This window comes from Thalassophryne amazonica, chromosome 4, assembly GCF_902500255.1.
Source record: "Thalassophryne amazonica chromosome 4, fThaAma1.1, whole genome shotgun sequence".
NCBI classification, from domain to species: Eukaryota; Metazoa; Chordata; class Actinopteri; order Batrachoidiformes; family Batrachoididae; genus Thalassophryne; species Thalassophryne amazonica.
Window position 1 is genome coordinate 54,802,234 of NC_047106.1, and position 72,089 is coordinate 54,874,322.

The following is a 72,089-nucleotide window of genomic DNA, read 5'->3' on the forward strand; positions in this document are numbered from 1 at the left end:
TGTGCTAGGACCAATTTTATTCACTTTATACATGCTTCCCTTAGGCAGTATTATTAGACGGCATTGCTTAAATTTTCATTGTTACGCAGATGATACCCAGCTTTATCTATCCATGAAGCCAGAGGACACACACCAATTAGCTAAACTGCAGGATTGTCTTACAGACATAAGGACATGGATGACCTCTAATTTCCTGCTTTTAAACTCAGATAAAACTGAAGTTATTGTACTTGGCCCCACAAATCTTAGAAACATGGTTTCTAACCAGATCCTTACTCTGGATGGCATTACCCTGACCTCTAGTAATACTGTGAGAAATCTTGGAGTCATTTTTGATCAGGATATGTCATTCAAAGCGCATATTAAACAAATATGTAAGACTGCTTTTTTGCATTTACGCAATATCTCTAAAATTAGAAAGGTCTTGTCTCAGAGTGATGCTGAAAAACTAATTCATGCATTTATTTCCTCTAGGCTGGACTACTGTAATTCATTATTATCAGGTTGTCCTAAAAGTTCCCTGAAAAGCCTTCAGTTAATTCAAAATGCTGCAGCTAGAGTACTGACGGGGACTAGAAGGAGAGAGCATATCTCACCCATATTGGCCTCTCTTCATTGGCTTCCTGTTAATTCTAGAATAGAATTTAAAATTCTTCTTCTTACTTATAAGGTTTTGAATAGTCAGGTCCCATCTTATCTTAGGGACCTCATAGTACCATATCATCCCAATAGAGCGCTTCGCTCTCAGACTGCAGGCTTACTTGTAGTTCCTAGGGTTTGTAAGAGTAGAATGGGAGGCAGAGCCTTCAGCTTTCAGGCTCCTCTCCTGTGGAACCAGCTCCCAATTCGGATCAGGGAGACAGACACCCTCTCTACTTTTAAGATTAGGCTTAAAACTTTCCTTTTTGCTAAAGCTTATAGTTAGGGCTGGATCGGGTGACCCTGAACCATCCCTTAGTTATGCTGCTATAGACTTAGACTGCTGGGGGGTTCCCATAATGCATTGAGTGTTTCTTTCTCTTTTTGCTCTGTATGCACCACTCTGCATTTAATCATTAGTGATTGATCTCTGCTCCCCTCCACAGCATGTCTTTTTCCCGGTTCTCTCCCTCAGCCCCAACCAGTCCCAGCAGAAGACTGCCCCTCCCTGAGCCTGGTTCTGCTGGAGGTTTCTTCCTGTTAAAAGGGAGTTTTTCCTTCCCACTGTTGCCAAGTGCTTGCTCACAGGGGGTCGTTTTGACCGTTGGGGTTTTTCCGTAATTATTGTATGGCTTTGCCTTACAATATAAAGCGCCTTGGGGCAACTGTTTGTTGTGATTTGGCGCTATATAAATAAAATTGATTTGATATGATTTGACTCCAAGAACTCAAGTTCATCATATGCGACATCCGCATTTGAATTTTATGCTTCAGCGTAACATGATTTGGCGGCATAATGGTGAGTAAAATATATAATCATTTTCATGTAAATGTAACTATTCCTACACATACAAGCACAGTCAGGGATTATCTAGAATAAACGGAATATAAAGTGAAGCACAAATACAATTTAGGAATTTTCAGCGATCGTTATTACTGATGGCAGATATTAAATCAGAAGCCTTTGTGTTTAAACATTTTCACTCCTCCATCTCAAAGCACAAATGTGTGAAGCCCTCGGGCTGCCTGAAGCTGCAAATAAATCAGGAGCGACAGGGTGCTGGATGTGTCTCAGTGTGTGTTTGTTTTTAACATGAAGCTCTTTCATTTCCTCCCACCTTGTATCCCTCCATTGTTAATGTGAACTCCTACCTCCTGCAGTCGCTCTATCTAGCCTTGTTCTCTCTTCATTTGGGATCTGACAGCCGCGATCAGGTGATGCTGTACTTGACTCACTTCCTGTGGGAATCAATGGCCACATTTAATCAAATGGCTGGAAGCTAATGGCTTTCGTGGGACGGGGCAGAGGGTAAGTAAGCCATTTACAGTAGATTAATATAAAGCAAAAAGTAAACTGCAGTAAAAGGTTCCACATATTAAAGTATCAAAAAAATAAATACAGGCTCATAAGATAATTATATGAAAATAACAATGTTCTGTTTCAGGATTTTTACTAAGATGGTTCAGATGTTTTAATAACTCAAATTTTCTTGGACAAGACAGCCATTGCAATGACTGGTGGCTTGGTTTCCGTAATTAAAAATCATGACCAATTTATTGCCTGACTCACAGTAAAACTAATGTAAAAAAACTACCGATATCTGTCAATACTGCTAGCATCCAAATGAAATAAGAGGTAAATTTAACTTCACACAAACTCTGGACCAGAGACTTCTTAGATACTCTGTTTGGACAAATATATTTGTCATAATATGTGCTCTCACATTTGTCATAATATGTGCTTTGTCTGTCCTTTGCTCACAAAGGGCATGGTCAGCCCACAACAGCCAGCTGTCTCTGCCAGCAGAACTCTCCATACAGCAGGCAACGGAATTAAATACAGTACTGTAACTGATCAGATGCTGCTTCTTTAGCTTTTCAGCAGGTGCAGATTTAACTGACATACTTTTGAGTGACAAATTGTACTAGCATACACTGATGTCAAGATGCGTGCTTGGGATGAAAAATGCTTACAGGTTGACAGGTATGAATAAGTCAGGCAAGATGAATAACATCTATGCCTATATGAATGATATGTATTACATAAATGATATATGTTATCAAAATCTAAAAAGTAAACACATATGAGCAACCAAAATCTTCCTGTGGGGCCGCACTAAGCTAGCTAACAGAACATGCGTATTGCCACCCGTGGACTCATCCAGGGTTGCCAACTCTCACGCATCTGGCGTGACATGCACGCTTTCAGCATCAATTTCACGCTCTCATGCACAAACAAGAAATGTAACGCTGAAATAAAAATTTCATTAATTTTCTGATGATGACTACATAGATTAGACTAGACCAGATTATGGCATATTATTTCTTGATGAAAGGAGCGGAGTTTAAGGCCAGAAACAGCTGTTAACATCTGCTTACAAAGTTCTCACTGCAGTATTCTCTGATTGTTGATTCGCTGAAAACCTTGCACCTCATATGTCAGATGCGCATGAAGAGATCAGAGAGAATTTGAGCATAGCTTTGAAGGTTGTTTATGAGTCGGACAATTTTTGGATGACAAGGTAAGTTAATAAATAGCCTAACAAATCGAATAATCTCTTGTCTAATAAAATTGCTACAGACTTCAACTAGCTGCAAACTAGGTCATTTAAAGGACATGTCATACATTAATGTCCCGGTTCGCAAGTATTCAAGTACGCCAAAAAAAAGTGGCTGCTGATGTATTTTATTGCTAAATTATGACTGACGGAGAAGCCAAAGCGTTTTAAACCACTGAATCAATAAGAAGCAATTGTGTTGAAATGGTTCGGTGTTTAGAAGCATTTAATACAAATAAAAATGGCAACATCTGCTGGCCAATCTTTAACATATCACTTGCATGGAACAATGAAGCAGGCACTGTTATGCATGTTAAGTAATAAAGGTTCTATGTGCATCTTGAAATTTTGAATATATTTTCATTGAAAGACAATAATAATCTATTGTTTAATAAAATTGCTACAGACTTCAACTTGCTGCAAAATAGGTCATTTAAAGGACATGTCATACGTTAATGGCCCGGTTAGCAAGTATTCATGAATGTAAGTCTATCTGTGCACTTACGCAAAAAAACAAAAAAAAAAGCAAAGTGGCTGCTGATGTATTTTATTGCGAAATTATTACTGACGGTGAAACCTAAGCGTTTTGAACCACTGAATCAATATGAAGCAATTGTGTTGAAATGGTTCAGTGTTTAGAAGCATTTGATACAATTAAAAATGGCAACATCTGCTGGCCAATCTTTAACATAGCACTTGCATGGAACAATGAAACAGGCACTGCTATGCATGTTATGTAATAAAGGTTCTCTGTGCATCTCAGTTTTTCCTTCCCACTGTAGCCAAGTGCTTGCTCACAGGGGGTCGTTTTGACCGTTGGGGTTTTACATCATTATTGTATGGCCTTGCCTTACAATATAAAGCGCCTTGGGGCAACTGTTTGTTGTGATTTGGCGCTATATAAAAAAAAAATTGATTGATTGATTGATCTTGAAATTTTTGAGTATATTTTCGTTGAAAGACATTAATAATAAACATGTTACAATTTGATTATGCCATCATAAAATAATGCATGTAATAGAGAATTAAACTGTAAAATGTTTGTGCAACTCGGTACTGTTATGACTATAGTTGTACAAAATGAAGGAGATTTGGGGGCTTCAAAGGTTTTTATGCAAAAACAAGATTTTTTTTTTTCTTCAGTTTTGGAGAAGACTCACATGGCACAGAGGTTGCTGGCATATGAAGATAGATTTTGTCCAGCTTTTAAAGAGTTGGACAAACAGCTGCCTCTATCCTCTCTAGCTCTCCTTGCAAATTCACTGCAGAAAATGGTCATGGGAAGCATTAGCAATGCCAAAAACTTTTTGCCACCCCCCCCACCCCCCAACCAGGGCCCTCTTGATCCCCAGCCATTTTAAGCATTTTCTTTATTTGCCCCTCACATGCCTGTAGATGAGCTTGCTGCAATATTTCAGAAAAGAGATGGAGGATGGAGAGAAGAATCAAGCAGAGTTTCCCTTGTATTATTTTTATTTGTAAATGAGAATTGGCAAAAATTTCTCACTCCAGTGTCTTACTCCAGCCAAAGCCCCAAAGTTGGCAACCCTGCTCACCACAGTTGTTTCATTTAAAAGATGATGTGGTAGGTGACGGAGTCATCAAGGAAGGTTGTCAGGGGAGAGACTTCATTCTGGCAGGGGAATTGGAGCGTAACAAAACCTGGGAAAACTGTGGGTACTTCTGCTGCTACTGTTAGCATCATGGAGCTGAAGAAATGTTAAACTTCGATTGTGACTGAAAATGCCAACAAGTGCCTCCATAGTCTCTTTTTGCACATAAAGGGATGGGTAGCTGCAATGTACATGAAGACCATGACCAGAATGAGCCTCCTGGATAATCATGTGAACAACAAGCTCTGCAGCAGGAGTGTGTCACTTTCCTCAGAACTCACAATGCCAGTGCTGTCAGCACAATTCCACATTTCTGTGTTGCTGTGGGACTGGAAATTCAAGAGGAAGAATACATATATGAAACGCTCATATGCCCCAAACTGTACACAAATAAAGAGGGGTGCCATCCCGCTTCATAGGAGATAATGTTTTCACCAAATTCTGTTGGTTTCTCACATAAACCTTTATGGAACAATTATTAAAAATGCTGGAGGACTGGGACAGGGGTTAACAATGTTGCAGGGTTTGGGCAGGGTTCAATTTAGGGTTTGGAAATTTGGATTCCCCTTGTCATCTGATGGAGTCCCCATACAATCTATGAATTTTGATGTTGAATTGAATAGAACCCATTGATCATGTCTTTTTCTTTAAGGTACCTTGATACTTGCACAAATTTGATCCGCACACTGGCATACAATCTGCCATGCCAGAGAGTAAACTCATCGTAAACTTGTTGTAAACCATTGAAAATTGTGTGTGCAAGTGCGAAAAGAAAATTTTGAAATGTTTAAAATATCTGGCACACATTAATTTAGTGAACTACACATGAACATTGTGTAAACAACTCTAAAACAGTGTGTGTCACTGCGACAAGATATTAAATCTATAATGAACATTATTTTACAGATGCTCATAAAAAGGAAAGAAAACACAACTGTTTTACCAAGCTATTACAATATAAATATTACAAATAATTACCTTACTCCAAATGCTTTGTCCACGTCATGAAGCGCACGAGAACAGCTGCAGCTGTGGAAAATTCCTCTGTGATTACAGAGGAATTAGAGGTGGTTTCATCAGCCAAACTCTGGGACCAAAAGATTAATCCGCTGGGAAATAATTATTTTATATAACGCAGCGTCCAGCGGCACAAAGTGCACCAGCAGAACACAGCCGGTGAAATTGACATGCGTGTAATTGTCAAGGTGCCTTCATTGTTTTGTTTTTGGTTTTTTTTTGGGGGGGGGGGGGGGTTGCGGGGGCGGGGGGGTGATGAATTTGCAGTAACAAGTAAAAACTGGAAAAATAGTTGCAATCTTTATTTTTGTATTATGCATTAAAATGAAAGGGCAATTGCTTCAGAGAGACAATTTATTGAAAAATATTTTCTTCATCTACTACTTTGGTTGCAGAGTGATTGTATCGCATGTTGCACAGCACCCCGGGACCTGATACCCCTGTAGCACCTCCCACAAGATACCTTCGGGGTTCCTGGTCATAGTCCTTTTCTATGTCCACAAAAACACATGTAGACCGGCTGGGCAAACTCCTGCAGCTCCTCCAATATTCAATATTTTGGTACAAAATGAAATGACAGCAGATACATTTATATCACTCTGTTACATCACCATCACTAGTCTGAATTCTTGACACAAAGCATGATGGATCAATGCTTTCATGCTATTTACACCAAATTCTGACCCTACCATCTGAATGTCACAGCAGAAATCGAAACGCCAAGCTTATGAGTCAATGTTTTCAAATCTTTTGTCAATTTCGGTGAGCCTGCGCCCACTGTGGTGGAGTGGAACCCGGTCTGTTTTTCTGCTGTTGTAACCCTTCTTCTTCAAGGTTCAATGTCTTGTGCATAAAGCGATAATACCCTGCTTACATTTGTTGTGCCAAGTGGTTATTTAAGTTACTGCTGCATTTATGTCAGCTCCAACTAATTGGAGAACTTGCCTGACCTCTGCCATACAAAAGGCTGTTTTATCCTGAGAACTTTAGCTCACAGAATATTTCTTCCTTTTGGGACCATTTTCCAACCACGAAAGATGGTTTTGTGTCCAAATCCAAGTAAATCAGCAGTTTCTGAAATACTCAAGCCAGTCTGTCTGCGCTAACAAGTGAGACATGTTCAAAGTCACGTAAATCTCCTTTTTCTTCATTCAGCAAATCTTTGTGACCAGTGTGACATACATAAATATACTCAGCTTCTGCTACGTGACTGGCTAAGGAGACTTTTGCTGTAAAGGGCAACAAATAAGCCACATGTAAACACAGTGGTCTGTGAGTTTATTTTTTAAGCCAGAAGGTTAAATAATATCCTTTGTTGAATGATATTATCCTTTTGTTTTATAATTGGCATTTGTGGAAGTGTCCTGACAAGACCCAAAATGCTGCAAAGTCTAAAATGGCATTGCGCATGTTGAAGTGTGGCTATATTCGAAAAGAGATTCAGAGAGGACAAACGCTGCAGGTGCAGTCGTGACATTGCTGTGTTGTCGATTGTTTTGTCCAATAACTGCACCTTTATTATGTCTGAATAAAATCATCTATCTGAAGCCACAATTCAATTAAAGTAAGAATTAAATGTTACAATGCAAATAGCACAAAATAGTTGGCATATTTTCAGAAGTATAACTCACTTATTTATTTATTTATTTATTTATTTTTAAGTTATGGGGTTATGGGGTAAAAACAGCAAGGATGGTGAAAAAGGTCAATTTCAGGCTGTATAAGGGTCAAAAGTTAAAGTTGCTCCAATTTTGCCAAAAAAGTGGTGCAAATTATTGGTTGAGCTAATAGGATTAAAAAATGAGATAGTTTTGACTGTGCTGAATGCTTGGTCTGCAAAGTAAAGGTCACACAACGTCGACATCCATTACCCTGCTACATGATAACTACATGATAGTTGATCCAAATTATAGCCAGTCGCCCGTAATGACAGATATTCACTCGAGTTAGACGAGGGCAAATATCTGTCATTACGGGCGACTGGACGTGGACGGAGGGACTCAGAAAATGCATATCGCACGACAACAGTATGTTATTTGCATTATTATCACTTTTTACAGAGATACACAACACGTAACGCATACATAAAAAGTTGGCTCACTTTAACTTTTGCCGTGTCGGCTGGCGCGCACGCTGCTCTCCAAATTCGGCAGCGCATCCTCATCAAGCTGGCTGCTCATGGCTGCTGTTATACTCTCCATGAGCAAATCATCCGGAATATCCATATTGGGACCAACACACACTTCTCGCCTTTTTATTTATTTATTTATTTTTCCCCCCTCTGCGGACAGTTCTTGGGCTGCGCGCTATGACGTCATTTGTTTACGCACAGCGGGTGGGTATGGCCAGGTAGCGCCGACGTAAATCTATGATACCGGCCCACCAACGCCCCGGTAAAGTGATAATAAAGTGGGATAGTTTTCAATATGATTGGAGCATCTTTTGATTTTGACTCCCATTGAACTGTTCAATTGACCCCTACATATTGCAAATTCAAGTGGCCAATCATGGACGGAGGGACTCTGAAAATGCATAGCGCATGACAACTGCATGTTATTTGCATTATCACTTACTGACATACACAACACGTGGAATCATATTAACAATATTTAATGTCATTTCAAAATGCAAGACACCCAGCAAATGCGTAGTTAAAAATTTGGCTCACTTTAACTGTTGTCGTGTCGGCTGGTACCGCACTGCTCTCTAAATTCGCCATGGCGTCCTCATCAAGCTGGCTGCTTTGGCTGCTGTTCATTGTCGGACAATCCATGATAATATCAATCGCCATATTGGGACCAACACACACTTCTCGCCTTTTCATATTATCGTCTGCGGACAGTTCTTGGGTTGCGCATGTTATGACGTCATCACTTTATGCATAGCAGGTGGGTATTGGGATACACGCCCGTTACTGCGGGCAGTAATGGATAGGTAGCGTAAATGTAAATCTATGCTACCGGCCCAGTAATGCCTCAGTAAGTGATAATAATGCCAAATAAAGAACAGATGCAAAGTGCAGCTAAAATGTGCCAGTGATCTTTCCATTGAATATAATGTTTGTTATTCAGAGAATGTATAGATTTTTCATATGAAGTGCATGTGTGCCATTTATATTATTGCTTTTCAGCGGGCTGCAAGTACAACAAGCCTCCCAGCTCTACCCTACACAGATACACACTGACACCTGAGAAAATTAAAGCCATAATTTGTTTGAAAGTGCCCGTTATCAGATTTGCAAACCATTATCTGCAATTACAAAGTTCAGCTTTTTAACAACCCTCTATAGTCGTGTTCACGTTGATTGCCTAAACTGCTACACAACCATCAGGGGGCTTAATTAAATCAGACAAAACCTGTCAGGGGCTCTTTGCTTCAATTCTATTAGGTTGACAAGGTCCAGGACCTGACTTTGGCTCTTGTTAAGATTGAGTGAACCACCTCGTACCCTGCCAAATCTGTGCCCATTAATGAACTGTGATGTTGGCAAAATCTTTCATGTGAAGTTGCTGTGCATTCAGATGAAACGTTGAAATTAATTTAGTCTCACAAACATGTTTATAACTGCTGTGAGATCATTCACCAACAACGCTTTACAAGAACAAAAAATTAAAAAAGAAAAACACATTATAATATTATAACATAATATTTCTTAATGAGTTGAATGTATTGCATTTTTCAGCTCTCTTCTTTAATCTAGCAGTCCATTTAAAATGCAGAAGGGGGTTTGATCAATTCACAGCACTGACCTGATTGACTCGCTGAGCAGTTGGCTGACATTAACTGTAAAAGGTGTGTTGTCACCCTCTGTTTAACTTATGGAAAACAGAGAGAAAGAGATCAATAGAGGCCAAAATCATTCTGAATTAGGTTTGGTGAGGGTCATCATTTAGAAATTAAAAGAATTTAAATGTATACTTACAGTAAACCTAAAGCTATGGATGGACAAGTCATTGCACTGACTTGACAAGAAAAAAAAATTCTCGAGAAGACAATGCTAAAGGATTATTAACTGAGTGAGAATCTGCACGGGGAAATATCAGACAGAGGTGTCAGTATGTGCGAAAAACACAGAGGTCTGATATCCCCGTACAGACCGAGAAAACAAGGTTAATAATTTGTTTATTATATGGCTGTTATATAAGGGAAACCGGGGCACAGTGGGTCAGAAATGTTGTGTTGTGGCAGCATAAACACATTATGCATAGGTTTAGGTTATGCTATTGTGGATTTAATATAGCAAGTTATTGTTTATAAAGCTGTGTTATTTATTTCTCTCCAAGTGTAATTTACAGGTGTTTAGAATCGATTTAAACATTTTTTGATTCATTGTGCCCCGGACATAAATTCACAGGCCACAGTGAATCAATGTCCTGCCAAGACCCACAGTGAATCAACTTAGAGTATAATGAAAAAACACATGATTATAAAGATTTCTTCAAAATTATTAAATATATGATGATGCATATACAAACTATTATCCAGCAAACCAGCTATGTAATGTGTGAGTGTCTTATATAGTGATATAAGTCCTTTAGAAACTAATATAAATACAACTGTCATAATTTCTGTTCATGAAAACAGTTGTTTATATACACAAATTATAGAAATAATTCATGGAAAAATAAATGTATAAGCTTCAACAAGTGATATTTGTCATCCACTTGATTGTGGATCAAGTGGATGACCCGATTCACTGTGTCCCGGGTGCATGTGACACACATTAGTCATGTTATCAAATAGCTGATAGTCTGGAGAAGACATAACACATGCTTATCAGTTGGACGGGGTAGTTTTCTAACTAATAATTTTTTGGGCCACCTTTCCTCTGTTGGGAGAAATAAATACCAAGACACTGACATCCACAAAATTTATGTTTGATAGGACAAAAACTGACTTCACTTGCAACTTAGTTGTACCCTTAATGTATCCAAAAACAAAACACTAATTTGTAAAGATAAAGATAAACTTTATTGATCTCACAGAGGAGAAATTCACATGTTATGTCAGCTCTTAAAAAACACACAAGATGGGTGCAAGTAGAGGAAAATGTTCATCAAACAGTGTGTGCAAGGATAAGCAATAATAATAATAATATTTGTAACAGTATGAGAAATAAGAAAAGAGGTAGAAATAGAATATGTATGTATACACACACACACACACACACACACACACACACACACACACACACACACACACACACACACACACACACACACACACACACACACACACACACACACACACACACATATATATATCTTCTTCTTCTTTGTCTTTCAGCTGTTCCCGTTAGGGGTCGCCACAGCAGATCAATCGTTTCCATCTCACCCTGTCCTCTGTATCTTCCTCTGTCACACCAACCACCTGCATGTCCTCTCTCAGCACATCCATGAACCTCCTCTTTGGTCTCCCTCTTCTCCTCCTGCCTGGTGGCTCCATCCTCAGCATCCTTCTCCCTATATATCCTGGGTCCCTCCTCTGCATATGTCCAAACCATCTCAATCTCGCCTCTCTGACTTTGTCTCCAAACTGTCCCACCTGAGCTGTCCCTCATATGTTCATTCCTAATCTTGTCCATTCTTGTCACTCCCAAAGAGAATCTCAACATCTTCAGCTCTGCCACCTCCAGCTCTGCCTCCTGTCTTTTTGTTAGTGCCACTGTCTCTAAACCATACAACATAGCTGGTCTCACTACTGTTTTGTAAACTTTCCCATTCACTCTTGCTGATATTCTTCAGTCACAAATCACTCCTGCCACCTTTCTCCACCCACTCCACCCTGCCTGCACTCTCTTCTTCACCTCTCTACCACACTCTCCATTACTTTGAACAGTTGACCCCAAATATTTAAACTCATCTACTTTCACCAGTTCTACTCCTTGTAATTGCACTATTCCACTGGGCTCCCTCTCATTCACACACATGTACTCAGTCTTGCTTCTACTGACTTTCATTCCCCTTCTCTCCAAAGCATATCTCCACTTCTCCAGACTAGACTCAACTTGCTCTCTACTCTCACTACAGATCACAATGTCATCTGCAAACATCATAGTCCATGGGGACTCCTGTCTGATCTCATCTGTCAACCTGTCCATCACCACTGCAAACAAGAAAGGACTCAGAGCTGATCCTTGGTGTAATCTCACCTCCACCTTGAATGAGTCTGTCATTCCGACTGCGCATCTCACCGCTGTCACACTATTCTTGTACATGTCCTGCACTACCCTAACGTACTTCTCTGCCACTCCAGACTTCCTCATACAATGCCACAACTCTTCTCTTGGCACCCTATCATAAGCTTTTTCTAAGTCCACAAACACACAATGTAACTCTTTCTGTCCTTCTCTGTACTTTTCCAACAGTATTCTCAGAGCAAACATTGCATCTGTAGTGTTCTTTCTCGGCATGAAACCATATTGCTGCTCACAGATCTTCACCTGTTTTCTAAGCCTAGCTTCTACTACTCTTTCCCATAACTTCATGCTGTGGCTGATCAGCTTTATGCCTCTGTAGTTACTGCAGCTCTGCACATCACCCTTGTTCTTGAAAATAGGAACCAGCACACTTCGTCTCCACTCCTCAGGCATCCTCTCACTTTCCAAGATTTTATTAAACAATCTGGTTAGAAACTCTACTGCCATCTCTCCTAGACATTTCCATGCCTCCATTGGAATGTCATCTGGACCAACTGCCTTTCCACTCTTCATCCTCTTCATAGCAGCCCTCACTTCTTCCTTGCTAATCTCTTTTACTTCCTGATTTACTCTGACCACATCATCCAGCCTTTTCTCTCGCTCATTTTCTTTATTCATCAACTCTTCAAAATATTCCCTCCACCTTCTCAGCACACACTCCTCACTTGTCAGCACATTACCATGTGCATCTTTTACCACCCTAACCTGCTGCACATCCTTTCCAGCTCTGTCCCTTTGTCTGGCCAATCGGTACAAGTCCTTTTCTCCTTCCTTACTATTCAACTTCTTGTACAGCTCGCAATATGACTTTTCCTTTGCTTTTGCCACTTCTCTTCTCGCCTTACGCCGCATCTCCTTGTACTCCTGTCTACTTTCTTCATCTCTCCGACTATCCCAAAACTTTTTCGCCAACCTCTTTCTCCTTATGCTTTCCTGGACCTCTTCATTCCACCACCAAGTCTCCTTGTCTTCCTTCCACTGTCCAGATGTCATACCCAGTACTGCCCTAGCTGTCTCCCTCACCACATCTGCAGTACTTTTCCAGTTGTCCAAAATTGCTTCCCCTCCAACTAGTGCTTCTCTCACCTGCTCGCTAAATTTCACACAACAGTCTTCCTCCTTCAGCTTCCACCATCTGATCCTTTGTTGAGCTCTCACTCTCTTCTTCTTTACCTCTAAAGTCATCCTACAAACAACCATCCTATGCTGTCTAGTGACACTCTCTCCTGCTACCACCTTACAGTCTGTGATTTCTTTTAGCTTGCATCTCCTATAAAGAATGTAGTCCACCTGTGTGCACCTTCCTCCACTCTTATATGTTAACCTGTGCTCCTCCCTTTTCTTAAAGTAGGTATTCACCACAGCCATTTCCATCCTTTTTGCAAAATCAACTACCATCTGTCCTTCCCCATTCCTATCCTTGATACCATATCTACCCATTATTTCCTCATCACCTCTGTTCCCTTCACCAACATGCCCATTGAAGTCTGCTCCTATCACCACTCTTTCATGCTTGGGCACACTCTCCACCACCTCATCTAACACACTCCAGAAATCTTCTTTCTCCTTCATCTCACAACCTACCTGTGGGGCATATGCACTGATGATATTCATCATCACCCCTTCAATTTCCAACTTCACACTCATCACCCTGTCAGACACTCGCTTAACCTCCAACACACTTTTAACATACTCTTCCTTTAAAATGACCCCAACACCATTTCTCTTCCTGTCCTCACCATGGTACAACAACTTGTACCCACCGCCGATGCTCCTGCTCTTACTTCCCTTCCACTTGGTCTGTTGCACACACAATATGTCTACCTTTCTCCTCTCCATCATATCAGCCAGCTCTCTCCCTTTACCAGTCATACTACCAACATTCAAAGTCCCCACTCTCATTTCCACCCTTCTAGTTTTCTTCTTCTCCCGCTGTTCGTGGCAACGTTTTCCTCCTCTTCTTCATCGTCTTTGCCCAGCAGTAGCCCAATTTCCACCAGCACCCTGTTGGGCAATAGCACCGGTGGCGGACGTTGTTAACCCGGGCCGCGACCGATCCGGTATGGGAATTCGATTCTGAGTCTGCATAGTTGGGTTGGCTTGTTTTACCCCGGATGCCCTTCCTGACGCAACCCTCCTCATTTATCCGGGCTTGGGACCGGCACTCAGAATGTACTGGCTGCACACCCCATGTGGCTGAGTTGCATATATATATATATATATATATATATATATATATATGCATGTGTGTGAGGAAAGGCAAGATGACGGTGCCCCGGGGGACCCCGGTGCTGCACCTTACCACCTCAGACTGAAGCTGTGCAGCCGCACGTACTATGCGCGGTCAGTGAGGTAGTTGATGGTCCAGGCCTCGAGGTGTCCATCCACACCTGCGTCTTCCAGCTTCCCCTACAGCAGCACCAGTCTGATGGTGTTGAAAGCGCTGGAGAAATCAAATAACATGACTCTCACAGCGCTCCCGCCGGTCTCCAGGTGGGTGAGCACTCGCTGCAGTCGGTAGATGACAGCGTCATCTACCGACTCCCCGATGTTGGGCCTGTAGGCGAACTGCAGTGGGTCAAGTGTGTTGCTCACCACGGTGTGGAGGTGAGACAGGACGAGCCGTTCCATGGTCTTCATGAGGTGGGAGGTCAGGGCAACTGGGCCGTTTCCTTGGCATGCGGTGTTTTGGGAACCGGGACCACACAGGAGATCTTCCACAAGTTGGAGACCACCCCCAGGCTGAGGCTCATGTTGAAGATGTGGCTGAAGAGTAAGGGGGTGTCTTTATGCATAAAAATATGGCATAACTACTGCAAATATATGTAGTTTTACAGTTATAGCTACCAATACACTGTGCCCTGTGATTCACCGTGCCCCGGTTTTCTCTATATATAAATACACAAACTTACAGTATCACGTGACTATGCTGCTGACGGTGTTGAGCTCACTCTCTTTCTTCATCTCCATGAAGAACTTGCTAACAGGTGATCTGGTCGTTAGCTGATAAACTTTCAACCTGTTTTTTTTTTTCCAGTGCTGTTTAGATATTTAAGGAGTACGTTCATGTCCGACTTTGTTTTTCTAATTGTGTTTTTAGCTCCTTGGTTTGTAACAAAAATACACGTTGCAGACCAACTGTCATGGAAACTGGTCTGGATATGGGTAAATATGGGACCAGTAATCAATCACCCCCCCCACCCCCCGCCAACGAGCTTGGAACAATTTTAAAGTTAACATAAAACTACAAAATAAAGACTTATTGTCACAGTGTATTGTTTTTAAAGTACTAATTGCATAAATCCTGATACAGCGTGGCAAGTGAAATAAAAGCAAGGGTGCGTTCTATCGAACAGAGCATGTTAAAGTCTTTGCATTTGGATCAAGGCAGTCTGGTGCCTCAATATACATTGGTTTCCAACGACAGAAAAATCCATTCCAAAATATTAGTTGTTGAGTATGCACCTTTTCCGTGCCCTCCTGAACCAACCACAGATGGGGCTGAGGTGGCTAAGCTGGTCCACTGAACTCTGGCAAAATACTTTCCTGAGCTTTTTTTTCCAAGTTGTGTGCTGACCTGCTACAACTAGGCTAAAGCTGTATTGTCCAGTCAGCTGAGGTGAGATCAGTTACATCAGGAACTTCAGTTCCGAAAAAGAGGGTGGGGGAAGTTATTTTTTTTAAATATTATGTAAATATTGGACAGCTTGTTTTCATTCAGGACCACTGAAAAAAGTTCCTTGTTTTCATTTTAAGTGCTTTAACAAATGGAAAGCAAACTTACATTTGGCTCTGTTTTTTTTTTTCTTGCTGACCTCCACAACGAATCTGATCTGTGACAAAAACTGTGATCTGATTGAAACCATGACTTTTGTAATCCATCGGATTCCCATTTAACAATAGCCACTGCAGCCATACAATGCACAATCAATAAAACACGACAGATGCACAGCTTTATAAATGTGGTGAAAATAGTGCGAATGCACATTTCCAACTTTGAGAGCATGTGTTTAATTGTGAGTCTCCGAAGTTTTCTAAATGAGGCTGCAAGTGAACCTACATTAAAGTGTAGTCATACTGTGATGGATTGAACAAAATGATTAGCAACATTTTGAAATGATTTGTCCAGTGGCAAAAAAGACTGTCCAATTTGTTGGTCTTAGGTGCTCTGTTGGAATGAGTGGATGTCCATCAAATGTAGGTACGCATTGCTTCCGGATGTGAATAGATGGATAAAACTAATACTTGGATAAAACTAACATCTCCCAGACATCCAATGGCAAGCTAACGAAAAAAGTACAGGACAAAATGGCAAACAAACAAGCAACAACACTGGCAAGCTAAGGAATTAGTACAGCACAAAACGGCAAACAAACAAGCAACTACTGGGAAAGCTCTCTACCTGATGTCCACTCCAAGATTTGAGCATGCACAAAACTTTCCAACAGACTCACATCAGCTGACAATGAATGTATTTAACAAATGGGATAAAAGATTCACAGGACAAGATGTACAGGACAAAAACAGACACGAATGGATGTCAAAATTTCAAATCTGTTACTCATACGTTTCTTCAATCCATCACAGCATGGCAGGTGCTTCGGCTTGATTAACAGGTGTACAATATGACTCCAGGGGGAAGCAATATACCAGTTGGAGTACAAGTGGCATTTCCTATAATAATTATAATGCAAATGTTGATGCGAGGGCAGCACGGAGATTTAGTGGTTAGCACTGTTGTCTCACAGCAAGAAGGTGCTGGGATCACTTCCCGCCTGGTCCTTTCTGTGTGGAATTTGCATGTTTTGCCACATTTGTGTGGCTTCTTCACAACATCAAAGTCATGGTGGTTAGGTGAATTGGGAACTTTAATTTGACTGTAGCTGTGAGTGAATACAAATGTGTTTGTCTGTCTAAAGGTGGCCCTTCGATAGACTGGCGTCCTGTCCAGGGTGTACCCTACCCTTGTAAGCAGGCATAGAAAATGAATGAATGTTGACAGGAATAAGGTTATTATCAGCGAGACTCATGGTTTACCGCATCATCTCGAAACTTTTGTCCTGTTTCCACTTTACCTCTAGTTTTGCAAAATACTACACAAGTGTGTACAGCAAAAGTAAACCAACCCATAAAATTATTATTGCTGATGGCCTTTGTGCTATGATTCTCTTCAACTACATGAATTAGTGTTTATCTTGAAAGGACTCCAGGTGAGATCAATATTTCTAAAAACAGAACAAGTTGTTATCGACTCAAACAAATAAAAGCGATGAAGTGCAGCTGTCAGTATCATCTCTTATCAGAAGCAGCACATTGCTCTTTGTCACTTTACACTAAATTTATTCAACAAAGCTCTCAACTATCTCTTACATATGCTATAATGGCTGTATTGTGGTCAGAATATTTGACATTGTGTGTTATTGATGCAGCAGTAAAAATGGAACAATCAAGAACAAATGCTCTCTATAGCTGTGTTTTTTGTTGTTGTTTTTTTTAAGGAAAGTAACGCTTCAGCTCAGTGCAATGTAATACAACAGCAATTGTTTGCTGAAACAGGGAAACTATTCTGTAGAAAAAATGTGATCAGACATATGTCAATTCCAGCTTTTGTTCCAAGATTGTGTTTTCGCCAAATCATAAACCACACTGATCCTGCTGACTTTGAAACTAATGAAAGTAAACAGTGTCTAAAATAAAGGTGATCATATAAGAAAGTCAAACAACAAAATTAAATCTTTCTCTACCACTATATATAATACAGCACTGTGCAAATAACATCCAAAACATCCAAAATAAATGACAAGCAAAAGTGAACCTCACTGAGTCTTTTTCTTCTTCTGTTGAGTATACGAGGTCTGTTAGAAAAGCATCCGACCTTTTTATTTTTTTCAAAAACCTGATGGATTTGAATCACGTGTGCTTGCATGAGCCAACCTTGAACCTTCGTGCGCATGCGTGATTTTTTTCACGCCTGTCGGTTGCATCATTTGCTTGTAAGCAGCCTTTGTATGAGGATGGGTGTAGTCTCTCGTTGTTTTTTCTTTGCAAGGAAATGGCGGAACGACTGGAGCAGCGCGACTGCATCAAATTTGGCCAGAAACTGGGCGACAGCCAGGTGGAAACCATTCGGATTATTCAGACGGCTTTCGGTGACGATCCTATGGGCATCACACAGATTAAGGAGCGGTACAACCGGTTTAAAGATACGGTGGAGAGCTCGCCGTGCTCCGGGCGGCCATCAACATGCTGAAATGACCAGATCATTCCAAAGTGAACACTGTGATGATATGGGACCGTCGTGTGACTATCCGAGAAATTGCGGAAGCGGTGGACATCAGCACTTTTTCGGCACATTCCACTGTGACAGAAGATTTTGCCATGAAAAGAGTTGCAGCGAAATTCATCGGCACAAAGCTGATGGCCGAACAAAAGCGCCTTCGTGTTGCCACCGAAAAGCCACCGAAAGCCATCGGAATCTTCCGAATGGTGCAAGAGCTGGGCATGTCACAACATGCGTGGCCAGAATTTGGTTCCATGCTCAATTCCACATTCAGTGGGACGTACATATGGAATGTGCGTGAATTCATGCCTACACACACTTACATACATCTAAATATAGTTGTGCGTAAGCCAACTTTTCATAGAATGTCCACACAAGACTTTGTACATGAGGCCCCAGGTCAATGTTAATGGAAATCTTTTCAAGAAAGAAATATATCATGGTATTAAACAGCTACTATTAGTTTAAATAAATGGTTCTGTTCTTTAACATAAAATAGTTTCTGGTGTCATTTTTGATCCTAGCAAAATACCAAAAGTTTCTGGTTTTCATTTTTGTTCCGTTCCTTTTTTTTGGGCATATTAGGTTTACAGCTTGAGAACTGAATGCCTTGAGGAATGCCTCAAGCAAACTTTGATGTCCTCATAGGTAGGAACATGTACACCAAGTTTCAGGTTCATTGGTTCAGTGGTTTCTGAGAAGATGTTTAAAGTTACAACTGGAAAAGTGGGCCTGATAACAGTCCAGAGGTCATATCAAGGTCAAAATGTAAAATTTTGCACACCCTGTGGGATATGTTTTTGGGCTTGCTGATTTCTACCCATCTAGCAAATGTCAGCTCAAGTGCTGTATAAATGGCTGACAAATTGCTACATATGAAATTTTCAAGATTGCTAACTTGGTGGCCAGAATGCCAAGAACAAACTTTGGTGTCCTCATGAGTACCAATATGCACACAAAGTTCAGCTTCACTGGTCCAGCAGTTTCGTAGATGATGTTTAAACATGCTGACGGCGCAGAATGACAGACGACCCACGGCATAAACCCACCGGACCTTAACTGAGCTAAAAATCGCAAATTAAAAAGCTGATAACACAGAAAAAAAAGGTGCACATTATATTCTAGAAAATATGGTAGTCATGCCTTAGGACACTGATTTGTCTTCAATTCTCATAACTATGTATTAAGACAGGAAGTGCCAGAACCCCGAAGACTTGCACCATTGTTTTGCTGCAAAGATCTCTGCATCTCTAAACACCTCTGTCCAATTCTTCAATCAGACAGGAAAAATCACTAAGGTGGCCATGAGAAAGGTCCTTTATGAGGAAATTGCACCAGGTGAGCAGATGAGCACCTTGCATGGCAGCACCACAACACCAATGTGTGAAAGGTTGAATATGAGGTATCACTGTAAAGAGCTTTGAGTGTCTGCAGCAGATGAAAAATTGCTACATAAATGCAGTCCATTTACCATTACAGTACATCAATGATGTGGGGTGGAGGGGGGAGGGGGTGTGTGTGCAAAAACACAACGCTAGAGTACTTCATCCTTACCATTATAGCCAGAAAGCAATAATTAAAATGTTCTCATAATGACTGGAAATACCATCTTGGATATATGTGAGCAATGAAACTGGAGCCTTTTTTGTTCCCTGCAGAAAGTAATCAGCCTGCTTCCAGTTGCTCCAGGTTTTTCATTTTCTGCATTTAAGCTTCACAAACAATCTAAAATATATTTTAAAAAAAATCTAGTTTTATTCTTAAATCAAGTTGATATTCAGTTACAGTTGCAGCAAACATCCATTGTCTTAATATTTTGTTCTGTTCAAACACAATATTGATTTTTACTTTAAAGTCTGGGTTTGGTTGTACAGTGCACTTTCATTACACTCAAATAGTATATAATGGTCATAGTCCAACTTTTTTTGTACTGAGTCAAATTTACAACAACATAACAAAAAGCTGGCTTGTCACAAAGTCTTTTAGAACACAGGTAGAATACTGGTATGATTACAGGGAGAACACAGCCATTCATGCCTCTGTTCACACTCTGTGTATCCAGCGTGTGACCTGTGTCAGGCCTTTGTGACAGGGTCAAAACCAAACTTCTCTAATCCACACAGAGTCAAAACTATAAATACAGACTCAAATATATAGATACACTTCCACTAATATTTGGTTAAATACTGTATGTCCCCTAGCAAATTGCACCTCAACCAGCCAACAAGAAACTTCTGCCATCATTCTGGCTGGATATTTGACCACTGCTCTTGGCAGAATTGGCAGAGTTCATTTAAATTGGTTGATTGGTTGGTTTCCTAGCATGAACCCTACTTTTATGCGTAATGCACAAATTATGCTATGGTCCACGAGTGGCTTGCAATTCCTCCTTCATCCGCCATTCTGCCTCAATCGTGTTATGTTTGAAGGGGCCCTTAGTGGCTCCAAGAGAAGTTCTTGATGTGTAAATCTACAGTGCTACTTCTTAGATACTTCAGTTAGGTCACTTAAAATCTTTCCCATTGGTCTGATTATTTTTCAGTCCAGTGAGTACTGTCAGACATCTTTTTTATGCTGGCAAAGAGAAGCTCCAAGTTGTAGTCAATCATGACCACCACTGAGGACCTTGCCCATGTAAAATACACTGTAGAATCTTCAGCACCAGTTATTAAAAGATTGAAGTGAATGTATGTGTATATTTGAGGCTGTATGTATAATTTTGACCCTGTGTAGATTTGAGAAGATCCAAAATAAATTCAAACTTGTGCACCCAATTCTGATCAAGTCATTAATGATGCAAGCTGTATAAACATTCCACCCTGGCAAAAGAACAGTTAAAAGTCATCATTAAAACCCATTAAAATAACCATGACATTCATGTCCATAAGTGTAAACCTCCAACCATAAGTGTGTTTTCTGTGTAAAAGATTTAGTTAACATCCCACCCAGAACATGATGCAATACTCCCTCTGTGTGTGCTGTAATTATAACATTCCTGCTTATTTCCATTGGTGGACCGGGTGAGCATGCACATTTAGTGCATGCGAGTGCTGCCCTGTGAAACCATTACTTCTACCCCACAGCAGTGACCCTACAAAGAAAAAAAAGAAGAAAAAAAAAGAAAAGAAAAAAAAAAATCACACTCAGAAGTTAAAAAAAGGCCTCTGACCAAGAGTGTGACTACAGTAGAATCAATATAGGTTAGGGCCCCTTCACACATCGTATGAATAGGTACAAATCAGGGCGAATCACAGCAGAACAGCTCGTATGAGTGAACCACGAAAACATTGAGCAGACGGGCAGGTGTGAATGATCCTGCTGTGACGGTGTCACGCACTCAACATTTTAATTAACACTGGTTAAATAAAAAATAAATGGCACTCACAGGATTCGAACCTGCAATTTACAAAAGCTGTGATTACCAGAAGGAAACTTCACCACTGCACTACAATCACTGTCTTGTAACAGCAGCGTGAAATGGCTAAAATCAAGAAGCAGATAAATGTATTTTTTTTAAGAGAAAAAAGCATTGTGATAACTGACCAAACGGCATCTGTTACATTGTATTTCTGCTGATATGTGACTGAAAGTGGCATATTTGTCACACTGTTGGCTTGTCATGTAGTCCTGTACCACCCACAGGACACGCATTTTGGGCCGGGCCCACATGCGTGTCCTGTCAGACAGACGTGACAATCAAATCGCCTGCTGCATGTCCACATGAACTGACAGTCCATTTCTCCAGACCGTTGCAAAAGAGATATGTTTTTTATGTGTTTCCAAGTGAGGACAGCAAGCACACACACGCGCTGGCACACCACATGCGTACTTGGCAATTTCACAGTCATGGGGGCACTTAGACAAATTTCACTGCCTGCTCAAAAGTCATCGTCTGCTGACTGTTTTCGTGCTGACAGCACGAATGGCCACTCATTTTCTAAGTACCAAGCGAATGGTGTAGATGTTCATGTGTGTCAGATGGAATTTGGCAACTGGTGTGTGCAAATAGTTGTAGCCACAGGTGTACGAGGCTTTGGAGGTATTGCATACAATTCCTGCTTCATGCACAATTCATGCACTGTTCGACCACATTCGTACTATGTGTGAAGGGGCCCTGAGACTTTTTCTCCACGGAGACCCTTCTAGCTGTGATGTTCCTTCTCCTCCATGAGATTTCTTAAGTCTGAGATGTTGGCTCTATAGCGCAACATCTACGAATTCATACAAAATCCTTTATGTAGATTATTTTTTAGTTCTATGCTGTTTTGAGCCTAAAGTGGAGTGTTGCAGCTATCTGCCTGGTGCCTTGTTAATTTCATGAAGTAATCTTCAAAAAAGGACTTTTTACAAACAAAGCAATTGTCAAAAGTGAACCAAGCATTTGAATGCTTGATTGCAAACAATGTTTTAATGTTTTAATGACTGGGGCTGTTAAAAAAAATTTTTTGATCTACTTCAGACCCTATGTACATAAGTTCTTCAATTACATTTTATCAAGTTTTATTTTAAAAGAAAAGAAATGAACAAATCTATGTGAAAAGAACTAATCTATGCATTATGTACAGTAGGTACAGTCAGTGAAAGTGCTTCAAAGAAAATTTGATGCCTTGTTACATTTAAAAAACAGCAAAGACTAAGAAGTTGAGACAGGATTCTTTTTTGTGGTTGCCTTTTTTGTAGTTTTGAGGCAGATGAAACAAATCTAATTGCTTCAGAGAAATGACAGTGTAAACATCAAGTGTATAAGCCTTGACCAAAATCTAATAAGCACACTTTGATATCAGCCCAGGTGGGCAGAATCATGTTGGAATTAAACAAGGTCACAGTGTCCCTGGACAATATGAGCTCTAATGCTGTGAATCAATGATACGCATGGCTTTCAGCTGTAAATGCAGAGGGTGTCACAATACACAACTGAAGGATATGTAGAGATGGGTATTGTGCCACCTTTGCAAAACTGGAAAGAAAAGTAAAAGGAATCATTACCAATCATCAATGGAGGCTGTCATTGTTAAATTAAGTTTGGAAGAGATAACACATTTGATTATTGTTAGTATTTCAGTATAAGATGCAGACACATACTGCCCAGACACTGGCTTATGTAAATTCGTGCAACAGTTTATTATTATACAAATACAGAGTGAAATCACACAGGAACTAGCTTTCAGTAAGAATGAGAATAATGTAGCAAATGTCACACCAGACAGAGTTTGGTGTTGTTATTGTTGGTATTTCACAGCATACTTCAGTGGGATCACCAGTGTAAATCAAATCCTTAAAAACCTTCATGTCATGCTGAAAATTAATTTATTCACTCATTTTCTATACCGGTTTAGTACAATTAGGGATTATGGGGGAGTTGGAGAATCCCAGTTGTCATTGGGTGAAAGGTGGGGTACACCCAGGATAGGTCGCCAGTCCATCTCAGGGTCACATGCTGACAGATAAACACTCACACTCACTCACACCAAGAGTTAGTTTTGAGGCGGTAATTCACCAAACCTGCATTTGTGTCTTCCAACCTAATAACCAGAGTTATTAAATTTTAGTATTTTGTCATTGTATTTTTAACTTTGTTTACTATATTTTCAGTTGAATTTTGTTGTATCTTGAAGAGGGATGATAAGTGCTCATGCACAGTATGTACAAGTGTTATGAACTCCCCTATATTAGGCATATATTAATATTCTGTGGGTAGCACAGTGGCTTAGTGGTTAGCACTGTTGCCTCACAGCAAGAAGGCCGTGAGATTGCTTCCCGACTTTTGTGTGTGGCGTTTACATGTCTTCCCCGTGTCTTGTGTGGGTTTCCTCCAGGTGCTTCGGGTTCCTCCCACCTCCAAAGACATACACATTGGGTGAATTGGAAACTTGAAATTGACTGTGCGGGTGTGAATGTGTTTGTTTGTCTAAATGTATCCTTCTGACAGACTGGTGTCCTGTCCAGGGTGTACTCTGCCTCACGCCCTATAATGCCTGGGATAGGCTCCAGACCCGCATGACCCTTAATTGGAGTAATCAGGTACATGAAATAGATGGATGAATATTCTGTAGTATGAATAGCAGGAAAACTCAACTTTAGATGAGAATTTTGTTGGTCTATGGTGCAACTGCTTTCTGCTGCCTCAAGATATCAATGCATTAGCACCGCATTTAAGTGGAGGTGCATTTATAATTTAAATAACATGGGCATGAAAAACCTGGAGCAGTAAGTCTGAATGTTGAAAACTGGCAATGATAACTACCCTGTGCTGTGCTTTGAGTCCAAGGTTGAGCCCAATGTGGTGCTATTATCAAGGAACCCACACAAACTGAGGGCTGCTGAGCTTAGTCAATGTAATTTATTCATACTTTTTTTAACAGATATGTTTATTATTTTCAAGAATTCAGCTTTTTGATTCCCATTGCACTTCAATTCAAATAACATAATATTCCTCACCACCACAATGTGATACCTCCATCGGTGACGTGAGTCATTTTTGGTTTTAGCCATTGCTGTGCTCAGCTCCAGACTCTTTTGCTTAAGGGGTTGATAGATGTTTCCAAATAGTGAAAGCATTAAAAGTATGGGATTATTTCAAATTAGCTCAAAAGAAAAAAATGTGGTTTGAATACAGTGTAAGCTTTCAATGCAATGCCACAGCAGCACAAGCACTGCGCCTGAGGAAACATACAGGTGAAATTCTGGATGATGGAAAACCAGAAAAGGCAAAAATCACCACAAGTACTGTCTTCAGGATTATTAATATTAAATCAGTGGTTTCTATAGCGACCATCAGCCGTGGGCAATATGAGGCTACTTTACAGACTGCCGTGGTATCTTTTTTTTTTTGGTCATATCATCGATATTTGAAACTGAAATATAAAGAAATACAATTGACAAATAAATGCATAAATTGCCTAATTTATCACAAAAGGCATGCAAGAGGCCATTACAGTGAAAAAGTGTTTCCACCTAATCCCAAAGTCAGTAATGTTTCAAATTCCATTATTGTGGTGTGGGAGAAATGTTGCCAGGTCTGTGGTTTTCTGCAAAATCTGAATAAAATTTATTGCCAAATAAGTTTGCACATACAAGAAATTTGATCTAGTGTTATTAGTGCATAAACAATAAGAAAAACCAAAAAATTACTTCTGTAAGAAGTAAATGAGTCAAATAGGCAAAACGATAGTGACTATATGATAGTCACTATAGTAATTATAACATACTGGAATGGGACTGTGCAAAAACAGATGACTGGAGTACAGGTCTACAGTACCTTTCAGTGCAGGGATGACCAATCTGTACTTTGTGGTATAGTGGTGGGAGGGAGGCAGGGTAAGTGGGGGTCTCTGGCATTGTTTATGAGTCTAGCAGTGGATGGAAAGAAGTTGTTTTTGAGTTTTGATCCTGATGGACCTCAGCCTCTTGCCAGAGGGGAGGGTGACAAAAAGTTTGTGTTCTGGGTGGGAGGGATCAGCCACAATCTTCCTTGCTCACCTCTGGGCCCTGGAGACATATAGGTCCTGTAGGGATAGCAGACTGCACCTTCTCTGCTGCATGGATCATGGGCTACTTTTTTGTTTTGCAAATTATACTGCAGTTTGATGTTTTGGAAAAAAAAAATACAATTTTGATTAATTGACTCATCGGTTAAAAAGAATTGATGGATGAATCAAGAGAAAAATACTCAGTAGTTAGCAGAGGTGGGATGAAGTCACTGTCGAGTCATTCTCAAGTCATCAATCCTCAAGTCCCAAGTCAAGTCTCAAGTCAGTTTACAAACAATTGGTTTTAATTATGACTTGAGACTTGACTTGGGAATTGCTAATTCATGACTTGAGAGTGACTTGATGTTGACTTCATCTCACCTCTGGTAGTTAGTGGCAGCCCCAGATCAAACAGCAGGTGTATTCTCAAAAATATTGTCTTCAACATTTTTTTCCATTTGTCATTACTATTTGTCATTACTATTTGACAAAGAACCCAGCATTTTTCACAGATAAGAAAATGTTACAGGATATTATCAGTATTTCATGTCCTCTAAGATGTTTTCTGCAGTGGTGGTGCTGGTCTTTGTCCACTGCTGTTTGACATTTGGCTTCTCTTTTATTGTAATTCTCCTCCCTCCCACAGGTTTATAGTGATGGAGCAGCTGATACAGAAACTCAAAGCCAGAATGCTAAACATCTTAAATATTGAAGGAAGATTTAAAAAAGAAAAAGAAAAAACTCATAAGAGCTGGAATTTAAGCCCTGAAATGCTAAGTGTGAAATATTTTACAAAATGGTGATAACAGTTACAGTTGACAGCCTCTCATTGGAGATCTCATCTCCAGTGAAAATGGCAAAGTGTCAAAGGTTGAATGAGGTTTAGCACCGAGAAACAGCTTAGTGCCGCCTGGCTGAGAGCAGCAAGCCCTGGCATATGGATGAGACCTGATTTTATCTAGTGGGAGATTCTGCAATATTGATATTAATAATGGAGTATTTTAGGGGCTGTGCGGCTGTGCAGGAGGCTACAAAAGACAAGGGAGGCATGCAGTCCATCCATATTTCATTAGGATACTACAATCCTGAAGATGCATTTGCTTCCAAGGGACAGTATTAAAACAGCAGCGGGCCTCACTTACAGGGCAACACTTTATATTCTTTGTGAATGTTGGGACATTAATCCTCACAGGAAGATAAATGTTATTAGCAAGGACCTGGAATTTAATTGCGACCATTGAAAAGTGCTGCTTCAAATTTCCTTACCCTCGTACTGGGAAGTCACACAAAAGTCAGCGGAGTGATCAGTTATTTATTATACCCCTGACTAGGGATGGGTATCGAGAACCGGTTCCTTTCAGGTATCGTTAAGAAATGATTCGATCCACCGACATCAATAAGCTTTGTGCTTAACGATTCTGTTATCGGTCCTTCAGAGTGGCCGTTGTTTTGGGGGGGTGTTTGTCAGGAAAATGATAATTTGTCTACATTGATTACAGACCCTGCAGCTGGTCCGTAATCAACTTTTCTGCAGCGCAGCTTTGCTTTGAACCTTGAGCCAATTGAAGCAGTGGTTTGCAGATTGAAGCAATGCTTCGATCTATTGCTTTGTTTATTCTTTCTTTCACTTAATTTTTCCCCGCTAAAACCCTAAAGAGCATACGTCTATGAGTATTATTTACCTTTTCTATGTTAAACCGAGCTGTTATGGTCTTCTGAAACAGATGATAGATGTATTTTATAGCTTAAAAGCGGGAGTGATGCTAATGCGTTAGCATGTCTATGGCATTTTCAATGTTAAAAGTTAGCATTAAGCAGTTGCAGATGTCACCATGTTCGGGTGCATTTGTTTTCAAATAGTAATATTTCTTAAATTTATTTTTGTTTATATATTAATAATCTAATGACTATTATATACAATTTTAGAGACAAAAAGAACCTGAATAGAAACACAAGAGAAAATATAAAAGCAACTAACAATGAACATACATAAATAAATAAATACATACATACAGAAATAAATAATTGTTTCCTGTGAACACAGAGTGACTCAAACACCTCCATTTCATCCCTGTCTTATTTAAGTTTAATGACAGTTTGTTTCGGTCAAGCCATATTTTCAATGTGTTAATTTCTTCAGTGATTTCCTCCAGAACTATCTGCCAAGCTAGAAAACTGCTGCATCCTAGTAAGAGCAGAATACTACTGGAATGAATCTGAATAAGGAAAGTAGTTTTTTATCTCACCTAAATGGATGCTGCACTCCAGTTTATTGTCTGGAATAGTCCCAGATTGCATTTCAGAGCTTCTAGAATTCAAACATTTTCGTGCAGGTGGTGTTGGGGGGTAATTTGGGGTTTCAGCTTTTTTTGTTTTTCATCACTTTCATCCCTGAATATGTCAATCGTGAGTCACTTTTGTGCGGATTAAAGTTACTAACTGGGACTCCTGTCTTTTTGCGAGAAAGAAACGAGAATCGTCCTCCGTTCTGTTCACGCAGCTCCAAACGCTGCGTGGCTCTCTGCCGAGTCAAGTTAGAACGATAGAATCCAGTCTGAATTAATAACTTCAAAGTGAAACACCGTTTTGTTTATTTTTATTTATGTCCAGAGATCAAGGATACAGTGACCAATTTCATATTTATTTACTTTAAGACTCAGTGAAATACATAGAAAACCTGTAAAGTCTACTTTTAGTACAAATTTCACAAGAGGTATTGATAAGGGAATCGATAAGGAATCGGATCGATAAAATCTTATCAATACCCATCCCTACCCCTGACCCGTCCAGGAGAAGGCATTTTTTTTCTTGGTCAAACGGTATTGCAAAAACTATAAAAACTAGTTGCCCCCCCCAAAGTCTATCTATTCTATCTGTGACATAAGGAGAGGTGCACTGAAAAGTTTAATTCAATTTTAAAATTTAAACTTAGAGAAATTTTCTATTAAAGTTCTCCAACTGCATCTACAAAAACTATTCAATCAATGCTATTCAAATCAGACTCATACACCGTGCTGTCTTTGTCACTAAGAGTGGTCCACTCACTCAGTCACTCTCTCATCTTCAACCGCTTACTCCAATAGGGCAGCTCAGTCTCATTTGAACCCCTGATTTGACCACATCTGAGACAGCCAGCACTAACATGGCAGAGAATCCCCGGATGGAGTGTGGGAGTTTCAGAACAAACCATTTGGCCCGTCTCGGGAGACTTCAAAGAATACTTGCTGTCACCTAGCGGTCATGCAGTTTAAAACAGTTTCACGAAAACCCCCATCCTCTGAATGGTTTGTGCCGACACTCCCACAGTCTTCCAGGGTATTAGCCTCTCCCTACAAAGAGCGTCACTTCTAATGGAAAAATGGTGTACTGTTTCGTTTTCCAATCAGCCACTGTGGTAAAATTATATATATATATATATATATATATATACATACATACGAGGTCTGTTAGAAAAGTATCCAACCTTTTAATTTTTTTCTAAAACCTAATGGATTTGAATCACGTGTGCTTGCATGAGCCAACCTTGAACCTTCGTGCACATTCGTGTGAATTTTTTCACGCCTGTCGATTGCATCATTTGCTTGTAAGCAGCCTTTGTGTGAGGATGGGTGTAGTCTCTTGTCGTTTTTTCTTTGCAAGGAAATGGCGGAACGACTGGAGCAGCGCGACTGCATCAAATTTTGCCAGAAACTGGGCGATAGCCAGGTGGAAACCATTCGGATTATTCAGACGGCTTTCGGTGACGATGTTATGGGCATCACACAGATTAAGGAGCGGTACAACCGGTTTAAAGACAGCCGCACAATGGTGGAGAGCGAGCCGCGCTCCAGGCGGCCATCAACATGCTGAAATGACCAGATCATTTCCAAAGTGAACGCTGTGGTGATGTGGGACCGTCGTGTGACTATCCGGGAAATTGCGGAAGAGGTGGACATCAGCACTTTTTCAGCACATTCTCCTGTGACAGAAGATTTTGCCATGAGTTGCAGCGAAATTCATGCTGATGGCTTTGGCACGAAGCTGATGGCCCAAGCCATCGGCATGAATTTTGCTGCAACTCATGGCAAAATCTTCTGTCACAGTGGAATGTGCCGAAAACGTGCTGCTGTACATTGTAGGTAAAACAGTAGGTAATAGATACTGATTAATCCCACATGTTGTGAGCCACATGCTAATGCATATTCATTTGCATTCAGAAATGCCATCAATTAACTATATATGGTAACAAAACTTCCATTTGTTGCATTTGTTCATCACAGGAACAACGACTGAGAGAATGAAGAAAATCAAGTTTAGTGAGGAGCTTAGTCCGAGGAACAGTTCTCCGGAATGCTGGCTAAAGAGGACCTGACGCCCTCCAGATCCAAGACTGACAGCCCCTTTGATATGAATACTTTGGTTGATGATAAATTCAAGAGATGTCTGCTGAAAGACCCACCGGCGAGAGACAAGAGGCAAGCAGAGTGACCCTGGGCTGTTGCACTTCAGCAATGAGGTCTTTGTTGGTGCGGATGATTCTGGACGATTCCAAGTTTTTCTTTTACAGATCTGGATGTGACCTTCCTCTTTAGATCCTTTCCACGACCGGACATGATGGCCACTTGTGTACTTGAAAACTTGCTTGTTAAACAACCAGAACTTGCTTCCTTGCAAATCTCCGTAGAACTTGCTGATGATGACGCGGATGCTACGAAATGAAATAATGATTTGATGCTGTTCAGATTAGGCTGGAATTTATACATGCACCTGCCTCTCATGCCCAAGGCTGCCCCTCGCAGCCTCCCAAAAACTGTCAAATTTGATAAAAAGGTTGACTTTTTTACAATAGTCTAAATTTTCGGGGTCCACAAACTGGCCGCGAGGTAAGCCGAAATGCGAGTTAACGGGGTTCACCTGTATTTTTATTATTAGGTGTTTGCACTCTTTTGAGTACCCATCTTAGTCTTTTTTATGTTTATGGTACCTGTCTTGTAATTTTCATTACACAAAGGCCACTACATCTGTAAAGGAAAGCGCCAAATCATGACACAAAAGCTTCACCGAAACTGCAAATCAATGTGATTTCATGAAATGATTTGAGCAGACATTTTCGAGAGAAAACAGTTCCATTATAATAAAACAGATGCATGAAGGACAGCACACAGTTGAAAGAGATTAAAAATGGAGGACATCAGGCACCTTTATCAACCTTGGAGACTGTTGTGGTGATCTAAAAAAATGGTGTACTTGGTGAGATATTTAGAATTTCGAGTGAATAATGAAAATGGAAGATAACAGTTTGTTCAAATAGAAAACAGATGTAACTATGATTTTCATAAACCATTTTAATGCAGCATAACGAGGGAAAAAGGCAGCTTGTCGTGGTCTGTGACGACTCTGTGTGGTTTGATCATCTTTCAGGCTCAGTTTCCTTTCATTACTACACAGAAAATATATTTACCTCTGGCAATTGTGCCTGGTATTAAAAAAGTAAAACTAATTATTCTGGTATAGGTCTGTCCTGTCCACTACATTTTACAGATAGGGTCTGTTTCCATCACCACCATCACTCGTGCTGTCACGCTGTCATGAATACTCATGTCTGTGCTCACTGAATGGCCTGTCTGATCAAGGAACGAGACAGTCCTCACATGGGACCCACTACATACAATGAGGCAGTGCTCACAATGTAAGATCTTTTTTCCATCAATGCAACCACACCAGATCTGTTGCAGAATAGTTTCAGCAACCCAGTTCCATTTGTCACAGTGGGAAGAGCATATTGCGTAATATTCTTTTACATAATTTCTTCGAAAGGAGGAAAAATTAAATATTCTGAAAATATCAATATTTCTATGCTCCCACCTGTGGTCTTTCTGTGTGGAGTTTGCATGTTGTTGCCGTGTTTGCGTGGGTTCCTTCCAGACATGCAGGTTAGGTGGACTGGAAATTTTAAATTGTCCATATGTGTGCGTGCGGGTGTCAATGTGTTTGTTTGTCTATATGTGGCCCTGTGACAGACTGGTATCCTGATTAGGGTGTACCCCCCCCTTCACAACCTATGATTGCCAGGATAGGCTCCAGCCCCCTGGGACCCTTAACTGGAGTAAGCAGTTGAAGAAGAGAGAGTGAATATTTATATGTCCATAAATATGAAGGAGCATATGTGGTAAATGTGTTCACACAAAAAAAAGAAAAAAAAAAAAATCAAAGCTTTGCTCTATTTTACAGCTGTGGCTACTCGAGAAAGAACAGATGTTCAATTTCATTACTTTGCCCAAGGATTTTTAATTTTGAATCAGTTTCTAATGAATCTGGTATCACCTGCTCAGTATTTTGGGACCAAACACGGAAGAAGAGACAGTTGAGAATACATAACCATAATCCACTCATTCTTTGACATTTTACTTGCAAGATTCATTACACTTTGCGCCGCCCTACCTTTAAATCACTTCTGTTGGCATGCATGAAACGTATCAATTTCAATTTCAATTTATTTTCATTTATATAGCGCCAAATCACAACAGAGTTGCCTCAAAGCGCTTCACACAGGTTAGGTCTAACCTTACCAACCCCCAGAGAAACAGTGGTAAGGAAAAACTCCCTCTGAGGAAGAAACCTCAAGCAGACCAGACTCAAAGGGGTGACCCTCTGCTTGGGCCATGCTACAAACATAAATTACAGAACAATTCACGGATGACTATACAAGAAATGCTATTGCCGCACAGGACAGGAGGATCGCCAACATGAATACAACTCCCATCTCTGGATGGAGCTGCACCTTAAACAGAGAGAAAAAACAGAATCAGGCATCAGAAAGACAAAAAAATACTGTATAATTTGCCAGCATTAAACAACAAGAAAAACAGAAATACTAAGGTGATCGCCGGCCACTAGCCCTAGAACTTTACTAAAAGACCCAGAATTTAGTAAAGTTGAGGCAGCGGCCCGCTCCAATTACTAATAAATGATTTAAAAGAGTAAAAAGCGTAAAACAAAACTGTACCAGTATGCTAGCCATATGAAAGGGAAAATAAGTGCGTCTTAAGCCTGGACTTGAAAGTCTCCACAGAATCTGACTGCTTTATTGACGCAGGGAGATCATTCCACAGAACAGGGGCACAATAAGAGAAAGCTCTGTGACCTGCAGACTTCTTATTCACCTTAGGGACACAAAGTAGTCCTGCACCCTGAGAACATAAAGCCCGGGTCGGTATGTAAGGTTTAATTAGGTCAGCTAGGTAGGGAGGTGCCAGTCCATGAATAATTGTATAGGTTAGTAGCAGAACCTTAAAATCTGATCTCACTGGGACAGGAAGCCAGTGAAGGGATGCCAAAATGGGTGTAATGTGGCCAAACTTTCTGCTTCATGTCAAAAGTCTGGCTGCAGCATTTTGAACCAATTGGAGACCCCTAATGCTAGACTGCGGTAAACCAGAAAAAAGAACATTGCAGTAGTCCAATCTAGAAGAGATAAATGCATGGATCAGGGTCTCAGCATCAGCCATAGACAGGATGGGACGAATCTTCGCTATATTTCGCAGGTGGAAGAAAGCAGTCCTAGTAATATTTCTAATATGGAGGCCAAACAACAACGAAGGATCAAAAATTACCCCAAGGTTCCTCACTTTCAGTGTGATGTATGACACACAAGCCGAGGCTGAGCGTTAACTGGTCAAATTGATGCCGATGTCTCACTGGACCAAGAACCATCATTTCAGTCTTATCAGAGTTTAAAAGTAGGAAGTTTCTTGACATCCAACTTCTCACTGCTGCAAGGCAATCTTCTAAGGATTTTATGTGAGCGAGATTACCAGCAGTTATCGGCATGTATAACTTGAGTATCATCTGCATAGCAGTGAAAGGTAATCCCAAAATGCCACAATATGTGCCCAAGGGGTGCTATATAAAGGGAGAAAAGCAGGGGGCCTAAGACAGACCCCTGTGGAACCCCAAATTTCATGTCACTAAGGTTAGAGGTAGTGTTACTGTACAAAACACAGTGAGAACTACTGGTCAAGTATGATGTCAGCCATGCAAGGGCACTCCCAGTAATAACAAAAAAATGATTTTCCAGCCTATCAAGTAGAATATAATGATCCACTGTATAAAATGCAGCACTGAGATCTAACAGCAACAGAACCGTAGTGGTGTCCGAATCCATTCTAAGCAGAAGATCATTCACCACTTTAATGAGAGCCGTCTCTGTGGAATATTTTCTAAAAGCAGACTGCAGTGGCTCAAAGAGATTATTCTCAGTAAGATAGTCTACGAGCTGCCGTGACACCACTTTCTCCAGAATTTTAGAGAAAAATGATAGATTTGATATTGGCCGATAGTTTGTCAATACACTTGGGTCAAGATTAGGTTTCTTAATGGTTTAATCACTGCAGATTTGAAACATTTAGGAACAGATCCAGAAGTTAAAGAAAGATTAATAATTTCCAGCACAGTCGGTCCAAGAGTGGGCCACAGGTCCTTAAACAGTTTTGTTGGTATAGGATCAAATAAACAGGCTGTGCTTTTTGTTAACATTACGAGTTTTGTCAGCATGCCTAGTGAGATACTGTCAAATTCTGCAAATCTAGGTAATACCTCAGTAATGGCGCCCACATCAATAGCAGGCTGTAGTGGCTGGATTAAGGCATTCCGGGATATGTTTAAGTTCATGTCTTCTATTTTCTTCCCAAAGTAATCCAGGAAATCTTGTGCTGTAAAAGGAGAGCGAACTACAGGTGGTTGTCCATGCAAAAGTGTTGCCACCGTGTCGAACAAGAACTTTGAGTTATGCTTGTTTTTGTTGATCAAATCAGAGTAGTAAGTCCGCTTTGTAGCCAATAATGCATGCTTATAGTCTAAGATAGCATCACGCCACGCAAGGTGAAATACTTCTAATTTTGAATGACGCCATTTCCATTCTAGACCTCTTGCTTTATGCTTGAGGTCACGCAGATAATCACTGAACCAAGGTGACTGTGATTTGGGGGAGCGCGGTTTTAACACAGGTGGTGCAATCATGTCGAGTGTAGTTTTGAGCACCGAGTTTAAACTATCCACAAGTCTGTCTACTGACTGGGTATTTGTCAAATGTGAAGCTAAGACATCAGGCAGTCTAGCTTCGAGTTCAGTCTTAGTTGAGGACTTGATGCATCGCCGTAATGATATATAAGGTTGTTGTTCCACTAAACACGGCAGTGAAACTGTAAACTTAATAAGTGAGTAATCAGACACCACTGATGTAAGAGGCATGATGTCAATATTCGTGACAGCAATACCACGTGCGAGAACCAGATCCAGGGTATTTCCACTAATGTGCGTCCAATCCCGAATGCATTGCCGAAATCCTAATGCATCCACAATTTTCAGACATGATTTGCAGAGGGGATCAGAAGGCTTATTTACACTCAACAAAAATATAAACGCAACACTTTTGGTTTTGCTCCCATTTTGTATGAGATGAACTCAAAGATCTAAAACTTTTTCCACATACACAATATCACCATTTCCCTCAAATATTGTTCACAAACCAGTCTAAATCTGTGATAGTGAGCACTTCTCCTTTGCTGAGATAATCCATCCCACCTCACAGGTGTGCCACCTCACAGGTGTGCCATATCAAGATGCTGATTAGACACCATGATTAGTGCACATGTGTGCCTTAGACTGCCCACAATAAAAGGCCACTCTGAAAGGTGCAGTTTTGTTTTATTGGGGGGGGGGGGGGGATACCAGTCAGTATCTGGTGTGACCACCATTTGCCTCATGCAGTGCAACACATCTCCTTCGCATAGAGTTGATCAGGTTGTCAATTGTGGCCTGTGGAATGTTGGTCCACTCCTCTTCAATGGCTGTGCAAAGTTGCTGGATATTGGCAGGAACTGGTACACGCTGTCGTATACGCCAGTCCAGAGCATCCCAAACATGCTCAATGGGTGACATGTCCGGTGAGTATGCCGGCCATGCAAGAACTGGGACATTTTCAGCTTCCAAGAACTGTGTACAGATCCCTGCAACATGGGGCCGTGCATTATCCTGCTGCAACATGAGGTGATGTTCTTGGATGTATGGCACAACAATGGGCCTCAGGATCTCTTCACAGTATCTCTGTGCATTCAAAATGCCATCAATAAAATGCACCTGTGTTCTTCGTCCATAACAGACGCCTGCCCATACCATAACCCCACCGCCACCATGGGCCACTCGATCCACAACACTGACATCAGAAAACCACTCACCCACAAAACGCCACACACGCTGTCTGCCATCTGCCCTGAACAGTGTGAACCGGGATTCATCCGTGAAGAGAACACCAGCGAATGTGAGCATTTGCCCACTCAAGTCGGTTACGACGAACTGGAGTCAGGTTGAGACGCCGATGAGGACGACGAGCATGCAGATGAGCTTCCCTGAGACGGTTTCTGACAGTTTGTGCAGAAATTCTGTGGTTATGCAAACCGATTGTTTCAGCAGCTGTCCGAGTGGCTGGTCTCAGATGATCTTGGAGGTGAACATGCTGGATGTGGAGGTCCTGGGCTGGTGTAGTTACATGTGGTCTGCGGTTGTGAGGCTGGTTGGATGTACTGCCAAATTCTCTGAAACGCTTTTGGAGACGGCTTATGGTAGAGAAATGAACATTCAATACACGAGCAACAGCTCTGGTTGACATTCCTGCTGTCGGCATGCCAATTACATGCTCCCTCAAATCTTGCGACATCTGTGGCATTGTGCTGTGTGATAAAACTGCACCTTTCAGAGGGGCCTTTTATTGTGGGCAGTCTAAGGCACACCTGTGCACTAATCATGGTGTCTAATCAGCATCTTGATATGGCACACCTGTGAGGTGGGATGGATTATTTCAGCAAAGGAGAAGTGCTCACTATCACAGATTTAGACTGGTTTGTGAACAATATTTGAGGTGATATTGTGTATGTGGAAAAAGTTTTAGATCTTTGAGTTCATCTCATACAAAATGGGAGCAAAACCAAAAGTGTTGCGTTTATATTTTTGTTGAGTATATATGAATGTTAAAGTCAGCAATGATCAGAATGTTATCTACACTAGTTGACAAGTTAGAGATGAACGTACCAAATTCATCTAAGAATTCAGAATATGGGCCAGGAGGCCTATATACAGTGACAAAGTAATACAACTGATTTTTATTCTTCTAAGCTTGGCAATGTGTAAAATCCTGAGCAGAGCGGAGAATCAGATGCTCAAATGAGTGATATTTGTAACCCCCAACAGCTAATAAGCTAAACCTAGATTTATAACCACTTCATCACTGTTGCTCTGGGAGTTGGTAAGGTTAGACCTTACCTGTGTGAAGCGCTTTGAGGCAACTCTGTTGTGATTTGGCGCTATATAAATGAAAATAAATTGAAATTGAAATTATAAATAAGAGCAACACCCCCGCCTTCCTTCGCATCACGAGGGACGTGACTAAATGTATGCTGGTGGGCAGGCTTCATTTAAAGGGAGGACAGCTGTAGGTTTAAGCCAGGTTTCACATAGCCCAATCATATCTAAGTGATGATCAATAATTAGATCATTGATCAACAATGATTTTGAGGACAGTGATCTTATGTTAATGAGACCCAGTCTAAGGACCTCAGTGGGGTTGACAGTTGAACTGTTTGGGTTTAGGGGTGTTTCCAGAGTAGCATATATAAAATGCCTAGAAGTACGTTTAGGTTTAAGACATTCCACGCGCGTTGTAGGTAGCAGAAACAAAATCTTTGCTATTGCTGAAACAACCACTGGGCCATCCTCAATTTCAACATCATCCAATATAGTAATGGGTATTAAGTTTGGAAAGCATATCCCTCTATGATTTTTATGGACACGACTACGGAAGCAGGCCACAGTCTCAACTTGTTGAAATTCCCTCCCTGGCAAATAAACTGCACTATCACCATAGTGGATTTTCTGCACTAAATTCCCTACTAAGCTAATGGATTCCACATCCACATTTGTCATAAGCCTTGCAGAGTCTCTAATCACCTGCTCCGTGGCCTGCTGTAGATTCCTAATGTTACCCTCCCTGTAGAGCTCTATCTATGTTCGCAGACAAGATGGCAGCGCCTTCCCCAGTAGGGTGGAGGCCATCCGGCATCAGCAAGCCATGGCGGCCCCAGGACGAAGGCCAGTTATCAATAAAGCTAAAGCCTTGCTGTCTACAAAACTGCGCCAGCCACCAATTTAATGATGTCAGCCTGCTAAATGCCTCATCAGTACCCCGGGAGGGGAGGGGACCAGAGACTATTAATCAATGCCGACACATCTTTCTGGCAAGGTCACAAGTCCTCTCTATGTCCCTTTTTGTGACATCTGAGTGCTTCATACTGATATCATTGGTGCCAACGTGAATAACTATGTGACTATATCTCATATCATGTTCCTTCGTCTGTCTTCCCTTGTGCAATGTCAGAACCCTAACATGAGATGCAATGTTGGGAGCTCTGGCCCCAGGAATACATTTAACGTCCGCCGGCGTCTGTAACCTGACTTTGCGGGTGATAGAATCCCCTATCACTAAAGTCTGGTGTTTCGGCCTGGAGACAGGAGCGGAATTCACTTGTGGGCTCAGAGAATTCACATCTGGCAAATCCAAGGGGGAGAACCGATTCACAGTTCGCACTGGCGAGTGCGAACTGCAAAGCCACTATGGGGCTTCCTCCGCCTAGCCACAGTCGGAAAGCCGTCCTCCACAGCCGGCGTTTCTAAGCTGATGCTAATGGGCTCGCTAGCTGGCCCAACACTATCCTCATCTGGAGTGCCCGTAACATCTAACTCCACTGTGCTAAGAAGCTACTCTAAGTTACGGACACGGCTCTCTAAGAGAGCCACCCTATCTTCCAACATCACGCAGGATTTACGGAGGGTGTAAAGTAGAATTAGTAGTGTACTTTGTGCACTAAGAAATTCAAGAATGTGCTATAAAAGTGCTATATAAGCAAACACGAGCTAACCAATAATGGATAAGCTAACCACTCCTAAGGCTCACACAGACGCAAATAAATTAATTAAAATTCACAGCAGTTACACTGAAAAACTAACAGAAGAATTAAACAGGTAAAATGCAGCAACTATAAAATACACTAATCAGTTAATTAACAGGATTGTAAAAAAATGAAATGAAAAAATGATGATGGGGTCCGAAATAGCTAACGCAAGGTAACCGCTAGCAAAAATGCTAGCCGCTCCTAAGATTTTACACAGGAGTAAACTAATTACTTAAAATTCACAGCAGTCCAACTGAAAAATGAACAGAAGTATTAAACGGGTAGAAAAGAAACAACTATAAAAAGTAACAACGGAAAGGGGAGGGGTCAACCTAGCTAACGAAAGCTAACCGCTAGCGAATGCTAACTGCTAGTGTAACCCAGTGTTAAAAATGAGATAAATAAAATAAAAAAAAAAAGATTTTTTTACCGGAGCATAAATAGTGATAAAATAACAGAGAGATATAAGTTCATAAGTATGTTGACATAAACATACTAAAAGAGAAAAAAAAAAAGAAGAGTTAAGAAGTTGTAAGCTTAAGTTAAAATGTTGTTTTGATTGACACACTGAGCAACCAATAGCAGTAAGCCTGGTGTGATATTAACCAATAAGGTCAATGGTGGAACCGCGGGGCATTGCACAACGCTGCGCCTTGCTCAGTCTTTCATCAGACGCTGACCAGAGAACCCCCCTGCTCGTGTGTTATAGGAGCTACCGCGTGGAAATTGGTTTTTTTTTTTGGATACAATTGTTGCTGGGTAAGCGCAAACAATTGCTATAACTGCCTGAAGTATCATACGTTGCATATTTGTGACAAAGCCTTTGTTAAATCTTAAGATACTGAAGTGCCGAGTGCCCGTGGAAGCCTCAGGAAACCCCGTAGCCTTGTTAGCACATTGTGCCCTGTATCGGTGAGTCCCATACAAAATGAATTGTGCTAACGTAGCATGCTAATTTTCGCTAGCTTTTTCCATTTTATTAGGCCAAAATGATTAGCTGTGTGTCGATTAATTAAATCAGCACCGCAATTAAAAGGTACAATGTAAGGTCTTGTGTTTTGTTGTGAACGGTTGTATATTTCTGTAATTTTGAAGCAACAGTCTATCAGCTAAGCTAAGCTGTTAACGTAGTTCTTAAGCCCTGGGAATAGTAATTGGAAAACTACAATTGCAATTCACTGCCTCTTTTCTTATCTTTTGGTACAAATGATTAGATCAAGACGCCAACAAGTATTCCAAATGTACTTTAAAGGTGTGTTGTTATTTTTTTTTTTGATGTGTACTATGCACTCCAAACAATGGAATTAGTACAATTACTGTATTATCACATTCCAACTATGTTATTTGGTATATTGATGTGGTAATGATGTAATCGTGAACCTAAGGAATTCATAATGTTGTACAACATATTTTATTTTGAAAATTGAATGTGTACAGTAGTTGTGGGTATTGTAGTTCTATAGTACATATTTTAAGCTACTTTATTCTGACCTTATCCATAGGTCAGGTTTTATGTTGGGATCAAAGTCCAAATCGCAGACGTGCAGAGGACGAACAGATCAAGTCAAATGAACTGGTAGATTGTAGCCCGACAGGTTATAAAATACACTGAACACTGAACGAACCTAAAGAAGCAAGAAAAGACTAAAGGACTATACCGGAGTATATTTTATTTCATTTGGATATATTTTATTTTATTTTTCTTTTTTCTTTTTGCAAAGAGCGCTCTCATTTAATTTTGTACTGCCATTTTAGTTCAATTGAGTTCATTGACATTAAATTTTGTATACATAGTTTTCCAGTTAAACAAAGTGTTGTTATGTCTTATGTTGATACACCCCTAGGCTCTTTCAAATCTATAATCTTCTGATCAGGCCATTTCCTCTTTTCTCTGCTGACACATACAGTGGAGATAAATATACTTCCATTTCCAAATACTGACACAAAGGTCAAGAAATACTAGAAGGGTTACACTAGCGAATGCTAACTGCTAGCGATTCACAACAGGACTGTTGTTAAATAACGTTCAGAGGAGATACAATTAATAACCAGAAGAGTGCTAAACAGAAATAAAAGAAGTGTATACAACCGTTCAGAGTGGCATCACAGCAACAATCCGTCAGAAGCAAGTTGCCAGATCTGTGAAAATCTGCATTACATGTATCAAACATTATTCAAGGCAGTTTTATGTTCCATTTCCTGATTATATGAAGGACCTTTTATTCTTGAAAATACATTTGAAGAAAGGGGTTGACTTATATCGAAGGTCAAAATTTGAACATATCTATGCATCTACAGTAGCAGATAGCGCCAAATATCCAGTGTGCCCAATAGGTCTGAAAAGCCCCACCCCTCTTAACTTTCAAAGGAAGTGGCTAAACTGAGTCTAAATGCTGTTGAACAGACAGAATAAACTAATCAGTGAAATCACCTTGTGAATGCTCTACGGCATTCAAAAGGGAATTCCTCAAAATTTCTTGAGGGATCACAATCTCCTCACCTGATTCGCAGGGTGGTGCTCGTGTCACTTAAATTTTGAAGATGACAAAAAATTTGTGCAACAGATTTTTTTTCTCTGAAAAGCCACAGAGTCGTCGTGGGTGTCTTGAACCCTTCTCGATTTGGCTTCCCTGAGTCAGACAGTGCGCAACATGTGAAACAGCCTGTGAAGTAAGTCCAGCAGCCTCCAGCCAAGCGATTCTGTTGCCAGACCAGGTAGAACCCAACGTGCAGGCAAGGACAGTGGGGTGGACGAGTCCTGTACGGAGGAGGATGAAGATCCAGATTTATTGTTTTTCAGTTTTTTTTTTTCTTGAGGATGGACAATGGAAAAGTTTAATGTTTTATTGTGTAATTCTAAGCAATTTTTCCATACCATATTGCTTATTTTATAAAGATGTACCTTATTGGCAAATAAATTCATTCAAAAGATGCACACCCCTGACGTGCTGCTGGACACTGAAGCCCATCGTGGAGATCCTGGAAGATCCTGGGAAGCAGAGGATCATATACTGGTCATTTCACGGAGGGGAGTGGATAGGGTGGGGACAATAATGTGGAGCCGCAGCTGCCTTTCTTGTGGGGTCACCCTACTGGACATCGCAGCACACAGTGTTGCAGAGAAGTGGCCACTCCAGCATGTCAACGAGTGTTTCTAGAAAATCCTAGAGTTAGGCTAGTGGAGGATCATACTTTATACTGGTCATTCCGAGGAGGAGAGTGAATCTCGCGAGGATGATGATGACGAGATGCAGCGGGCTGTCACTCTGCTGGACATCATCTACAAAGTGAGTACAGTTCCACCACAAAAAACATCCACATCCAACATCTTCCCATTTTTTCTTCTACCTGGTGTTGTGAAAGTGTAGGAACACGGACCCACAACAGGGGGCGCAATGAACGGACAATGGAGGAAGGTGAATAACAAGGTTTACTATTGTGAAACGAGCACAATGAATACAACAATCACAATTTGGGGTCGAATCCGCTGGTGTCGTGTGGGCAGGCTCGAAGGTAGGAGACGTCCGTCTCAGTCGAACCGAAACCACCCAGATCTCCTCCGCCACCGAACCCTGGAAATACTGGAACCGCCAAGTCCCGAATTCCCAGGTGGCCACTGCCTCCGCTCGTCGGATCCGGTACTGCTGGCGGGAGAGAGCAACAACACAGGCGTGGATGCGACAGCACCCAGTAACGGAGAGGGGAGAAGCCGCCTCCACCTCTAGTCACAATTTGGCAGGCAGGTGAGTACTTATCCAAGCTATTTAGCTTATAGTAATCAGCTGTCCTGAAAAGGTTTAACAAGTCTTTAGTTAGTCAGAATATAAATGCAGAGAACGTTACCTTAGTCTAAAGGCGATATCTCGGCACTGAGGTGGAGACGCCGTCCTCCTGATATACCTCTGTGCTGAGTGGAACAGCTGGGTCCAGTGATGGGTGACAGCTGTCACCCAGGCTGCTCCCATAAGGCGGCAGCGCCCTCTGGTGCCTGGAGCCCGCACTCCAGGCAGGGCGCCCTCTGGTGGTGGTGGGCCAGCAGTACCTCCTCTTCAGCGGCCCACACAACACCTGGAGCCACGCTACGCTTTTTTTTTTTTTTTTTTTTTTTTTTAAAGTTATTTGCTCTTTATTATATTAGTTACAGGGTTTTTTTTCCTTCCGTGGCTACAGTCTGAGGTATTTCCACAGCCTTGTCTCATACAATAGCAGCATAATAGCCACCCACAACCATATTGAGAACTTTGATTGCAAACACGTTGTCATTTCAGTATGATTTCAGTATGAAGTGAAAATGGTCACAAATCACGTTAACATATTTGTGTTGTACTGAATTTGTACTGAATTATTTTTTTCCACTCCATACTAATTTTGTTAATAATAATGGAGCATGGCAACCACCCAGGCAGACAACTGGTCCATCTCCACATACCTAAAACAACCATTTTCTGCCGCAACCATGTGAAATGTGGGCGTCCCTTGGCCTTCTCCAGCTACTGTGGTCTTCAACACTCAGGCACCTACATGCTGGTGAACCATATGGCCAAAATGTTGAAGCTGATGTTCCCTCATGATGCAAGTGATACTCCTCATCATGGTCATCCTATGAAACTGCTCTTTTCATGCAAAGTCCAGCTGTATCCAAGCATCCTCCAAAAACACCTAGTACCAAAGACAACCATCCACTGTTAAGGGGGGGGGGGGTCAGATTCAGCTCTGTATCTGTCTCAAATATCCTGTCAGCTGTCCCCATTTTATCGTACATTTTCTATTTATCCCTGAACTAACCAGAGTTGATCAGTTAGGTCAGGTGTGTTCAGCTTATCAACAGCTGACTGAGCTGATCTACTGTGATTATTTCAGGAAAAAATGAAAGATGTGCAGTACACTGGGTCCCAGTGACCAAGAAACACTGCCCTAATTCAAATATACCTGTCCTTATTGTGTTCACCAACCAATAATCAGAGGCAATTAGGGAAGGTAATGGTCTAGTGGTTAAAGCGTTGGGCTTGAGGCCAGAGGATTCTTGGTTCAAATCCCAGCTTGACCAGAAAATCACTAAGGGCCCTTGGGCAAGGCTCTTAATGCCCTAGTTGCTCCTGGTGTGTAGTGAGTACCTTGTATGGCAGCACCCTCACATCGCGGTAAATGTGAGGCATTATTTGTGAAGCGCTTTGAGCAACTGATGCAGATGGAAAAGTGCTATATAAATGCAGTCCATTTTACCATTTACAATCAAATAATCTCTGCCCCTCTCTATAAGTTAGCCACAAGAAGCTCTTTATGCTTGCACACATTGCTATTTATCAACTTTATTTTCCAAATTCTGTGTGCTGTCCAGTCATCACTGTCTTACACACACCAATCAGCTATATTTGGCTCATAAGCCCCCTTCTCATTTGGCACTGGAGGTAGCCCACCATAAGTCAATTTGGAATCATGGTGTGGAGTATTCTAGTAAAAGCACATTTCTGCCTGCCAGGCGTCCACTCCCTGTGCACTGGTACTTCCGAGCAGCCAACTGTCTGTGCAGCTGTCATCATTGGTTCACGATTGTCAGGCAGTCTGTTCCGACTTAATTCTGAACATGCAGTTATGGAATGTACCATTAATGAGGAATATTCTGAAACTAAAATAGTATTTAGATACATGGCTGACAACGTAAAGAAACCTTCGCATGATCAATGTCTAATTTCCATGTCTCCCAATCTATAAGCCAAATGAATTGTTTCAGCTAGTTAAACCTGTCACACTGGGGCACATGCACACTACATCCTCCAAAAAGTGAGGGAATGCAGTAAGAACTTGTACAACATTATCAGAACACAGTAGAGCCAGATAAGCACATAGTATGGTGTCCATGGATGTGGAGGATGTGGTTAAACTTTGGACATGTGATCTGAGGACATGGTGGAATCAGGATGCAGTAAGAACTTAATAAGGATGTAGTATCAACAACACTGATGTAACTAGTTGCAAAACATAGTGGGGGGACATCACTGACATAGTACAAGTGTGATGAGGATGGGAAAGATTGCACAGCGTTCACAATGTGTTGTTCCAGAATTTCTCACTGCAACCTCTCTACACGTGTGCTTTGACCATGATACACCGATGCCATGCTGCAGAAGACCACATGATGTACATTCTTTAGCATGTTAATGGTACATTTCAGCAGGTTCTCACCAACTCCATTTCATATTCAGAAGATTTAGTATAAATACTGGATCCAGTTCCTCACACCATTACTTTTGTTTCAACTGATATCAATATGTACAAAGAATATTTTCGACAAGCATAACTGCAAACATTAAAAAAAAAAAAATTGTATGCACATTTCCCAAAGTAACTTGCAATGCTAAAAGTGTGCATGAGCTATTAAGAGCTCCTGGTGCTGACTGGACACTGGATCATCAGCACCACGGACTGCTCATGAAAAGGAGTTCATTGCTGTAGACTGTAGTTGATTGTTGTGGACACAAGAAAACATGCAGAACGACTGGAAAATGTTAAGCGAATGGTGCGATCCGATTGATCATAGTAAGACAGTAGTGAGAATGCATTTGAATGTGGTGCAAGCATATAGGAAGAAATTAGTGGGAAACGCATTAGATGCAGTAGGAACCTAAAACAGAAGTAGTAAGGAGATAGCATGAACCTAAAAACTGCACTTTTTTTTTTAATTTTGACCACTTCCTCACTGCGTTGATCAAAATTTTCAAGCACAATACAGTCAGTAGGCTGTAGGCTTACAGTAGGCCTCTTTCCAAAAGATAATCAAATGTGCTCTATGAGCAGTGGTGGGCACAGTTCCACTAATCCCCTAACTGCTAATTATCGAAGCTAACTTTTTTGTTAGCAGATTAGAGATTCAGCTAACTTCAAAAACCATCAGTGGATCAATTCGCTTCCGATAAATTTAGTTCCGATAACTTTTAGACCGCTAACGTTTATTTACATAGTAACAGTGAAAAACATTTATGAACTCTGTTAGCTCCTGTCTACTACGTATTTTGCAGCACTGAGGCAGCTGGGAGGAGCTGAGCTCAACTCTACCCCAGCAGAAGGGGACTAGCTACCAGACTGCAACAAAAAAACAAAAAAAACAAAAGTCATTTCCCTTTACAGCACACAGTGGTCGAGCTGTGAGGCCGAAGTCCTCAAAAGCAAAGCAGGTTTGACTTATGGCTTTGATTTGTAAACCAAATTAATCTGGATAGTTTAACTACATTAATGTCAAGTCTATCATTTGTACAAAGTGAAAATATAACACATATATTTTCATTTTCAAATAATGCACTAATTCTGAACTTTTGAAAATTAACACACACAGATGCCAAACTGCATTATGGGTAAACTGAGCCTGCAATCACTGATTTGTTGATTCATTATATGTAAAACAACAACAACACACAACTTGAGTGTTGGTTTTTCAAAATAAATGAGTATTTCTAAAATGTCATTTTTTTCATTTGTTAAAAAAAAGCATTTGCAAAACTGAAAATTCTGCTAGTTAAGTTGTAATTCAGGCAACAACAACTGTATGATATAACTGGGTGTCATTCACACTTCCCTCCAGGAGTTGGCAGTGTTCTATGCATTTTGACCCATCGATTGGATGGCATATTACATACTGGCATAATATGTTACTATCCTTTTTAATCTTTTAATTCATTTTATTTTGTTTTCTGAATTGTTTTGTGTGAAGCGCCTTGAAGCAACTCTGTTGTGATTTGGTGCTATGTAAAGTGAATAAACTGAATTGAAATTGAGGCTCAGTTAACCCATAATGCATAATGCATTTGGCATCTGTGTGTCTTAATGTTCAAAAGTTCAGAATTAGTCCATTATTTTAAAATTAAAAGATGTGTGTTAGATTTTCACTTTGTACAAATGACTTGACATTAATGTAGTTAAACTATCCGGATAAATTTGGTTTGTGATCGTCTTTGATTCTCATCAGAAGCAACGGCAGTGTTTAAACTCAAAACCAGCCTGTCAGTAGCTGAGTGTACGGGAGGCAATACTGAAAGTTATCGGTTAACTGTAGCTTCTGCTAACTTTTTTAGTGGTTTATCGGTTTAGCATTTTAAAAGTTAACTTTTCAGTTAGCTGATTAGATAGATAGATAGATAGATAGATAGATAGATAGATAGATAGATAGATAGATAGATAGATAGATAGATAGATAGATAGATAGATAGATAGATAGATAGATAGATAGATAGATAGATAGATAGATTTTATTGTGCAACTAAATTATCTTCATATCCAATCACCTCAAACAAAAATACTGCAATTAATCCACAATTATTGCGAGTTGAACGGAACAATGGCATACATCACAATTAAAACAACCATACTTCTACATTTGATTGTTTATGTATGCTAAACTTTAAGACAGTCCGTCATCCGAATTGAGGTAATTAGCTGTTATCGAAGCTAACTTTTTGGTTAGCTGCGCCCACAACTGTCTATTAGTGTCTGTTTTTCAAGTTCAAACATTTAGCAAATCAAATCCTTAGTCTTCCTTCACATGACTTTGATTCAAACAGAGCACATGGAAAGGAAAACTGGAGCAGCTGTTCCCAGACAAGTTAGACCAAGCTACAGAATCAACTGAAACAAATATGGTGAAAGATTAATGTTGAATCCTGCCTTGCTGCCTTTGTACCCTTGTGGGCTACAAAGCATATTATTTATTTTATGATTAGGTGCTATATAAGTATGAATCGAAGTCTTTCAAAGTGATTGGTATATTACACCACATTGCATCATTTAAAGTCAACATTCTGTATACAGAAAAAGCAGTGTTTCCAAGTAAATTTCCTCATTTTATTTTCTCCTCCACTGCAATATTAGATCCCATTTTCTTCTCCTCTTAAAACTTATTACCAGGCCGAGTCTCATTTTTCTTTTGCCTTTAACCAAGGTTTACTTATAACACAATCTGAGTGCAGCATAATGGATGCGACAAATGAGATGGAACTTCAGCAAGACTGAGGAAAGTAATGAAGCCTTGATGCATTTATCTATCACTGGAGGGTGGGGGGGGGATAAAAAAAAAACAAAACAACAAATAAACGAGTCTCGTTTCTTCTGCTCCATCCGATTTTTGAAAAGGAGCCAGCATTTATTTTACAAACAGAATAATTTTATAACATCAGACTTAGCATTTGCATACATTTTACTCCCCCACACCTCCCTCTTTTTGTCTTTCAAAATCCTTTTGTTTGTGGGTCTCAACAGTTCATTTTTGCATCCGCTTCGTTATCTTCCTCTTGAGAGACACTGTTCGAGCAGACGGGAGCAGTTTTATGAACGTGCAGTGAGGGAGGTGGTGTTGCTGGGACTGTTAGACAAATATGTCTGAGAGAGAATCAATTTTCCCCGTGAGATATCCATCTGTGTGAAAAGAGGAGACGATCAAAACAATCTGCCACCAAAACCAGTATCAATAACAGTGCACCAGCCAGTACAGTCCAAATATAGTGCACATGATACAACACCTCTCTGTGCTTCCACTCTTGCTTCTCATCTATTTTTTCCCTGTCCGTCTGCTCTTCCTATCTTCCCCTCACTGTTAAACTCAAAGGCACACACATCCACGCACTGACAGATCCCTCGCAGCAACTTAAGTGGGAAATGTTTTTCCCCACAGTGGTGAGTCCCTCTGAGACTTTCGCTCTGCTTTCTGAGGTTTGATGGGGGTTTAACTGGAAATGTCTGAATTTGTGTTGCATTTTCAGTTTTCTGTGGGTATCATGATTCAATCCAACAGCAACTGCATTCAACAATGTTTCTGCAGCTGCAATTTGATGCAGTATAAAATCATTTATTTTCATTAGGATATGACTGCAGTTGAATGAAAATAGAATTGTGGCTCACAAATTGGCTACCTAGCATATGCCATCAAGTGAGGTTATAGTACATGAGCCTGTTCAACTGTTGACTGTAGAAATATTAGGGATAAGCGAGTACACCACTATTTGTATCTGTATCTTTTCAACCATCTAAATTATCTATATCCGTATCTGTACTTGTAGTGGGTAGAGCCTAAACCAGAAGTAGGCATGGCTTAATCCGGAATAGGTGGGGCTTAAATCTGTACATTATTTTAAGTCTGAAATTGATATGGATTGATCAGAAGCTGCTATATTTATTGTTTATTTGAACAAGTTTTTTTTATAAACTCAGAATATTAATATTCTTAACTTATGAATGAATAACAGAACAGCCTCAGAACTGACACTCAATGTAGTAGGAAATTATGAACTTCAAAGTATGCATGAACAAGAGTTGTCATACTCAAGACAACTTGCTTTTTTAATTTTATTATCAAACTGTGATTTTTTTTTCAATTACTTATTTATTTTACTACCTAACATTCTTGGAATTTTTTTCCCCACACAAAGTTAAACAATATTGATTAAGGTGTGTGTCTGCATGTGTGTGTGACTGAGTGTGTCAGAGGGAGAGAGAGGTTGTCCGACTGACCAATTTACTTTATAAACTGCAGTGAGAAAGTGTCAGATACTGCATGCAGCCATATTCAATAAAAAATATTAATATTGTTTGTTCAGGTATATGTGTGTGTATGCGTGTAAGTGGTCTGCAAAACTGTTTATTTTTTAATGATCTGTGTGAACTTGGTGATTCATGCAAACATCCAGTGATGGCAAACAGGGAAATAATATGTCAGCCTTGTTCACTGTATTCTTTTCAAAAGCACCACGTTCAGTACGAGCAAAGTTTTCAAACTGACTTTATATCACCAACAAAACGATTAGCAAACAAACGGTTAAAAAATAAATAAATAAACCGACCGGAGTGGAGGCAGTGACCGACACGACACAAGCCGTGTTCAGTTCTGTTTTGTCAAATGCACCATGTACGATATGAAACAAGTTCACCAAGTAACTTTAAATATCATACAAACCGAAACAGAGGTCAGCTGAAGAAAACTTAAGGAGTACTGAGAGAGCAATGTGAGGTAGAGTCAAGCCAAGCACAGAGAGAGAGATCAGTCCGTGTCTGTGTGTGCGAGAGGCTGCAGAGACATGTCTGTGTAGGGAGGGGCTGGCACTGCGTGTGACTGGCCAATCACACAGCGTGAAGACAGTCAGTTAGCCTGACAGCCTGCAGGTAGTGCAAAACTCTGCTGCGTGACTTCTTACCCGCATCCACAGGAGAATGCATATTACTCTTATCCTCAAGTCTTTACATTGGCTCCCTGTCTTTTACAGGATAAATTACAAAATCCTCGTTCTGACATTTAGCGCTTTGCATGGACAGGCACCGGAATATATTAAGGACCTGATCCAGCCTTATGTTTCCAGCAGGAGCTTGAGATCTTCCAATCAGAACCTGCTGATGGTTCCTCGTACTTGTTTCAAAACTTGAGGGGACAGATCCTTTAAAGCTGTGGCACCTCGCCTCTGGAATGAGCTTCCCTGTTCCCTTCGCTCTCTAGATTCTGTGGATGCTTTTAGACAGCAACTAAATATACATTTTTTTCAAACTGGCATTTTAGTTTTAATTACTTGACTGTTTTAATATTTGTATGTGTTGTTTTTGATTGTTTATTTATATGATGTGAAACACTTTGTGACCTTGGTCTGAGAAAAGTGCTATATAAATAAAACTTACTTACTTTGTTAGTCAATGAGGGTTTTCCTTCAGCACAAGCACAGGTATTGACAAGTTTTACTCGTATCATGCTTGTACTCATCAAAAATGCTTTATTCGTACCGGATACTCGTCTGAAACGAGTATATGGCTCAACCCTACAATTAATGCACTCCTCTAATATGTGCAAAATGGGAAATGTCAATCAGTCACCAGTTGAGTGATTTAAAAAAAAAAAAAATTCATCTTGCACATAAGAAGTAGGGTTTGATTTAACACCATCCCTTGAGACAAATAAAGTAAAACAATGAATATAAATATTGTGCAGGTTTTACATACCCATACAGTGCATCCAGAAAGTATTCACAGCGCTTCACTTTCCGGGTTACAGACCCGCCAGGACCACATTATATAATCAGATGACAAATTGTTTTGTTTGAGCATCTTTTCAGAGCTCAGTCAGCTGTTTTGGACTTTTCCTCATCCAAGTGTGGTTTATCAAATGGACTTTTTGAGCACAGCACTGACCTCTTGCGGATTACATTCTATGTGGACCATTTCCCAAAGTGACAGTGTGGTCGAATGCAAACTTACAGTAAGTTCAGTTTTAAATTAGCTCACAGCAACATTTATCCATTTACTGTTGACACTGCTGTGGAAATGAATGTCTTTTCGTCTGAGCCGTAACAATGCACATACAGACATGAATGTCTGTTACTGTGTATTTTTACGGCACAGATCAATTTGAGCAATGACGATGTGAAATGGTCATATTGAATTTGCCATAGGTGTGTGCAAGTGTGACTGAGTTTGTGTGGACCTATGTGTGGGACAGACTGGCTTACTATCCAGGGTGTACCCCACCTCGTGCTCTATGGCTGGTAGGATAGGCTCCAGCCCTCCATGACCCCTGACTGCAGTAAGTAGGTAATCCATCCATCCATTTTCTATACCAGCTTACTCCAGTTAAGGGTCACGGGGGACTTATTCCAGTAGTTACAGAGCATGAGGCAGGGTACAGCCTGGATAGGAAGCCAGTCTGTTTTTAGGGCTGAATCAATAATTCCCCATGCAAAATAAAAGTTAATGTGGGTCACCCAGTATATTTAAGGAACTCAGAAATACCAGCACACACTGATGACATTGAAAAAAAGAACCAACTTAAAAAGTTGTTTCAATTGGTAACACCTGAATGAATTAAGTTGTTTGAGCTTAAGTTAGTAAGTTAGATCAAAGGTAACTTACAAACTTATGTTCAAACGTCTTAATTAATTTTGATGTTACCAATTGATACAATTTATTTAACTTGGTTCAACTATTCTCTTTTTTCAGTGGAGGTAAAATGCCATGTTTTTCAAAAACCTTATGGATTTGAATCACGTGTGATTACATCAGACATGCTTGAACCCTCGTGGGCATGCAAGAGTTTTTTCACGCCTGTCGGTTACGTCATTCGCCTGTGGGCAGTCTGAGTGAGGAGTCGCCCACCCTCTCGTCGATTTTTTCATTGTTTAGGAATGGCTCAGACTGCTACTTTGTTTGATAAAAATTTTTTCAAAGCTGTAAGGCACAACTGAGTGGACACCATTCGATAAATTCAGCTGGTTTTCGGTAAAAATTTTAACGGCTGATGAGAGATTTTGGTCTGGTAGTGTCGCCGTAAGGACGGCCCACGGCGCCTGACGGTGATCTGCGCTTCGAGGCGGCAGCGTCTCGCCGTTTCAAGTTGAAAACTTCCACATTTCAGGCTCTGTTGATCCAGGAAGTCGTCAGAGAACAGAGAACTTTCAGAAGAAGTCGGCATAAGGAGTTTATTCGGACATTCCATTGTTAACGGACATTTTGTAATGAAAGAACGTGCGGGCAGAGTCGCATGTCGGGCCGGACCCGACCGCGGGGGGTCGCGACAGGAAAAACACCTCCGTTGGAAACCTTAACGGGCAAGTTGGAACATGCCCAAGCTGTTAAACAATTTCTCAGTTACTCACTTTTTGAAAGCCATCAAAAGCCGCCTGAATTTTACAAATGGTTTTCAACACGGAGGTGTTTTTCCTGTCACGGCGCACACAGATTCGCAGAGTCGTCACGGAAACGACTCGGCGAGACTTTGCGCGCACGTCTTTCATTAAAAAATGTCCTTAAACAGTGGAATGTCCGCATAAAGTCCTTATGCCAGCCTCTTCTGAATCTTCTCTGTTCTCTCACGACGTCCTGGGTGAATTAAGCCTTAAATTAGGATGTTTTCAGGTCGAAACAGGCCGACGACGGCGCCTGGAAGCGCTGCACGACGTCCTGCTCCGTGGGAAGTCCTTACACCGACAGAAACACCCCATAATCTCTCATCAGCCGTTAAACTTTTCACCGAAAACCAGCTTAATTTCTCGAATAGTGTCCACTCAGATATTCCTCACAGGTCCAGAAAAAATTTTGATAAAGCAACGCGCGCCGTCTCGAGCAGCGTGTGGAACAAAGGAATTCAGCTGAGAGGGCGGGACCACATCTCACTCAAGGCCTGCCCACAGGGAAATGACATCACCAACACGCATGAAAAAACTCACGCATGCGCACGAGGGTTCAAGTATGATTGGTGTAATCGCACGTCATTCAAATCCATATAGTTAAAAAAAAATAAATAAAAGGGTCGGTTTATTGTCTAATAGACCTCGTATGACTGAATCAGTGAAATCACCTGATTCCGGGACACAGGTAGGAGCAATATATGGAAGGTATTTTTACTCACTGAAGCCAGAGTTTTCCACCTCTGCTTCTGAGGACTCTGTTGCTCTTAACAGGTGACAGCTGTGTGGGAAAATCAGCTGAAGTGTGTTATTATTCAGCCCTGTTACAGAAAAGTAAATCAGTAAATAAATACAGTGCAATATAAACAGAAAATACACAGTGAGTCACCACAGCAGCTACAACCAAATCCGCAGTGGTATTTGGCACAAGTTTTACAGATGCCCTTCCTCACACAACTCCACATTTCATGGAGAAATGTGGCAGGGGTGGGGTTTGAACCAGAAACTTCCACACTGAAACCAAGTGCACCAACGACTTGGCCACCACCCGTGTACCAATGATAAGGTGATGTGAAAACACCACACAAATGAAAGGAGAAACAGAAACCCCAGCACATTTCCAACTCTGGTCTCAGTCACCAAAATATTTTTTATCATTTTGTTTTTTTCTTTGCCTTTCTGCCATGCTCTGAAATCCTCATGAACAGAAAAATAAAACTGAAGTTTTGTTTGTACTTAAAGGAGAACTGTTACACCCAATTTCTTCTACTTTTCTTTACAACCAATCAACTATTTGCATGCCTTTGTATCACTCAGGTAGTCATCAACATTGTCTCAGAAAAGCCTGGTACAAGGCCAGAGTTCCTTAAGTCAGCCTGGCTATCTCTAAACCCCTAACAGGCTAGAATTAACATTTTTGACCATTTAGTCTTACTCACTATGCCAGAAAAGAAATGTTAGCGGAACTAAATTTAGTGGAAGCTAATTAATCCACGGAGGGTTTTCAAAATGATCTGAAAAGATAATCTGCTAATGAAAAAGTTATCTTCGCTAATTAGCGGTTAGCGGATTAGCGAAACTGTGCACACCACTGCTTAAATCTGGCAACATACTTAACCTATCTTCCTAATTCAGGTATTGTTTGCCCAAGTTGGGAAAGCATCCAAAGGTATACTGTTTGTCTTTGTGGGATGAACAACCTTCCCTCAATTTTCTCAATGCCACTGGTGGCATGGATATATGTGAATAAACTATGTGAGTTTGGAAGGAAAACAAATGGTTCTAAGCCTACTAATGTCAATGGAAACCTATCCGATCAATACACAGGACTGGTGTGGTTGTTGAGCTGTCAAAGTTGGAACGATATACATCTTATTACATGTTCACTCCTAGTTTGAGCAAAAGTAGAGTTTGCAGAGGTTCGCTGACCATTCACGTGGAATTTGGAGCATTTTATGAGCATTTTGTTCTTTAAAATTTGCATTTATTAATTTGCAATTAATTATAAAGATCCTATTGCCTTATGTACAATTTATACATGTCCAGTAAAGCCCCTCTATCAACCAATCATAAACAATATTTACATTTTAATGGCATTTACAGAAGGCTTTGCATGTGTTTACATGAGCTTTTGACAAGAGCGGAAGTTGTGCAAATAAAAAATATTTGTAAATCACACTCTGTGCATTTGCAGGTAAGAGCAAAAGTATCCATGATTTGGTCTCTGTCCAGGGGCCGTATTCTCTGAGGGGTGATTGCCAGGAGTGACACCGGGGTCACTGGTTTGTCTGTGCCTAGTGCTGTTCCTCAGGTAGTTCTTTAGGCGACACAGACTTCATTTCTTTTCACTTCCACTCATGGATATTTGGGCAGCAAAAACTAAACCATTTCAGCAACTTGAAACTACACTCACTGCAGTATGATGTCATCATTGATGCTGGAAAAACTCGTCCATGCCTTTGTCTTCTCTAGGCTTGACTATAACTCCTTGCTCTTTGGGATCTCCTGAAAAAAGCCTTCAAAGGCTCCAATACAGCCAAAACAGCGCAGCTAGAATTCTGATGAGAGTACATAAACAGGAGCACATTACACCTATACTCCATAACCTTCACGGGCTCCCCATCACCTACAGAATCCATTTTAAGATTGCTTTCTTCACCCACCAATGCATCCATGGCAATGCCCCCACATAGCTCAAAGACCTCGTCATGCCCCACACATCCTCCTGTTCCCTCTAGTCATACAACACGAATCTTCTCCGTCTTCCTCGTACCAAGCTTCACATCATAGGAGACAGAGCCTTCTGTTCAGCTGCCCCACATATTTGGAACTCCCTCCCTGACCATCAGAGGGATCCACAAAGGGTGGAAGATTTTTTTTTTTTTAAAAAGCCTCAAGACATACCTGTTTAGACATACCTGTTTTTATGCTCTTATTTATCCTTGGTTTTATTTTTCCTGTAGCACTTTGACATTTTTATTAATGAAAGGTGTTATAAATTATTATCGACATTGTTGAACGTGATGTCATTGAACATCAAGTTACACTCATTTTGTGTAAAACAATCAGTTCCGTTGATGAATGTTTATTTTCTTTTATGAGTGGAATACTTACCTAATCACATAAATATGAAAATGCCAGAAGTGTCTTACTGCAGAAAACTAAAAGGATGATATCATTGCCCTGCCTCTGTAACATGTTAACAGTGTACCTTAACAGTCTAATTTAGTATATGATTTTTTTTTTCTTCTTGCCAGTGGTCGGCGTCCTCCAGCTCAGACAGAGAAACTCACCCAGAGCAGACAGACGCTGAGGGTCTTCTTTAAAAATTCTTTAATAAACCCTTTTAAAAAAAACCTGAACAAGTAACTTCCATCATTCTGAATTAACGCATTTCCAGACATAATCTTCCAAGACGTGGAGAACAGTTTTTATCTGTGATGATGAATCATGGCAACAGGTCAGATTAAAAGACTATTTAATCCATGAGTGGGCTTCTGAAGTTTTAAGCCCCATCACAGATAGCAAGAATATGGAGAAGCATTCCGACATGGCAAATACTGTCATTATCCGACGCAGTCAGGAGGAAAAGAGGTGTGGCCAGTCATGGTCCGAATGCATCCAGACTGCCTCATCCACACCTGCATGATGGCATTCAAAGCGAATGTAGACAGCAGGTGGATGACACAGAGTGCTGTCAGATGGACATAAAAGGCGCTGCAGACTGCCCGATCTCCAAAAGTCTGCAGGGCAGACCGGAGCACTGTTTTACTCACGCACACGTCTGCACGTGTGTGGCACACCTGCGCTCCGCACACACGCGTGGAGCTGTAATTATCACTCAGCCTTGTGTGTGTGTGTGTGTGTGTGTGTGTGTGTGTGTGTGTGTGTGTGTGTGTGTGTGTGTGTGTGTGTGTGTGTGTGTGTGCGCGCGCATAACACTGGATGGGCCATTAAGTGTGTGCGGGGTGCATGCCACTGGACAAGTGGACAGTTTCGCTCTAAAGTTTGCTGGCAGTCCCTCAGACGGAGCCTTTCCAGGAAACTTTCTTTTTTCTTTTTTGCTGACTTCAGCAGGACAACACAACTCTGGACACCGCAATGGTTGGATTATCACATGGAATTAATTTTTAGGGTAGACATTATTATACGTGGCACTGCAGGTCATACTGGGAGACATACCATGCCAGATTCATCTCGAGGTTCCCTCGTATGCGCGCAAATCATTTCGTACCCCGTTTTGTCACCATCAAATATGTAAATTGTGGTTAGATGGTCCTCAGATAACACATGGACCACCGTCGGATAGGTGTCCCATCTTGATGGTGCCTGGAGAATTATGAACAAGTGCGTCACACTCGGTGCCGCCGACCGATTTTGACCAACTGTGTCGACTTCCGCAGATGGCTGTTAGAAAGTTTTGGAACTGAAATCTGACACTTTTGGATGTGCACCAATTCATAACTTCGATGGCACTCTACGTGATTCTGGCTATGTGTGACGGGGGTATTAGTTTTCGTTGTTAGCCCCACGTCGTCTTCTCCATGTTTTGTAGATGTGTTACAGCGCTACATACAGGTCTGGCATGTGTACTACAGCATTCTCATGCAGTTTCACTGGATCTGTGAGAACAGAGATATTTATTGAATGGAACACTTTTTCAAAATGACAGAAATGATTGTACAGCAGAAGTTCAGTTTCAATGTAGACAAGACCTTAAAAAACATGGGATGAAATCAAACTAAAATAATAAATGAGGAATTATTTTCTTGGGGAATCTATGCGGGGTGTTATGACAAATCCAGGGGGATCTCTAGCACCCCCTAGTACAGCCCATGCTCCAGAGGTGTTATTAGCTTCCAAAAACAGCGTTTTCAGTTTTAGAAGTGTTTATTTCTTGCTAGCTTTCACACTATATGACCAAAAGGTTATATTTATACACAAACGAAACAGAGTCTACACCGAGCTAGCAGCCTGTGATGTCACCATGCTAATGTCTGCTAAATGGTTCATAAATCCTTCCAGAGGTGTTATCGGGTTACAAATACAGCGTTTCCAGCTTTAGAAGTGTTTATTTCTCGCTAGCTTTTACATAAAAAATGAGAAATGTATATAAACACACAAAACAAAGAGGTTTTGAAGAGCCCAGTGACTAATGTCTTCTTGCAACTCTACTCTGTTGGCTGTCATCTATTTCACTCAAACACATCAGCTTGAAACAGAATGTGACTTTTTACCCTCTTAAAATAAATCAAGGTTAACCATCTTTGAACTTGTCCAAGGTCAGTGTCCCTAGAATTTTTCCTGTGAATTTCAAGAGTCTGGCAGTAATAGGACTGGATTTATGTTGAGCACTGACAGATGGACAGGCGGACAGATGAATGGAACAACGAAAAGCCTTCGCAATACCCATATATGGCCATATTTGATGGTCTCGGGTAAAAATGACTGATGTTACAGCTTGACTGCTTTTAGTGTCTGTTAACAGCAGATATCATTTGTGCATTTGTTAAATGTATGTGCAGATCCATAAAGGTATGTGCAAAAACTGTCTTGAGGTTATTAAAATAAGGTTACTGGGAAGCATTGCTGCAGTAATAGAAAACTAATAATTTTAAGCCATAAAGGCAGACAACAGAAAGACTTGTGACCTTGTCATGGCAAATCACATACTCCACCAAAACATGAATGGCTCCTTCAACATTTCAATGATTTTATGAAAAGTAAATCAATAATATGGCAGGTCGATTCATTTATCTCTGCTGAACATGAGGGGCAGTTAACAGTATATCACAGGTTTAACAGCCAGTGCCACAAGCTAGATTAATTATATATTTTACACTCATATTTGACAATCAGAATATTTTATGACCTGTGCTCCAAACTAAATACCATGATTGTTGTCATGGTGAGCTGGGCCCTACCACTCAGAGAGAAAAGTATGGTACGCCGTGTACAGACAGACTGTTTAATAATCTGGGAAAAAAAACTTCTTCCGCCACCTGGGAAAAACAATGTCTAATATAAACTACTTCTGTTCTTCACCAGCTCTGAGATGACTCAACCAAATGCAATCAGACCTCACAGTTTTCGTATGCAAGCCAAACGGCTCAGTCGATGCAGGGTAGAGTGGTTGCATACAGATAGAGCGGAACTGGGTGTTGGAAAACCAAATTAAGGCCCACTCTGACCTCTGAACTTCATATTGACTTGATTTCAGACAAGTGAATAACATGGGGAAGGGCCAGACACAAGAAAACGTGATCACAGACCGGAACACACCTGCGCCTGTCCTCTGTTGTCTCCTCTGAGTGTCCTTGTGTTAGAGTCTTGACACATTAATCCCTCTCTCTTTTGCATTTACAATCTGTATGTAAACATAGGTTTCACTGTGATACAGCGAGCTAAGCCAGGTAAATATTTCAAATTTAATATATAATTTTAATTTATTTGATTATTTTTAACACTGATCAAAGTTGATAAGGATAATATGTCAGTTCAATCAATAACTTTTTTACTTGATGCTTCTTTCATTCAGGCTTATTTAGTATACTCTGTTGGGACTGAATGAGGGTGTGGGTTCCCTCCTGTGTGGCTGGAGTCAGTGTGCGCTTGGGACAGCCAGCTGGGAAATGCCTCCCTTTTGGCTGTGATGTGGGGACCATGAGCCTACAGTGGTGCCTGGGGGTGCGTCCAGCTCGCACCCCAGTGAGCTGTCTTTGTAGGGCTTTGGGTCCTCGTAGTGCTGCACTGCTCCTGCTTGTGGACTGTACAGTCTCCTGGAATGACAGGTCTGTGGTCATCTTGTACCTGCTGGAAATGCATGGCACCAGTCCCACTGCAGTGCATGTCCATCCCCGCATGAGTGACGGTGCTCTGTGCTGAGGGGTGCTTGCTGTGGCTTCAGAACTGGGATGAGGTGGGATTGATGAACAAATCAGTCATTCACATTATCACATATCTACAGCACAAAGATGTATAGCTTACTCACACACATACATTCACTAACTCATGCTTTCTGAATATGCTCTTGAACTTATATATGCAATTTTCAGATTACTACAACCATCATGAGCACCTCTTTTATTAAGGATGGTTTTTGTTTTGTTCTTTTCCTCTCACATCTTCTTTGGCATTATTCTTGACATTACAGACACCATTTTTGTCATTATGCATCACAATCATGGCACCTTCTTCCATTTCCAATTCCAAGAAGTTCATCAATCCCACCGCATCCCAGTTCTGAAGCCACAGCAAGCACCCACAGCACAGAGCACCGTCACCCATGCGGGAATGGACATGCCATGACCAGGCACCTAAGTGGCTCTACTCTTCTTTTTTCTTTTTTAGATATTTAGATATACTTTAATATACACTAGTAGAGTTCTACCTTAGATTTGGAATGTATAATACAACCCCAATTCCAATGAAGTTGGGACATTGTGCAAAAATATAAATAAAACAGAATACAATGATTTGCAAATCCTCTTCAACCTATATTCAAATGAATACACCACAAAGACAAGATATTTAATGTTCAAACTGATAAACTTTATTGTTTTTGTGCAAATATTTGCTGATTTTGCCAGTGGATTGATCGTTTCCAGGGAAACGATCAATCCACTGGCTGTCAAAATAAATCAGCGTGAGGAAGGTAAAGGAGCCACATTCACCCCGCCCTAATTACCATCACTGATTTACAACCAGTCCATGTCTTTTATGCTGAAGTGCTCCAGTGGGTCTGCTCACTAACCAGCCGCTCAAACGTGTGTGAACAGAATGTGAACAAGACGTTTCAGAGAAAATAAAGACATTTATTGCCATTCCCTCACTGTTCTTCAATCTTTATTAGACACATCTCATATGTAAGGAATAAAATGGATTCATGCTTTACTGACTGTCACGGTGGGTGACTGAGGATACTGTCAAAATAAATGCAGTTAATGTGCTCATTAAACTCTAGTTCCTTGGACAGCCTAATTTATGAGCAGGCCAAAAATGGCAGACTGACAAAGTTAGATAAATCATATTAGTCTGAATTCTGTTTTGTACAAATCTCTATCACGTTTGACAGCAGATCGTTTTTAATGTAAGAACAAATTCATTGCACAGGTGCAGTGCAAATGACATTCAAAGGAAACTAATCCACATCAGATACCTACTGACAACACCTTGCAGAGCACTCTGGAGTAAATTTTCGTCCGGGATGTTGATGTACTTTGCTACATTAATCTTCCCCTTGTAGCGCATGGCCTTGATTCACCCTAATTAAATAAATACATTAATACTTTTTCAACAAAAACCTGAGGTGCCCCGAGGAGATTAGAATAATATCTAATGAAATAATAATTATTAAACCCTAAAATTGTTAATTATTTTGGTGACCCATTAAATGAGGTCTAGGCCAATGCAATATGTTGCAGTCCAGGACGACTGCACCGTCTTGAAGGGAGGATGGATGGGGTCATGTATAGCGAGATTTTGGCAAACAACCTCTTTCCCTCAGTAAAAGCATTGACGATGGGTTGTGGCTTGGTCTTCCAGCATGACAATGACCCCAAACACACAGCCAGGGCAACTAAGGAGTGGCTCCGTAAGAAGCATTTCAAGGTCCTGGAGTGGCCTAGCCAGCCTCCAGGCCTGAACTCACTAGAAAGTTTTTGGAGGGAGCTGAAAAAAAAAAACCTGAAACCTGAAAAAACCTGAAAGATCTGGAGAAGATCTGCATGGAGGAGTGGATCAAAATCCCTGCTGCAGTGTGTGAAAACTTGGTCAGGAACTGCAGGAGACATCTGACCTCTGTAATTGCAAAGAAAGTGTACCAAATATTAATGTCTGCTTTTCAGTTGTATCAAATACTTATTTCATGTTAATAAAATTCAAATTCATTATTTAAAAACCATACAATGTGATTTTCTGATTTTTTTTTTAAGTTTCTGTTTCTCACAGCCTAGGTGTACCTACAATCAAAATTACAGACCTCTCCATTCTTTGTAGGTGAGAAAACTTGCAAAATCAACAGTGTATCAAATACTTATTTGCCTCACTGCATGTAGACAGGTGTGCCCCTTACCAATTCATGTCCAATCAGCTGATATTATCCCATGTGGACTCCAATTAAACTGTGGAAACATCTCAAGGATGTTAATTGGAAACAGGATACACCTGAGCTCAATATTAAGCTTAATGGCAAAGGCTGTGAAAACTTATGTGCATGTGAATTCTTCATGTTTTAATTTTAATACATTTGCAAAAATCACAAAAAATAAACTTTTTCACATAGTCATTATGAGGTACTGTGTGTAGAATTTTAAGGAAAAAATTTCTATAATCCATTTTGGAATAAGGGTGTAAAACAAAATGTGTAAAAAGTGAAGTGCTGTGAATACTTTCTGGATGCCCTGTGTACGTGTGTGTGTGTGTATACACACACACACACACACATATATATATATATATATATATATATATATATATATATATATATATATATATATATATATATATATATATATATATATATATATATATATAAAACGGGATCAGCTGAATGGACAACAACCAATATGATACTTAGATTTGACTAAATCAGAAAATGAGTAATTCGTTTTGGCACTGTATACGAGGGCTGTCAATAAAGTTACGGTCCTTTTTATTTTTTTCAAAAACTATATGGATTTCATTCATATGTTTTTACGTCAGACATGCTTGAACCCTCGTGAGCATGCGTGAGTTTTTCCATGCCTGTCGGTGACGTCATTCGCCTGTGAGCACTCCTTGTGGGAGGAGTCGTCCAGCCCCTCGTCGGAATTCCTTTGTCTGAGAAGTTGCTGAGAGACTGATGCGTTGTTTGATCAAAATTTTTTCTAAACCTGTGAGACACATCGAAGTGGACACGGTTCGAAAAATTAAGCTGGTTTTCAGTGAAAATTTTAACGGCTGATGAGAGATTTTGAGGTGATTCTGTCGCTTTAAGGACTTTTCACGGTGCGAGACGTCGCGCAGCGCTCTCAGGCGGCGTCATCAGCCTGTTCAAGCTGAAAACCTCCACATTTCAGGCTCTATTGATCCAGGACGTCGTGAGAGAACAGAGAAGTTTCAGAAGAAGTCGGTTTCAGCATTTTATCTGGATATTCCACTGTTAAAGGAGATTTTTTTAATGAAAGACGTGCGGACGGGTCCGCGCGTCGGGACGCAGCCGCCGCGACGCTCCGCCACAGGAAAAACACCTCTGTTGAAAGCCTTAAGGACAAGTTGGAACATGTCCTGCCTGTTAAACAATTTCTCATATACTCACTCCACTGAAAGCCATCAAAAGCCGCCTGGATTTTACAAATGGTTATCAACACGGAGGTGTTTTTCCTGTGCCGCCGCACCGCGTCGGCTGCGTCCCGACGCGCGGATCCGTCCGCACGTCTTTCATTAAAAAAAATCTCCTTTAACAGTGGAATATCCGGATAAAATGCTGAAACCGACTTCTTCTGAAACTTCTCTGTTCTCTCACGACGTCCTGGATCAATAGAGCCTGAAATGTGGAGGTTTTCAGCTTGAACAGGCTGATGACGCTGCCTGAGAGCGCTGCACAACGTCTCGCACCGTGAAAAGTCCTTAAAGCGACAGAATCACCTCAAAATCTCTCATCAGCTGTTAAAATTTTCACTGAAAACCAGCTTAATTTTTCGAACCGTGTCCACTTCGATGTGTCTCACAGGTTTAGAAAAAATTTTGATCAAACAACGCGCCAGTCTCTCAGCAACTTCTCAGACAAAGGAATTCCGACGAGGGGCTGGACGACTCCTCCCACAAGGAGTGCTCACAGGCGAATGACGTCACCAACAGGCGTGGAAAAACTCACGCATGCGCACGAGGGTTCAAGCATGTCTGACGTAAAAACATATGAATGAAATCCATATAGTTTTTGAAAAAAATAAAAAGGACCGTTACTTTATTGACAGCCCTCGTATATACGTTGACTCCAGTCCAGCAGTGAGTGTGTGTATGTTTTTGTGGTGGACTCCAGCTTTATACTTCCTTTTATCACTTGTGCTCTTTTGCAACTTCCTGTCCACGAAAGATTTATTTTTTAATTGCTGTAGTAACTCCGGGAAGCATTTATAGAAAAAGTCGCTGGTTAATGATTCAGTGTTTTGTGTGCATGATGGTATTGTTGTAATAAAACATAATAAGAACTTATCACTTGGGGTTTAATGGCCCTCTCATCTATTGGTGCAGTGAGTGAGTCAATAAAGTGGAGTTGTGAGGAATCACTGAGTATGTCGGACAATACTCTCTTTTCACCTTGAGAGAAAATAAAAAATCAACTCGTTGCTCAAAGTGTTTAGTGAATATTTGAGCCACTGTTTGAAGCATGTAAATTTGGAAACAAATTATAAAGCCCTTCTCAGAGAAAATTTGGCTTATTTTTATTCTGCTCTTTCTATGCACAGACCCATCTGGTCAAACAGACAGCTTGTTTTGTCTGCAATTAAAAATAAAGGTTATTTCCAGATCGCCAATTTATAATTTTAAGGTTTTTATGAACACATCCTCGCCAAATCCAACAGCTCAGTTTTTTTCTTTTTTCTTTTACTTATACACAAATTTATCAGTGAGGAATCATTTGGACTTCCTATTACTGCATGTAACTAAGATTTATTCATCTTGGCACAAGCAGCCCACTCCATGAATAATAAAGTATGAGCCAATATAATTTGAAAACCCGATGAGAGGGGTAAAAAAACGTTAAATGTATCTGACAGTGGACATAGGTCTCTGGCGTAAACATTTACTTATTGCCTGAAAGTTTAGTTTGTTGTAAGCAGCTGGAGTTTGGGCTGAATCTCCAGTGGATTTTCCATCACTCGATTGTGTGTAACGCATATACCCCAACTGAACACCCAACGTAAAAAAAAACCATAACTAGATCAAAAGTTCTCAGAGACCACAATGACACCACAGGCACACTTCAATGTATGAGGCAGGTTGAGAAACTAATGAGCTTTTAAACTGTCTAGTTCACAAACAGTAAAACACCTGAAGTAATTTCCATGAAATTAGTCATTTTCCTGTGTATTAGCATGGGCTGTAAACTGCTTGATCAAAGCATTCATTACCAGCCATAGTGTCAAGTTTTATCAAAATTGACTGATTATATGTTCTTCAGATATCTTGCTGATATAGTCACATTGAGACCGAGTCACTGCTAATAAGACTATTAACATTACAAAACATAACATACAACAAACAAACAAACAATTTCAATAAAAAAATGTAACAAAAAAGACATGTATACTTTGGGTTCACTGTTGTGGTTTAATGTTTTCATATTTTTTAACTTATTGTCATTTGAGCCACAAAAAATATATATTTTCCACTATATTTTGATAGAATTAAAAATGTTTCACATATATTTTAAAGCATGCATTTGTACTGAAGAACCGACACACACACACACACACAAAACATTTTTTTTCTCCAGTAAAACTTCCACTTTGCTGTTTAAATTTCTCCTGATGAGCCAAGCTGATAATACAGTGTTCTGCTGCTTATATCGCTTTCTACAAATGCTACTACAAAGGAACAACAGTTTATTGTCACTTTCTGAAAAATGCCATCCATACTTAGAATTTATGTCAAAGAAATGTGTAGAATTTCATATAATAATGCAATATCCAATCATTTGCATCACTTTTTACCAAAATTTGAGCATCTTTAACTTTTGACCCCTATACAAACTGAAACTGACCTTTGTCACCATTCTGGCATTTTTTACCTCATAACTCCATAACATTCAGTCATAGATAGTCAAAACTATAAATCGTTGTAATCGTTGTGATAAGACAAATAATGTGGTATAATTTTCAATATGATTGAAATATTGTTTAATTTTGACCCCTATGTAATTCTTCAATTCACTGTGACCTGGCTGTCTATTGAAAATTCAAGTGGCTATTCAGTTTTTTTTTTTTCCAAAAGAGTAATGTCTAAGGGGTATGTGTGCCAATGTTGGTGCTTGTTTCCAGAAATGAATGATTGTTACAGTTATCTGCTCCACTAAGCATACACATTGGGACTTTTACAGTGTTGGTAAGGATGGCTGAAGAATTGTATCAAGCAACTATTAAATCTTTTTTTTTTTTCTGTCATTGGCAAAAAAAAAAAAAAAAAAAAAAAAAAGGTATCACATTTTTAAACCCAGTTATGTTGTGTATATCAAAAGTAACTTTAACTTCAGCTTCATCAAAACACTTTATGACATCTGTTGTGAGGTTGCTCTATCAGCATTTTTTTTTTCAAATAGAAATTAAATAAAAGTTGAAACCACTTTGATGGAATGAAAACTATAATATTCAATCTATAAACAAAAAAGAAATGCAGATATATGTATGTGAGTGTTAGCGCAAGACTGTGTTTCAGTGTCATTTATCGTAATCACTTATCTCTGCATCAGTGGTTGCAATTAACATGTTTTGTATGAAATATGTTTGCAAGGTTTACACCAACACTGTCAATTCATACTCACTATTGAGCTCAAATCTGTACTTTGTTTTCAGCGAGGCAACAGCAGAAAAGCCCCTCTGGCAGAGATAGGCTGTGGTGGAGCAAAGAAAACCTCTGACAACTCTCTGTCCTATGTTTCTGTGAAGGCTCTCAGTTGTCTAGGTGGTTTCCATAGTAGAGAAGCTTGAGTTATAAACCTAACCAGACCCCCCTACCGAGAGGCAGACTGTGACGTGAATGACTCATGAGTCATTCACGTCGTCAGGAAAGTCGTCAGGAGAGGCGTCAGTCCCATCATTAGGAGGGACAGCTGCCCTGTCATTAGGAGGGTTCTAACTAGAGCACAATGGTGCTAATTAGAGCAATTGTTAGTCACTAGCCAATAGCAGTCTGCCTCTCGGTAGGAGGGGTCTGGTTAAGTTTATAACGCCAGCTTTGCTGGCTTCTGTTGTTCTTCTCTACAAGAGTCAAGACAGAAGTTAGACAACCAGAGCAAGAAATTTAGGTGAGGAAGCTTCTGCAATTAGAAGCGAAACGTTAAGTTTATAACTCCAGCTTTGCTGGCTTCTGTTGTTCTTCTCTACAAGAGTCAAGACAGAAGTCAGACAACCAGAGCAAGAAATTTAGCTGAGGAAGCTTCTGCAATTAGAAGCGAAACGTCCTCACGTCAAGCAACCAAGTCCAGTCGAAGATTCAAGCTTCTCTACTCTCCCTCTCCAAACCAAGCCCATATTCACTCAGCTGTAAAACTATCCAATGCAGCAACATATGCATTCAGACTCACCCAGCCATACTAAGCACTGGCATTTAGATATATTTGTGTCGAAAAAAATAATCTCAATGAAAAGATGTCCTCCTGCTCACTAAGACATGGAATCAGAGGTTTCAACAAATTCAGTGAGATTTTCAAAGGAAGCAGCTTGCCTTTGGTTGTAGTCATCTATCTCACATATCAAGCTTGTTTTTGCTGTATTTGATGATGACAGACTGAACCTGTCACACCATGAGCTGATGGATGGATGGTTGGATGGATGGATATATTGAGAACCAGTGGGAGGTTTAGTTGCTGTGAAACTGACTGGGGTTGGTGCAAAAAATGTTCGCAAATAAAAGCCTATGGTACCCTAAACAATATACTTTTTTTCACAAAAGTTGAACTTTGAGCATTAGAGATCATCACTGAGCCAAAATGTCAACATGCATCAAGTATACAGTGCCGTCCAACAGTATTGGAACACTTGGTATTTTACACATTTTAATTTATTTATGCCATTTCAAATACAAAAAATACAAAACTGACAAAAAAAAACAACTTGATATAAATTAATTAAAATAATTTAAAATGCAAAAGCCAAGATGATGGGTTGCATAGGTAATGGAACACTTTGGTATAATACCTGTAAATAATCAGTTTTATTTTCAGTTTTCTTTAGACAAGTCAGGGGATGGATACATGAACATTTCCAAGTCACTGAATATGTCTTGGAATTTATTTACATGAATCATTAAGAAATACAAACATGATGGCACTCTATGGTAAATCTGTATGGAGTAGATTGTTCTCAAAACCTAAGTGACTGTGCAAGAAGGAGAAGAGTGAGGAAAGCCACCAAGTCATGCAGACAACCCAGAAGAAATTACAGGCTTCTGTGGCTGTGATTGGAGAAATTGTGCATAGCGCATGTTTCGCATTCAGTATCCCCAGTTATACAGCTTTGTATAACTGCTTCATAAAGCTGTGAAGCAGTTAGAGGAGGATTTTCTTAAAATGAAGACCTGAATGCTCAGCTATTATTTGCCAGAAGGTACATGTTAGATGAAAGCCCAGATTTGATGTTTTGGTAAAATAAAATAATTTTACTTAATTTATATCACAGCAGTGTTTTCCCTTTGCGTTTAAGGAAGATAGTTTTATAAATTTTTATTGTTTGTATTTTTTTTGTATTTGAAATGGCATAAACAAATTCAAATGTGTGAAAAACTAAGTGTTCCAATACTTATAGAGGGCACTGTATGTTATTTTAAAAAAGAGGAAAAAAAAAAAACATAAAGCATGCAGCTAACTTTTAAAAATACTTCAACCAATATTTATGCATTTTATTATTAAGTAAGCCAATAATAATAATAATAATAATAATAATAATAATCAGTTACTCCAATTCACCATCACTACCACCCTCCTCAGAATCTTCTTCATTGTCATAATTTTCAAAAATATTGCATCCAGTGATACTATGATAATCACGTCTGGCACACTTTCACAGATCTGTGCATGGAACTTTGTTTTGCAGACATTTACAATTTTTTATTTATTTATTTATTTATTTTTACAATTATTCCATTCATGTAAATGCTGGAGAATAAGTACATATAAATAAAGGCCAGAGGTTCTCCTACATGTCTAGCAGTAAATACTATGAATTAGATTTCCATGTGAGGACAGCAAGCACATGCACGCGCCTCATGGCATAGAGTTGTAACGTCATGTCCTTCAAAACATGGTACGTGTTCTCGAGCTGTGACTCGTGGGTCAAGAGATCTCAACAGCTGCTGCTGTATGCAGACACACTGACCTATTCGTTCAGCTCACAGAACAAAGTGTCACTCTCTGTTTCTGTGCACCCTCTTGGCCCTTTCTGGAACATGTTGCCCACCCCTGCCATAGGACATATATAAGACAGCTGCACTTCTTCTTTGTTTGACATCTGTGGGGCGACTGTACAATCTGGAACTCTATAGTTATAGACCATTGGGTGGTCACTAAAGAGCTGATTCAATCTCAACTTGGAGTTCAAGCTTGGTGCAACAACTACTTCCTCTGGGAGGCTGTTCCACCATGCACTCATTTGTTGGACAAAGAACTAATGTCTTTTGTTGGCTCAGCATAGAAGCTTTGTTAATCTCTACTCATATCCCCGAGCTCAGCTGCTTCTGTTGAGTGGGGGCAAGCATTGCATGTACATAAGAAATGCCAGTAAGGGATTTAGGTGATGCTGTATAGTGTATAACTGGGAAGTTTTATTTTCCTTAATCTGTTTTGGTATGTAAGGTCCTTTCGCCCTGGGAACCATTTGATTGCTCTTTTCTGTAACTTATTTCATTTGTCAATTTCCAAATACATGGTGACCAAATTGGAGCCGCATATTCCAAGTGTGATCTTTTCATGTGGTAATGAGTGAGTTCTTCCCATGTGTATCCCAATCTTAAAACCCAAAACACGAATGTCACTGTTGAGATAAAAGAATGTCTCTGGAAGTTTAACACTTTTACAGTCATAGTGTATTCAGATACGCTATGATGGCTGGGTTCAGATCACAAGCTTTTAAGTCACGATCCAGGATAATTGCAAACCCAGATTTTCCGAATCGTCCCTAAGCAGGGCTTGAAATAGTACGTGCACGTGCTAGTTTGTGCACGTATTATTATTATTATTATTATTATTATTATTATTATTAGCGGTGCACGTAATTTTATACTGCACTTGCACTGGTGCAAGTAACTTTATCCAAGTTTTATCAACTATAAGCACCAGTAAAATGAACCAATAAAGGAATAAATAAGGAAAAAACAATTTCCAGTGTCTTGTCTTCGTCTTCCCTGCGTTTTATGACTCTCACATGGAGCGAGTTGCTGTGCTCTATTTGTTGTGTTCGCGAAAATGTAAACAAAGAAAAGAAAAAAACTGGCTGGCTGCGGTTCCCTCTCTCTCTCCCCCTCAAACTCTGTCATCATTGTTATAAATCAGTCACCTTTTGTTTTATTATACATCTGTGTAGTTAATAAAAATATCTTCACAGATGATTAGTCCGCACGCGCATGTAAAAAATAAATAAATAAATAACTGGCTACCGCTCATGGATACAGCTCCATGCTGCCGCTGCGGCTCCGTAAGATCGTGCCCTTGTTTTACTCAAACGATGCTTAAAACGTGCACACAATATAATAAAACATGCGCACAATATCATAAAAAGTGCGCACATTCTCTCCACATGCAAAACATTTTGCGATGACACTTTCAGGACTCCGTAGTTCCTCGCTCTCTCTCCCCTGAAACTCTGTCATAATTGTGTTATAAACCAGTCACCATTTGTTTTATTATACATCTGTGTAGTTAATAAATAAAATAATCTTCACGGACGATTCGTTCGCGGGCGCACGTGGAAAAAAAAAAAAGAAAAAACTGAGGGGAGAGCAGCAGCAGCAGTGGCAAACTCTCCCCAGAGAGGAAGAGTCTGACACATCAGAGGAGGAGTTTTAAGGTTGATATAAGTTTGACTTTTTGTTGTGCAAGTAACTTTTTTTGGTGCAAGTAATTTTTTTGTTACTAGCACCAGTGCAAGTAGGTTAAAAAATGTATTTGGACCCCTGCTAAGCTTCTCAAATGTGGCAAAGGGGGTATTCAATGATTACACAGAGATCACAGCATTGCTGGCAAAATCAAGATCAGTAAGAAGGCCACTTAAGCTGCTGGATTCCATAACTCCACCCAACGCCAAGTCCATGCAAGCACTAAACAGTGTGGGAGCTACAACATATCCCTGATGAATCCCAGTATTCACTGGGAAATAGTCAGAGATTCAGACCTTCATATGGTAAATGTGCAACACCGTTTGGAGGACTTACGGCTGCATGACTCTTGGACAGAGACTGACAGACAAATGCAGAATTGGATGAACAGACAAAAGTAAAGTCAGCATCATTAATATACGCCCCACCCCCCAAACTAATGTTGTTCACGGGGGCATAATAACAGAGTGAACGGAGAACTTTTAATGTGTCACTTATGCAGTGTAAATTAAAACACTGAATCCTCATGGGTAACACTGAAAGAGCGACAGGGTGCAAGTCAGTGTCAGGCTGCAGAATGACAGCCTATATTTGTATTATTGTAAGTTTCTTAACTGTCACTCATTTACTACGCATTAGACAGCCGAATCCCCTCATGGGTGATGGTGTGCGAGTTACAGAGAGAGAGCTTTGACAGCATGGAGCTTGTAAAAGTGGAAAGATGAAAGTCGTGAAAGTCAGGTCGGAGAGTGACAGCTCATATGAAGACCTGTCTGGGACCATCAGCCCAGCACAATGCACTACTTCAGTGTGGCACTACCTGCGGTCGAAAGCAAGTAATTACCCGCAGCCACAGTGAGGAACACGAACACGGCCGATTTAGCTGATATTGAAAAGTTCCTCTGTTCATTATGTGACACAATAACTCCATTACTGGGAAACAACAACCCTGGAGTTAGCAGTGATTCATCATATAAGCAAATAGCTGGGCTGACCACCGGTGACACTGCTCTAATATTACACTGATGGCTTTCAGAACACATTAGATAACTGTACTGTGACTGTCATCTCTAACAGCTTCAGCTTTGTTTGAGAGGGAAAAAAAAAAAAAAATCAAAAAACAAAAAATCTCCAATGGTTGACTGACATTACGTTGTGACTGAAGAAAGTACGAGAGCAATTACAGACCTGCCAATGTAGCTACCCCCCCCCCCCCCCCACACACACACACGCACCTACCCCAGAGTAGCAATTAACAATATTTACAAAATGGGAAGGAGGAGGGGGTGCCACCCACTGATTTCTATATAATACTGGATAGGTCACTGGCCAATAATTTTGAAGCAAATCAGCCGCCATATTACCACTCGCATGCGCCGCTCCTGAACGCTCTTTTCTATTGATCTTTAACCAGGCGCATGCAACTTTATTCCTTGTCATTTTGTAAAAAAATAAATAAATAAAAAAATACCTTCACATGTAGCTATAAACTGCGCAAATCTACAGTTCAAAAGCTGTGGATGAACATTTCACCTCTGAGCATGATTGAAATGGAAAGTAATTAACAATAATTTGAAGAGTTCTCTCCCTTAGGTATACATAACAATAATAATAATTATAATAATAAGTGGTGCGGCTTGTGTGTAGCCACTTGAGTTTTGTGTTGGAAGAACTAATTTAAGGCATTTATTAGGTTTACTTGTGCATAGTTTTGGAGCTTTAGGTGTTGGTGCTATGAGCTTTATTACTAATAACAGGCTGAAGCTCACAGAACTGTGTGTGTCATTAACATTAACAAGGAAAACCACCCCCCATGTAGCGAGTTAAGTAGTGTTTTATTCTTTCAGTGCAACTATAAAACAAAAAAAAACAATATTGCTATATCATCCATCATGACATTTATT